This window comes from Humulus lupulus, chromosome 5 (genome assembly GCF_963169125.1).
Source record: "Humulus lupulus chromosome 5, drHumLupu1.1, whole genome shotgun sequence".
Classification (NCBI taxonomy): domain Eukaryota; kingdom Viridiplantae; phylum Streptophyta; class Magnoliopsida; order Rosales; family Cannabaceae; genus Humulus; species Humulus lupulus.
The window spans coordinates 126,545,615-126,617,703 of NC_084797.1; the positions used below are offsets into that span (position 1 = coordinate 126,545,615).

The 72,089-nt window shown below is 36.9% G+C and overlaps 1 protein-coding gene and 1 long non-coding RNA gene across 2 annotated transcripts; one reads left to right on the forward strand and one right to left on the reverse strand.

Moving 5' to 3' along the window:
- Window positions 1-3,761: 3,761 nt before the first annotated feature.
- LOC133780600 (uncharacterized) lies at window positions 3,762-6,510 on the reverse strand. The gene is made up of 3 exons (XR_009869440.1): window positions 6,248-6,510; window positions 4,609-4,670; window positions 3,762-3,851 (listed from the first exon to the last, which is right to left on the reverse strand). It is a non-coding gene; the product is annotated as an uncharacterized LOC133780600 (long non-coding RNA).
- Window positions 6,511-12,455: 5,945 nt separating this feature from the next.
- On the forward strand, window positions 12,456-40,618 carry LOC133777636 (cleavage and polyadenylation specificity factor subunit 1). Its single transcript, XM_062217322.1, has 26 exons — window positions 12,456-12,965; window positions 13,052-13,198; window positions 13,744-13,897; window positions 14,421-14,556; window positions 15,055-15,200; window positions 15,675-15,770; window positions 15,866-15,918; window positions 16,269-16,400; window positions 16,612-16,663; window positions 16,797-16,916; window positions 18,863-18,997; window positions 20,195-20,323; window positions 20,566-20,643; window positions 20,969-21,109; window positions 26,620-26,714; window positions 27,386-27,582; window positions 27,843-28,630; window positions 28,861-28,941; window positions 29,036-29,101; window positions 29,201-29,278; window positions 30,085-30,315; window positions 37,843-37,974; window positions 38,131-38,307; window positions 38,642-38,827; window positions 39,109-39,494; window positions 40,019-40,618. The coding sequence occupies exons 1-26, from the start codon at window positions 12,637-12,639 to the stop codon at window positions 40,131-40,133; spliced, it is 4,380 nt and encodes a 1,459-aa protein (XP_062073306.1). The 5' UTR covers window positions 12,456-12,636; the 3' UTR covers window positions 40,134-40,618.
- The last annotated feature ends 31,471 nt before the right edge of the window (window positions 40,619-72,089 follow it).

Here is a 72,089-nt window from a genome sequence, read left to right on the forward strand (position 1 = left end):
ATAGATTTTAGGTTTTTATAAAAAATATATTAAATTAAAAATAATATTAATTAAAATTTAATTTATATAATTTTATAATTTATTTTTATATATATATATTAGTGACACGTGTCACGTAGTGATACGGCCACATGTATTGGTCAGGTGACAAGTCACCATATGCATCACATGTCAGCAGCCACATCACCTTTTTTTTTAATTAGGTAAAAATGGGAGGGAAAAATAGGTGGGAATCGTTAAAACATTTCCCTCCAAAAAAAATTGTAGGTAAGTCTAATACCTACCAATACTAATGGTAGGTAATAATAAATTTTATAGTCCCACACGTTTTCTTAAGGAATCCCCTACCAATAGTCGCTACGAAAATATAATTGTAGGTAAAAGAATTCTTTAGCTACCAATAAATATATGTAGGTAAAAAATTGGTAGGTAAATGCCGAATTTCTTATAGTGTCACCCCCTAAGATTCCCTGATTCAGTTACTTAAGTACTTGCAGATGAAGAAAATATATTTCAGACAAAAGAAATTATTAGTACCAGTCTTGTAACATGCCAACAGGGCTTGTTCTTTACTGAGTTATTTGTTTAATTTCATTACAAGTAGCTACTGTTAGTTTCATTCTAAGGCTGGTAGCTAAGAAAATATTCAATTATAGGTACTCACTATAAACTTCAGAAACGAAACTGGCATACAAGAAAAGAATTATCTATAATTATACAAACACATACCCACACATAGAAATAGAAATATAGCATAGCTATGCTTACAAAAATCGGAGAAAAGATAGTACCTCCTACCAATATCATTTCATTGATTGCTCATCTTTCTTGTGCTGGCTTTAGCTGCATTGTAAATTTAAATTGTATGTATGTTAGTTTAGTGAATTTAATAGACTGTATTTTATCTTTGACATAACTGCTTCTTTATTAGATAGCTCATACTCAACCTACAAATTTGCACTTGTACATATATCAATAGTGGAAAAAACTTGTTAGACATATGACAAATAAAAAAAAATAAAAAAACATGATCAAAGCTTCTATTCTAGTAAATAGAATATCTGCATAACATAGTATATGTAGAGTCCAAGTACTTTACTTAGCTAATTATTTAGTAGTATTATAGTATGTATAGTATTATCTTTGTAACTGTGGATTTTTGGTTCAGACCGGGAATTATTTGGACACTCATAGTAGTACTTATAGATTTTCTAAGTTTAACCTATAGTTTAAGAATATTAAGTATAACCTAAGGTTTGATTATATGACTGATATTAAGGATAATATTTGTTATATTATAAGGTTTAGATATCAACCAATAGGATTTTAAGCACATGTTATGAATGGGTAATTAAGGATTAAGTATTTTTGAGGATTAAATTAAATAAGGGTAAAATTTGAATGCTTTAAGGTCAGTCAGCAGCTTTGAATACGTTGAGGGCTTAGTCAAGGCTGTTTACCCCATTCAAACTTAGCTAAAAATGTGTAATTTCGTGTTTAAATATTCAGCGTATGCCGATATATCGCCCGATATATCGCAGCTATAGGGGGCGATATATCGCAGCACGTTGATACGGAAAACACGAAACGATGCACGGTCGCCTCGGGAATAATAGTCCAGGCGATATATCGCCTCCTCCAGCATGTTTTCAAACATTTTTGAATTCTTTTCCTTTCAGCCATTCAAACTCCTTCATAAGTCCAGCATCTTTTGAACGAGTCTTCAGCCTCTGCTGAACGATTATTCAAATTATTTTCACCTAAAAAGCCATTATTTTTATTCAAGTAAAATCAAGATACTTTCATTCCCAAACTCTATAAATAGGACCTAGTACCCAGCCATTATTCACTTTTTGCTCTAAGTTCAAAAGCTGCTAGTGTTAAGTGAGTGTGAGAGTGTAAACACCTGGTTTGGGAAAATCATAAGCTTATCAAACACTTTGGGAAGTGAGGTTCTATAGTATTTCGGTTGTGGTGTAGATTGGTCTTTCAAGTCTTTGAGGTAAACCAAAACTCTAGCTCATTGTTTTATGTTATTTTCTTTCTCATAGCCTTCTATTCAGTTTCCTAACCTCATTCTTATTTTGGTTAGGAAATATAAATTCTTGAGCACATAAGTTTCGGTAAGCATGTTTCTCAAATGGTTTAGTCTTCCCATTCCTTTTCCTTCTTTAGACTCACTCTTGTTCATTATGGTTATTAGGAGTGTTCCAAAGTCCCAACGCTGTCCACATATCCCGGTAACTTTGGTAAGGAAAATAGGCTAGAATCAATATGTTATATGCTTATGTTATCTTATGTTTTATGTTATTAAATGTGTTATGATATGTATGCATGTATGTTTGTAGGCTTGGGCATATGACCCATATGACTAACAAGACCCCAAATGGGTTATGGGCATATGACCTACTTAGCTAGTAGGACCCCACTAATCCCATGGGCGTATGCTTGTTTAGTCTATGGGACCCCAAGTAATAATGGCCATTATAATAAGTGTATGTTATATGTATTATGTTAAGTCTTTATGTTTCTTATGAAATTATGTTTATGACTATGTGTTAGATTTTCCTTGCTGGGCATTAGGCTCATTCCTTTTTGTTTTATGTGTAGGAAAATAGCTTTAAGAGGCGGTAAGATTCGTGGAAGCTTGGAGATTGTGTATCGATGGTGAATGGAGTCAAGGAGCCGAGCGTTATTCGATTCGAGGATGTAGTTTTGCTTTAATGTCTTTTTACATGTATTTTCCGCACTATGAATGTAATGTCTCTTTATTTTAAATCATGTTTTGTTTTTAAAGACAATGGGATCCCATATCCTTCTTGGTATTTATTTTGTAAGTAACTCTTATTTTTACAAGTTACTTAATAAAATTATGGTATTTTCGTAAATATAAGTTCTATTAAGGATTGTACGTATAGTTTCGTTAATGGTCCAAAAGTCTAGATTAGTGGGTCATTACAGTATATGATCTATTGCTCTATCTCAAGACAGTTTTTATACTCAATCAAAAGTTGAATGCATGAATTCAACCAAACAGACCATTTTATTATTATAGAAAAATTGCATAGAAAATAAAAAGCAGAGCAACCCCATGGTCACAAATGAGGAAAAACTAAACAGAAACAAAATGAGAGACCCAATAAATGGTCAACCCCATGGACAAGGCAAGCCAAAATGACAACCCAAGCAGTAACAAGTTCCTGAAATGCCAGAAAATCAACTAGCAAAGAAATATCAAAATATAAACTAATGTCTTCATTTCATCTGCACAAGACCATTTATGTTATAATTTATTATTATTTGGCTAAGTTAGTACCTGTTGAAGTTTTAGTTCTTTCTCCACCACCAAACTCCTCATCTGAAGTACAAAACCAAACATTACAGTTGCAATAAAAAATGGTGGTCCTACGGTAATCATTGCAGAGAGACTTTGCACATTAGGGTGTGCAAACTCCTTAAATGAAACCATCCAGCTAAAGTTGGATCTGACAATGAAAAAACTCATCACAAAAGTAACACATTTATAGACCAAAGCAATTGTTAAAAGTCAAAGCTTCTTTTAATTTATCATGTAACCAGACAAAAAAAAAATTGCTATCAAGTATCTATAACATTGATACCTCCTATGAGAGACCTAGCAATTTCACGCTCTGCTGCAATCTGAAGTGGTATTTTAAACTTGAATGTGGGGTCTTCATAGTTCCCTTTTTTTCTAATGGAGTTGAATTAGTCTGTATACCATAGCTAATTATATTAGCATTTAGTTTAGCAAAATGCAAGGCTCCGGGGGTCAGCATAGGATTAGAAAACATCCATTCATCTACTTCGGCTGTTGATTCAAATGACTTAACCTGCAGAAGTAAATTAAGGTTGTGTGACTAGGAAGATCATTGCTTTCTGAAATAATCTTTTCATGCTTAACAGTTTCAGACAGTAGGGAGCAATGAAGACATAAAGTGTTTCCTAACTTTCTTCATAAAGCAAGGCAAAGGCTTGATACACTACAAACATAATCAAGCAAAGTTTTTTTTTCAAATAATAAAAAAAACAGCTATATGTCCTTTACTTATATTAAATGTACAAAAGATAGTTTAAATATAAATAGATAGAATATATAACCTTCATGATAATACTTTCTCTTAGAAGTAATAAACAATGACATCCTCTATTGTAATACAAATTAAAACAAGGAAATACAAATCAATGCAACTTAATCTTAACTAGAGTTTATAAGAGCAAGCATATTCCTACTGAATTCCCAATAACTTAGTAATGTAATCAGAATTTGGTATTATTCTATTGTATGCACTACTAGGAAACAAGGAAATTGTTAAAGTAATTGGACCTATATAATTGTGGCATGATTAAATTACCAAATTAAAAAAAATAGACCAACAGTAGCAGTAAAAAAACAACACAAACCAGTAACAAAATACACCAAAGGCAATAGCAAAATACATATTCTATGCCATTAAACCAGTAGAAAAATGCACCAAAGATGTTTTCAAAAAATACCTTCTTGCTTTCAAAAAAATGCCATCTGCACTAATACAATGCAAAAGTAAGGCCTTCCCATACTTTCAAGAATAATGCAAAAGTAGAGATCACCAGTTCTTAACCATCCTTCTGAGTCAATAGTTGATGAGTTGCTTCTTCATTGCTGAAATAACCTGTAGCAAATATAACCAAACACCTCCTACCCAAAAATATTTAATATGTTTAATTTATTTTTGAAAGTACATAAAATTAGATAGATTTTGAAGAAACATACAAAGAATATATAACAAACATACCAAAAGTCTATACTATGACTTTATTTTGGCTATACTAAATTTAACAACTATGTGACAATATAATACAAAATAAGATCTACAAATCCCAGTAAACATAACCTAAATATAAAATAATTTTTATGTATTTCAACCTAAAACAAATATATAAAATTCAGATCAATCGAAAATATTAAACGTTTTAGCAGCCTCAAATGTTGTTTGATGATTATTCGAACCAAACAATACTCAACCAATAGATTGAGAATAATGAATGGACAATGATGCATGAGAAAAAAAAGCACAAGGACTAGTAAACTTGATGAGGTTTATAGGTCATCAACTATAAATGGTCGACATTATGAAAGGCTATACTTAAGAGTAGGAGACGGGGTAAACAAAAAGAAAGAATTGGCTAAAGAAAATTATGATTGTCAAGCCTTAGGTGGGTTCACTCACCATTGTGAGTCTGCTGTTGAAAGAAGAGAGATGAGGCTATTATAGTCAAACGACATAAGGAATAAAGGTTGTTTCAAAAGCACGAGAAAAAGATTTGTTACAGATAGAAGAATCGAAGATTGGCGTGGCTTGAGCTGTATTCGAATGGAGAATCATTGCCAACAAATCGACCAACAAAACTTATTGGTTTTCATATGAGATATTCGTAGCAATGTAGGGGCATCTAGAGGTCATAATGATTGTTTTATTTTCTTGACAGGTAACGAGACCACAAAATTATGCTCCAGCACCCGAAACATAAAAAAGGTAGCTAATATTGGGACCATCTCCATAGTTTTTAGGCCTACATGCTTCGTAACTCAAGTTTGCTGATATAGCTGACTTTACTAGTGATTGAAAGTATTAATTTAATCTAATTAAAATAACTTTATCATATCCAATCTCCACCTTTATGTATCTTATTTTTTCAGAATTTATTATTGGAAAATAATGCCTTATTCATTTTTCTGGCCTTATAGTTCTTAATCAAATAATATTTTTAAAATATCACTCTATTCTTTTCATTTTCATTACTAATTTGTAAAATTGAAACCAAGCAAATGACCTTTTAATTTTATTACTACCTTAACTAGCAAAAAGTGAATATTTTAGTCATACATTAGTGTCGAATTCTTACACTATAATAGTGTTACTTACATTAGACTCTATTACGTGACAGACCAAAATACCTCTCAATAGATTTTGCTGGAATAAAGGGACACAAAACAAGTATAAGATTCGGACAGAACAATAAATAATTCTTATATTGATTTTAACCATCATTAATTTTGAGTTTAAACTCAAATGTAACCTTAAACCTTATTTTTTAGTCTCTTTTCTAATTTCCCATAACTTTTCATAAACTATTAATAAACTGAAATAAATAAAAATTTAAAAAAATAATGATAAAATATAACAAGATAAGACACATTCATAAAGCATAGCTTTCAAAAAATATACAATAGATTATAGAATAGTACCTTTCATAATTGTTGGACCCCTCAACCAAAGCTTGTTGGTCCGGTTAACTGATAAAGCTTCACTAGTTTCAGGGTTCACAATCTTGGCCTTCATGCTCGGAGACAACATTCTGGTAGTTCTGTACTACCGGCTCTCTTCCAAACAGTCCATCGAAGCTCCGATTCTAGTCGATGATAACGATTGGGAGATTAGAATCGGCGATTTTGGAGACGAGCTGAGGAAATTTCGTGGTCAGATTTCAAAGGTAAACACCTAAATAAACAACTTTTGCTAGATGTGGTCACGGTCGAATTTCAGAGCAGACATGATGGAGAGAGAGTCAATAGACTCTGTCAGAGATAGAGAGAGAGATAGATGGAGCAGGAACTGAGAAACTGAGGGTTAGAGAGAGAGGCTGAGGCGTGATTAATAATATGGATTTGAGAGATTAGGGATAGGAAGAAACAAGGTGAGAGAGAGAGAGAGAAAGAGGGAGGAAACCAAGTGTTTTTTTCATTTGACTTTTTCTAATCTCATTTTCATTTGGCGCTAAGGAATTTCATTTGCCTCCTTTTTGTTTTAGACTTGTAAAATTGCCCGGTTATTTTCTTATTAGGATTTATTAATAACACTTCTAAAAATACGTAATATTTTAATGTAATATATAAGAAAAATTGTTGTAGTGCAAACTGGGAAGGACCTTACCAGATTGAAGAAGTCCTTCATCCAAGCACCTATAAACTTGCACGCTTAAATGGAGATCTCGTTCTGCGTTATTGGAATGGAGAACACCTGCGCAAGTATTATCAATAAACAGTCCTTCTTAAAGGACTCGCTTGTATTAATTTTTACTTTTTACAAGTTTTGAAAAAGGGTTAGTCATGTTATATGGCTAATCGCTTATAAGTGTAAGATCTTTCAAAGATCACTCGTAAAGACATGTTTAGTCCATTTAAATACGAGAATTATAAGGGACTGTGCGCAGCCAGTCATTCTTGCCAAACTTTGTAATTTTTTACAAGTATTTGTTCATTACATGTGTTGTTTTGCTGTATTATAAGTTTTACATTTTATATCGAGCAGTAATGTTCGTACAGATTGTTGTCAAGGCAAGTGACCAAGGACCTAAAGCTCCTCAAGTCACTTGGGGGGCATATAAGGCACATAGAAAGCAAATCATACCAAGAGGTGTGTAAACACATGAACAAAATAAGTGAAAGCATACTACGGTACTTAGAGTATTTTTCAAAATTTATATTTTGTTAAATCAAGCCAAAGTACTATGCTAGGTTCGATCATGCGAACAGATATTAAAATAAAGTAGAAATATTATAATGTCAAAGGAATCCTTTTACACTGCGAGCATTACTGCTCGGATGTAACTGTTCAAGTAAGAGTAAAATGGCTACCCTTGCAGCAATAAAAAATATTGTCCTTACATTGCGACCCGTGGGTCGTGTAGTTGAAATAACAGGAAAAAAAGGTTAAGGAGCTGGAGGGTCTTGAGGAACGTCTTGGTCGACGGCTGTGCCAGCTTCAGTATCTGCACCATCTATCCCTGCTGCCAGGGAAATCTCTGGGGAAGCAGGCACTTCAGCCCTCTCTTCTTCTTCCAGGCGAACGACACACTGCGACATTAAAGTCCTCCTCAAGCGTTTGGACAGATAGTTGAAGTTAGCCTCCCGGTTGTGCTTCCAGAACTCGTAGAAGCAAAGATGAGTGGCTTCCTTGTATTTCTCCAAGTTCTTAGCTCCAGCTTCCTCAAGCTCTTTCACTCGTTTTCCGAGTTCCTCCGCCTCCTGCCTGCTTGCGATCAGATCAAGCTCGAGCTGTACAACTTGTTGATAGTTGAGTGTGGAGCTTTCCCTGAATTTTTCCCTGGCTTTGTTGGATTTCTTCAGGGCGTTCCAGGTTTCCAGCATCTCCTCGATTAGAGTAGCTTTTTGCTCGAGCAGTTCTTCTTTCTGCTTAGACAGCTCCATTTTCTCCGCAAGCAACTCTCCATTCTGTTTGGTAAGCTCGTTGTTTTTAGCTTCGAGTGCTTTCTTAGCCTCGACGAGCCTGGTATCGAAATTCCTGCCCTGAGACACCAACGCCCCAGCACGGCGCAGCCAGCGGTTATGGTCAGTAGTCCCTGAAGTCAGATAGAAAAAGATAAAGTAAAGGCAGGGAATCGAAAATAAATGTTACATCATCAGGAGTTGACTTACGCTAACTATCTCGTTCAGCCCTCTATTGATAACTTGATTAGTCTCCATAGAGATAGTTTCAGTAATAGCTGCCTGACTGCGTTTATGCTTGGAGAACTTGTATATTCTCTCCCTGGCAGAGCTGACCCTGATTCTGGGCAGGGAGCCTTCGGGCGGAGTACGCAATGTTTGGCTGCTAGGAGCCTTAAGAGAAGGCTGCTTGTCGGCGGGTGTGGCAGGATTAGAAGTTTGACCGACCGAAGGAGTTGAGGGCAGCTGCTCGAGTGGCGATGGAGGTGGTGAGTTCTCCGTCGAAGGGGCGGTAGCCGGAGGGTCGTCAGTTCGGGCCTTCTTTGAGGAAGTTTTACTGCTCTCCCCTCGAGCCCTCTTGATGTTCTTCTTCTGGCCAGAAGAGGCGGTAGCAGCCCTGTAATGCTCGAACACATCCTCAGAGTCCATATCTGCACAAAAGGAAACAACGCGGGCAGTAAGACAAAATGGTCACACAGGGCCAAAAAATGAAAGTAAAGAGATTACAAGTAAAGTACCCATGCTACAACTATTGGTCGCTACATTATTTACTGAACTACTTACTGCCTGGAAGAAATATGAATTTAAGATTGGAGCATTCTTAAAGTTGCCATCCTCGTCAAACAGATGACAGGGAATTGGAAAATTGTTTAAAAGTGAAATTACTATACCGTTGTCATCCGACGAGTCGTCAGAGAGTTCGGTAGGCTCGGCGGCCTTCTGCTTTCCTTTTCCTTTGGGAGCCGAGGGCCTCTCTGCTCGAGGAGTGCTAGCAAGTTCCCTGATTGTGACCCCAGTTGGTCTCCTCTGCGGAGGAGACGCTTGAGGTTGCTGCTCGGGTTCCCCTTCGACGTGAGCACTCCTTGTCGAAGGCCCCCTTGTCTCTGATTGGGGGGCCCAAAGGCCGGCCAACCTAAGGTTAGCCTCAGTAACCAGAGCCTTGACACTCTTTTTAGCATCTGACATGCCAGCTAAGAGTGCTGCCCTCGACACCATTCCCGGAGTTGGGTTTGGTCGCAGCCACGGGCCTGGAATACATCAAGAGTTTAAGATCTTGCGGAGGAAAACACCAAGAGAAGAATTCAGCTAGTGATAAGAAAGTTTTACCTCCATGAGCGAAAGCCAAGTTGTCTACGACCAGGTCAGGCGTAAGGAAGTACTCTTGGTGGTACCTCCCCACGTTTGAGATGTGGGTCGTGTCAGTCAGGAAAGTGCACCCGGTTTCCTGATGACACAGATGGAAGAACCCCGTGCCTTCTTGGTTGGGGTTAGACTTGAGGTCGAACAGGTAGTTGACCTCATGTGGCGATGGCACGGGCCATTTTCTCTGGCTATACAGGATATAGAGTGCAGCGAGCATTCTATATCCGTTTGGGGTAATTTGGAAGGGGGCAACTCCAAAATAGTTGGCCACCCCCTGAAAGAATGCATGAAGAGGCAAAGTGGCTCCTGCCTCAACATGAAACCGCGACCAGGCGCTGTAAGCACCTCCAGGCATATTAGCCCTTTGGTCTGGGTTAGGTTTGACTAGGGTCACCCCTGTCAGATTGTATTTATTTAAGTAGTTGGTGATCATTCTGATCGTCACCCTACTTTCAGAGACTACATGCCACTCGACATCCGGCTGAGTAGCGTGTCGAGGGCGGGCATGCCTTTGCACATTTGGATCGGGGGCATTTTTGTCTCGACCACTAGTCAAGGGAGCATCAACAGTAGGCTGATGAGAAGTGTTGGAAGTTTTTCTTTTTCGAGCTTTGGTTTTGGTACGAGCCATGTTTTGAGTCAAAACTGGGGAAGTGTTTAGGTTAATGCGAGAAAAAGGAATATCTGAGATCAATGTCGAAGGTTGTTCTTCGTCTTCAAGCAGTTGAACTAGGAGGTCGTCGTCAATGGGTCTTTCTCCTCCCCACGGGTCTTGCATATGAACTGCAAACAGACAAAGGAGGAGATAAGACACACAGCCTGGGAGCTTATGTTGAAAGTTGGAATAACGTTGCTCGCGTCTATTGACCAGCAACATTCTAACCGAAACACTAAGTTTTATGCTAGCAGTTTGAAAAACGGATCAAAAAGTGAAAGTAAAAAGTTTTCTGAAAAGAAGTTTTTTCAACTCCAAAAAGGCGGGAAAAACCCAGTTTTTCAACTAGCCTAAAAATTGAATTTTTACGTCGATTTTACGCCCTAAACCTATGATCCTGACTATCAAACTAATTCCTAACTTATATAGAGCAAAAGTACACTACCCTATCAAGCATCAAACGGTATATACAAAATCTCCATAAATTTCTATCCAAGAACGCAAAAAGTTTCAGAGCACAGAAGCATCATACATGGCATCTCAAAAGGTCAAACGTCAAAGAAGATTTACCTGAACGAAGATTGGAGATCCTGAAAAATAGAAGCTTTGGGTTTGCAGGCGAAAGATCCTTGGTAGAGCGTCTGAAAACTTCGAAGTTCTGGGCTTTGGAATATGGTTCTTCAAAGCTCTTAGCAAAAAGATAGCGAGTAAAGGTTGAAAGAAGAAGGTGGGGGTTACTTATAGAAACCGAGGCATGCCAAAAAGGGGTAGTCATGAATTACATTTTTCGAAGCATGGGGGAGTGTAACAGCCGTCGGAATGGTTTCTTGAAAACTGAAAAGGCTTGATTAGACGTGATTAGGTCACGGTTTTCAAAAACGCACAAGGGCTCTGACAGATTTCGTGGGGCATATGAAAAGTTGTTTTCCTAAATTTACTTATTGTTGGTTGCAATAAATAAACTTGGGGGGCAAATGTTATCCAAAATATAGGTGTGGATGATGTGGCAGACATTTTTAACACGTGGCTAATACCTGGCAGAGGTTCTGTTCGACTATCGACCAGGGAGATTCCCCTGACATAACATTGGGATTTTATATACGACCGACTTGGTCGTATATTCCATATATTTTGAGAAGATCTTGTGCAATTATAATCATATCTGAGATTATCTCCCATGATTCCTGATTATCCGATTAATTAGGAAAGAATATCTGTAACAAATTTGTGTAATCCTCCTTAAGCCTATAAATAGAGAAGAAATAGCTCAAGGGAGAAAACTTTTACTTTGGGCTGATTTGAGTTTATGCTTTACAAGAGAATTATAGCTATTACCTTTCGATTGCATTACTCATCCCTCTAAGGCTTGTGAAACTCGAAGAACCCTAGTTCTTTGATCACTCCTTTGAGAATTAATATCAATAATAGCTTAAGTGGACATAGGTCATTACCAATTCGTGGGGCCGAACCACTATAATTTGTTGTGTCGTTTACTATTCTTTCCATTAGACTTATTTCAATACTTCCTGTCACATCAATCATTTGATTCCGTGTCAGTTGACCAAAACAAGGGTCAACAACTATAAATTTAAGCAAAGTTATAAAAAATTGTTACAAATGTGACAGTTCCAAATTACATTTTTTTCAGTAGTTTAATTTAAACTCAAGATAAATGATCATTTTTCCCATTTATTTATAAACCTTTCAAAAATTAAAATTAAAATTATATGGTGTCATTAATTTGAACCCAATACTTTTAATTTAAAATGTGTTCCCAAATAAAAATAAGTCATTAAAATGAATGAAAATTATGGGAATTTTTTTTCAATTTGCTATGAATTGTGATTCTACATTAATAATGAAACTCATTTTACACATTTAAAATGCACACAATAACATATTAAACTAATTTAAAATGAGTAATGATATCTGCACCCAAAATATGCATCTAAACATTACACACATTGACTTGTCAATATTTTTTAAAACAGTGGGTCCCAATTTTAATAAATATGATTCGCTATGTTAAACTGCCACATTATTATGTGTAATGTTTGAATGTATATTTTATCACTATGTATAATATTTGAGTGTATATTTTGGGTGAACATATTATTACTAGTTTAAAATAGACTAAATGTGTGCATATTGAGTGTTTAAAATAAGTGCACACCTAATATTATTATTATTTTCTTGAATGGAAAAATTATAATATTATTGCTATCGTTGAACATCATCACTGTCACTGAGTTTGGGAGTGCGGGTGGGGCGATGATATTAAGGACCTCCCGCCATTTGATTTCTGCTTTAAACCCTCAATCCTTCTAAAACCCTAACTGATTATCTCTTCTAAACCTCCATTCATTCCGCATTGACTCTCTCCATTCCAAAGATGAGCTTTGCGGCTTACAAGATGATGCACTGGCCGACGGGGATCGAGAACTGCGCCTCCGGCTTTGTCACTCACTCCCGCGCCGACGTCGTACCTCGCGTCACTACCATTCAGTCCGACGACCTCGACTCCGACTGGCCCGCATCTAGCAGCGAAATCGGTCCGGTACCAAACCTCGTCGTCACCGCTGGCAATGTTCTTGAAGTTTACATTGTGAGAGTTCAAGAAGAAGAGGATAGCAGAACTTCCCAGGGTCCAGCGGAATCCAAACGTGGTGGATTCATGGATGGCATCTCTGGGGTTTCTCTAGAGCTTGCTTGTCATTACAGGTTCTTCCCCAATTTACAATCCAAGTCATTGATTTGTTACTAGGTGCATTTGAAGTCGTATCAGTTTCGTTGACCTTGTTTGGCAGGTTGCATGGTAATGTCGAAACAATGGCAGTAATATCTTCTGGAAGTGGTGATGGTTCTAGAAGAAGAGATTCTATAATATTGAGCTTTCGAGATGCCAAAATATCTGTCTTAGAGTTTGATGATTCTATCCATGGACTTCGTACAAGGTGGGGAAACGTGATCCCGGTTAATAGAGGGCAAAGTGTCTTTCTTTACTACTGCATATTTCTTTTTTTGGTTTTGAATCATGTTCTTGAGATTGATATAATTTAGAAAATTAGCATTCGGGAATATATGCTATCGAAGCTTTTTCTGTCCCCATAGAAAGTATCTAGCATTAAAAGGTCGAGGTCAAGCATTGGTGAAAATAAAAGCCTCTGAGAATTTGGTGACTTTAGCCTTTATAATTATACTGGTTCGATACTTGATGTTGTCTAGTGGTTTCTTATTGGGTTACTCATTCCACTTGAGGTAGATTATGTAACTGTAAACTGAACCATCAAAATGTTTGTAGTTACATATCTTTTCTGTTCCTTTGTCAAGTTAATAGGGCTGCAGTATTTATTTTATTAACTTACATTTCGTCATAGTTTTTAAAACATGAGAATGCCACTTGGTGTAATCTGACTTTTCATTTTTGGAACAAAGTGCTATTATGGTTTTTATAATTTTCTTTTGTCCATGATGCTTAATTATAATGTTGACTTTTCAGCTCTATGCACTGTTTTGAGGGTCCAGAGTGGCTTCATCTGAAAAGAGGCCGAGAATCATTTGCAAGAGGTCCATTGGTAAAGATTGATCCTCAGGGAAGATGTGCAAGTGTTCTTGTGTATGATATACAAATGATAATGCTCAAGCCCACTCAGGTTTTTTCTTTTTTGTTCTCTGCTTCAACTTAGTTACTTGATAATTATTATATTAGTTTCAGTTTTTGCTTGCTTAATTGAAAATTTCGTTTTGAGATAGCACTATCACAATCTTATCCTGTGAGTGATGAAAACTGTTCATTGTTAAGGCAGTAGGCATACATGATGCAACAATACTCCCAAAGATTTTTTGACAAACAAAGACGTGTTTTCAGTGACGGAGCCAAAGTTTATTATGAGGGGGGCTATTTCATATTTTTCAAATTTAGGTGTGGGGGGTTAGATAAAAGTTTTATTTACTTTTTCTAAGAAAAATTCGACAACTTTAAAAGAATAATATAAAAAAAAAATTTGGGGGGGGGGGGGGGTGGTGGTGGTGTGTGGTTCAGCTTCCCCTGCCAGTGCTTGCATGTTTTACTTTTGACAAGAAGCTTTTGGTGTATTGGTTTCATATAGTACGTATTTCTTTGAAAAAGTAATTTTAACTGTGCCTCTCCTGAAAAGTTTGGAACTATGTTGTCAGGCCGGTTCTGGTTTGGTTGGGGAAGATGATGCTTTGGGTTCTGGAGGTGCACTTTCTGCTCGCATCGAGTCATCTTACATAATTAATCTGCGAGATCTTGACATGAAGCATATAAAAGACTTCATTTTTGTACACGGTGAGTAGCCAAAAAGTAAAATTGATTTATAGTCTTGTCAGTGTTTGGTTTTTGGTTGGTGATTGACCATCTGGAATCCATTTATGTGGATAAAATTTGTTAAATCTTGTTGTAGAAAGAAGGATAATTTATGGAATATTCATCATTGGTATTTATTGTTTTCTTGGGCTACTCATTTTTAAATAATTTGAAATGTGCATTTGCTGTTCTCGAGTAAAATCTTTTACTTTTTGTTGTCTAGCTTTGAAATCTATATTTTTGTCCAAAATGTTTATTTACTGTGTGCACACAATGATGATTTTGTGTCCTTCTGAAGTATAAATTCATGTGTTTTTACTGAGAATTTGCTTGTATAGAGTATTCCTTCAGTTTGCATAAGATTTTTTCTGGTTAGATTAATCAGTCTTTTTGTTTTAGGTTTTCTTAATATCAGATTTACTGTTATTTTGCTTTATGTGGCGTTTTATATTATGTTGTTGATGGACAAATTTCACACAGGTTATATTGAGCCTGTGATGGTCATCCTTCATGAGCGGGAGCTTACTTGGGCTGGACGCGTCTCTTGGAAGCACCACACTTGTATGATTTCAGCGCTGAGTATTAGCACATCTTTGAAACAGCATCCTCTGATTTGGTCAGCTGTTGTAAGTATTGCGAATAAAATATCAAAATCATTAAACTAATCATTGAAAGTGGTCATTGTATTGTATGTTATATCTGGAGTGTTTAGTCTCATGAAAGAACAACCAGCTTTATAATTTAGTGTACAAATGGGGTAAGACTCATGAGTTTGAGTTGCTGATAACTTTAAAAGTATTCTGTGCTAAATTTTGGCAATTGAAAATGTACACGCATAATCAAAGAATTGTATTTTTTAATATACTTGATCATTCCTAATCTAATTGGTGATTAATTTTGTGTCTTTGTACTTGCAAGTTACTTGAATGCTATAAAGTTCGAACATTTGTTTTTTAAGTAAGATTTTAATTTATGGTTTTGCATTTTGTGCAAACGTTATTAAGAAAACATTAAAGGAAATATCCTTTTCTGCTGGTTTATTATTGTGTATCTAATATTTATACTTCATTGTTTTATTGTTTGTAATTTATCCTTGGTAGAATCTGCCACATGATGCCTACAAGCTACTTGCTGTTCCTTCTCCAATTGGTGGTGTTCTTGTGATTTGTACAAATACTATTCATTATCATAGTCAGGTATGCTGCTTTTTGTTTGTTTGTGTATATTTAAGGTTTAAGCAAATAGACTTCCAAATTGAAATGGTCTAATGAATTAATCCAACCTTATGCAGTCAACCTCATGTGCATTGAGTTTAAACAGCTATGCAGTTTCTGCTGATAACAGGTCAAACTCTGCACTCTGCTCTTCGCTCTCAGAGAGAAACATACAAAGATTTTTTTTTTAAAATAAATTATGATGTGAAGTATGTTACACCTTGAGCTATTCTCTTATAAGTTATCAAGATTGGGATGCTTTTTATATTATTCTTTGTTATTCCTGTTAGAGAAGACAGTTCAATGTTTCTTCTATCCTTTCCTCTGCATAATCTGTATAACTTTTGTTTCAGATTCTTCAGACTTTGATATGTTAATGTGGTTTCAATTTTATGCACATCTTTTTGTTTTCAGTTTGCTAGTTGTGGTTTATATGACAGCAAGATCTACATTTTAATTATTTTTTATGCTTTATTTCAGTCAAGAGATTCCTAGATCTCCTTTTAGTGTGGAGCTTGATGCTGCCAATGCAATTTGGCTATCAAATGATGTGGCCTTGTTATCAACAAAAACTGGGGAGCTGTTGTTGCTGACCCTTGTTTATGATGGAAGGTAAGTGTAGGCATCTTACTTTAATAGTAGATATTAGTTGATTGTATCTATGCTGGCTGATGAAACCAAACTTGTGTCTTATTCTTTCATCTTGCCTGCATGATTGCTTCCATGTCGAGGGTTTCTACGAAGATAAATACGTTCACCACTCTATTTGTATTCCAATGTTTGTCATATGTCTATATTGCATAACAACTATCCTAATCTGCAGGGTTGTGCAGAGACTTGATCTTTCAAAGTCAAAAGCTTCAGTACTTACATCGGTTAGTCATAAATGTTAGAATGCTGTACTACTTGTTAGATATGTATATTGCTAACCCTTCGGACTTCATTTCTCTAATAACAACTGCAGTTGCATCTCACAATCTTCTAACACTTTTTCTATATTTTTTGTAGGGGATTACAACAATAGGAAATTCATTATTGTTTTTAGCAAGTAGGTTGGGAGATAGTTTACTTGTGCAGTTTACTTGTGGATTGGGGACGACAATATTGTCTTCTGGTTTGAAAGATGAGGTATGGTTGAACCTAATAAAGTTTTCTCCTTTTAACTCTGGATACCATTCATGTTTCAACTTTTTTTTAAGTATTTGGTTTTATGATGTGGCCAAGCCACAGTGGGGGCATATGCTTCCCTCCCACTGGATTTTATAAGAGTAACATATATTTATTGATTATTGTATCAATTTATCTGGTTATTTGATGTAATAGAATTTAAGGGTGTTATGTTTTCTGATTTACTGTATTATTGGAATTTTTCTATTGTAATTGTGCTCTTATTGTTGTATCTAGTGTGATATTCATTCACACTTTCCTTGTATCAAACTCTTATCAACTACTTTCCTTCCTTGAAAAAATAAAAATAAAAAAAGAAATCATTGTAAAAATTAGCTATATGCTTTTTATATTTTTTGACAAAAGCTATATGCTATATACGTACAATTTTTTTATGAGTGTAAATTTATCTCCATAAGCATAAGCTTCAATATGCTTTCTTCTAAGAATTAACTTTCTATATATGCATGGATGCACCACTTAAAATAAGTATCTTTATCTAATCCCTACTTCACCTGGATGTTTGTGGTTTGATAAGCTTTACTTATAGTTGCACTTAAATACCAGTTTTTTTATTTTGGCGTCAATAATATCAAATATTTGTTAATAGTTGCACTTAAGTACCGATTCTTTTCTATTTGCGGCAAAATTACCAACTCATTGTTAATAGTTGCAGTTAAGTACCAATATTTTAAAAATATTTTTTTCATTATAAATTAAAATTGATCTTATACATTTTTTTTAAAACAATTTAAGGAATATTTGCCGCTATAATACTAAAAATTTGGTATTATTGTTGTAAAAAAACAATAGAATTGGTACTTAATTGCAACCATTAAAAAAGATTTGGTATTTTTTCTGCAAATAGAAATAATTGGCACTTAAGTGCAATTATTAACAAAGATTTGATATTATTGTTTTCAAAATAAAAGAATTGGTATTTAAGTGCAACAATTAGCAAAGATTTGATATTTTTGCTGCAAATATCCCTAAAATATTTGCTTCATGATTTCACTATAAATTTATAATTTAAAATTTTCAAGTATGCCCCAAATTTGATTTGGTTGATCCAACTATTAGGTCTAACTGTACTATTATTGAAAAGCTACTATCTTTTTGTGGCATAGAAACATATGAAATAGCTAAACTTTATGAGTCACCTTATATCATCATTAATTTACTAACGGTCAACTTTGTTTTTTATCCTGTAAATTAGTTGTTTCTTGGGAAAACGACGTAACAAATAGGAAGAAATTATGTATGTAAATATTTATTTCTTTGTTGTAAAAAATGAATACACAATTGCTGGGGTGGGCTTTAAGGTCTGGTTCGGTATATATATATATATATTTGCATATATATCATATATAATTCCAATTTTATTGCACCTAGGTATAAAGTCAAAAAATTGATGGCCTCACTGAAAAACTCTTCTGGCTCTGCCACTGGTTCGTGTTATATTGTGGTGGACTCAAGTTCTAAAACATATATGGTGACACAATTACAACAAACGTTTTTTTGCGTTCTTGCTTTAAGCCATAGCTTTTGGAGTTTCTTAAAATTTTCCAAAACTTTGCTTCAGACTCTTGTTTCTCAGATGATACTTTCTCAGTGGCTTCAATTTATAAAACACTAACATGGTCTTCTTTGCTGAGTAGGATCTTCTTCTTAACCACTAATACTGTTTTTGTATCTTTGTATGCTAAGTTTAAAGCGTAAACTGTCAAAACTTACTGTTGCCTTTTTCTTCACAGTAAATTCAATTTGCTGTTGAAATTACTAGATAACACTTTGTTTTGCATTTTCCTCAGTAATTTCTTAAACTTGTTCTGCACTATAGTTTGAGTTACTTTTCCAGCACCTTCTGAAATTTATTTAAAAGTTGCTGCTTATATCTAAATGTACAGGATGGAGATATAGAAGGAGATGCTCCTACAGCAAAGCGTTTGCGAAGGTCATCCTCTGATGTATTGCAAGATGTGGCTAATGGTGAGGAGCTATCTTTGTATGGTTCAGCGCCAAATAACTCAGAATCAGCTCAGGTTATTTACTATTCTGGGATGGCTTCACTGAGTTACTATTCTTCCAGACTAACTTTGTACCTGTAGGGATTTTCTATGAAATTAGAAAGCGGAGGAGGGGAGTTCGCGGTGCGGGCGGTGTGGTTTTTTGCCAATTTATTAGATCGCACCACATATGCAGTTTGAACAATTTTTCAAACCGCAACCCGCACGGTTTGGGCGGTTTATACCTATCGCTAAATAATTTAACAATTAAACATTATAATTAATAAATATTCATAATAAAACTCATAACTAAAGAGTGTTCAACAAAACAATAAGTATACAACAAACTAATAAATTTTAAGCAAAACAATAAAAATATAACAAACTAATAACAAAGAAAAAAATGTGATAAAGAAGTAAAAATTTTGATTAAGGAGGAATATACTTAGGTTGAAATAGAATATGTGCTAACATCCTATAAAAATAATAGTTTTTCTAGATATTGTGTATATTATACTATATAAATATATATGCATCAAGTTTAAATGTGGTAAAATTCAAAAAAAGATATATAATGATGTGGTGTGGTGCGGTTTGAACTGTAATTATAAAATTTAAAACTGCAAACCACAAATTTAAAACTGCAAACCACACAGTTTGGTAAAAATGTAAACTGCAACTGTAATGTGAAAGGTTTCAAATTGCAAATTTTGGTGTGGTGTGATGCGAGCGGTTTGTGCGGTGTGGGCGGTTTGATGAACACCCTTAGGCACTATCAAAGTAGGAAAGGAGGTTAATTTTTTTATTTTAAAAAACTAAAAATAAAATAATAAACGAAATAAATAGCCAACTTCTTCAACATCTTAAAACTGGATCCATATAAAAAGTAAGTTTCTTGTAATGGAACTTAGGGGATGCTCCAAATTATGCATTTCCCAACAAGTAAAATCAATTGGATTTGTTCAATTTAGTGATTTCTACTATGTACATATAAGATGAGCCTCTTTTTCTAAAAGTTGTTAATGTGTGCATCATTGTAGCAATAATTATTTCCTAAGTCTATTGTTGTTTTTGAGTGTTCCTTGTTATGAGAGACTTTGACCTTTGATTTTCTTCTTCTTAGGGCTTTTAAATTGGTGATTTGCTTAAATTTGTTAGTATAACTGGTGAGCTTAATTGCTGCTTTTGTGGTCTAAAGTTCTGAAATACATCCATTCTATATTGTGATTGCAGAAGTCATTTTCATTTACAGTGAGGGATTCACTGATAAATGTTGGTCCCTTGAAGGACTTCTCATACGGTCTACGTATTAATGCAGATCCAAATGCAACTGGAATTGCCAAACAGAGTAATTATGAACTGGTGAGTTTTATTTAGTATGCCATGAATTATTATTCCTTCTCCCTTGTATGATGAATGTAACTTATTTTCTGAAGAACAATGATGGATCTTAGGCTTAGCCTTCAAATTTGACCTAGGCTTTCGACCTTCTGTCTTTCTGGGACCAGTGTTCCAAAATGTAGAGTCAGTTTACGATTTTATCTACAAAAACATGAAAATCTATCATTATGAGTTTGCCTTTGCTGTCTTGGGCGATTCTTCAGGTTTGTTGTTCTGGTCATGGAAAAAATGGTGCTCTCTCTGTTCTTCGACAGTCGATTCGCCCAGAAATGATTACTGAGGTCTGTGATATCTTCTCTTTCCCGTGAGAGCTTTCAATTTTATATATGTTAATATGTACTCTTCGCATTTAAGATTGATCCAATCTCGGTTTCAGCTATGGGATGTTTGTAGCTGTTAATAAATTGTATGCTTTGATTATCATATATTGTATATGTATATTAGAACTCAAGATTATAATTATTATTATTTTGGTGCTAACACAAGTATTTTGCATGAATTGGAATGATGAAAGATTGCTTCTTTAAAATATAAATTTTGGAAATAATTATTTCTCAATTTTTTTTGGATGTATCATAATTCTTGTTCCTTTTTTCAATTTGGCAGGTTGAGCTGCCAGGCTGCAAAGGAATTTGGACTGTTTACCACAAGAGCACACGTAGCCATACTGCTGACTCCTCAAAAATTAACGCTGCTGATGATGAGTACCATGCATATTTGATTATAAGTCTGGAGGCTCGAACAATGGTAATGCCTAACACAAACTTGAATTATCCTGGGTTTAATTGTTGAGAAGGGTTATTTTGCTGTTCAAACGACTATATTTGTGAAGATGAAATAATGTGCGCATAATATAGTTGTGGTAGTTGCAAGGCATGAAATGTGATTTGCTTATGTATGTATGTTTTTTTTATTACTTTAATCAACATTACGAACAAAGTGGATGCTTGTTTGTTTAGTTATCTTCATCTCTCTTTTCTTCTCTCCTTTTTTTAGATGCCTTGCAAAAAATTCTTTATGGTTTTCATTTGAACAAGTATTGCTTAATCGGTACGTAAAGATAGCCTTATTCAGGCGTGAGGTTTCTCTCTAGCTGCTCCATGGCGAGACGTAAGAGAGTCCATCAGAAGCCTGCTTCGATCGACAAGGGTAGGGATGACAAGGGTAGGGAAGAGATTGGACCTGAGGAAATGGGTGGAGAATCGTTGGTAGTTGATGATGACGAACCTTCAACTGAGATGGAGGACGTTTTTAAGGACTCGATGGCTGACTTCCCAGAAATTGGAGGGTCGTTGAAAGGGGATCTGAACAGGGATAGGGTGGGCGTTTCTCAGTCCGGTTTGAAATGGAGTGAGCAAGAGGAAGTCCACAACGATTTCATCAAAGATTTGTTGCCGAACCAAGGGGGCGCTCGTTTACAATTTGAGGAACCATTAATTCAAGATGGCCATCGGATTGCTCAGGTGGATTTAGAAGAAATCGCTGTTGAAGCATCTATCTGGAACTCAGCTGTAGTGTGTATGGTTTTAGGCGCTAACCCCCCTTTTGCAGTTTTTGAGGGTTTCATAAAGAGAATGTGGGGAAAACTGGGTATAGAGAGAATAGCGAGATTAAATGCAGGCCATACGCTGGTTAAATTCAGGGATGAAGTGACTAGAGACTTGGTGTTAGAAAATGGGGTTTTGCATTTTGATAGAAAACCTGTTATAGTTAGGCCATGGACCACTGATTTAGATCATTTGAGGATGGTTAAATTGGTTCCGGTATGGGTGAGACTGCCTGGTTTGGGGTTACAGTATTGGAGAACCAAGTGTTTGAGTGCTTTAGTTAGCACTCTTGGAAAACCAATTCTTGTTGATAAGGTTACAAATGATAGATCTATGATGCAATTTGCAAGAGTTTTAGTGGATATTGACATAGCTAATGAGGTCCCGAAATCTATTCAGTTTTTGAATGAAAGAGGGCAATTAATGGAGCAATTTGTTGAGTTTGAACGACTGCCCACACAGTGTAAGATTTGCAAGGTGTTTGGCCATACTGAATCTTCTTGTAATAAGAAAAAAGAGGTTGTTTGGAGGCCAAAAGATCAGTTAGCTAATGGAGCTAACTTGGACAACTCGGTGGAAGAGGCAAAGCTGGGCAAATCTGAGATGCAGAAGGATGCCAGTTCTTCAGTGCAGAGTACTGGAGCTGGTGTCAAGTCTACATTGACTGACAGTGCGTTGGAGGTTTCACATGTTCAACCGAATACAGAGGTTATTGTGGTAGCTACTAATCAAGATTCCAAGGGTGATTAGGGGACTGATGATAGAGTTTCAGATAGCACGGTAGAGCATGAAGGGGAATGGATCACACCTAGGAAAGTCGGTGGGAAGAAATTGATGGCTTCTAAGGCTCAGAACAAGTTGAAAAATGCATATAATGTCTTACTAGACAAGAGAGTGGAGGGTTCGAAATTGGATTTGAATGCAAACAAAAAATCAAATGGGGGAGTTCCAAATTCTTAGCTGGAATGTTCGTGGTTTGAATAAGAGGGAAAAACAGAGGTCCCTTAGTGTTTTTTGTAGAATTAATAAAGTTGGTTTGTGTGCTTTTCTTGAGACCAAATTAAGGGGTGAGAAAGTGGAAGATATGATGAGCAGGTTTTTTGATGGTTGGAATTATTTTAAGGGTTATCTTAGTGAGGGTGGAATCTTGCTGGTTTGGAAGAGTAGTATTTTGTTAGTGGATATTCTTCAAGAGAGTGATCAATATGTTCATGCTCTTGTTAAGGAGCAACATTCAAAGAGGGAGTATTGTGTGACATTTGTTTATGGGAGAAACACAATTAATGAAAGAGTTCAGATGTGGCATGATTTATCTTGCCTTAATTTCCTTGTTGCTCCCTGGTTATTGGCTGGAGACTTCAACTCAGTTTTTGAGTATGATGACAGAAGTGGGAGTCGGCCAGTTACTTCCACTGAACTGATTGATGCTCAGAGATGGAAAGGGCATGGGTTAGCTGATGAACTTAGTTCGATTGGTTCTCAATTTACTTGGACTAATAACCAAGTTGATGGTGCTAGAATTTACTCCAAATTAGATCGTGTTTTTAAAAATGAAGAGTGGATTGACCTCTTTCCGGCTTCAGTTGCTGTCAAACAATGGGATATTCTTTCAGATCATTGCTACTGCCTTATTAAGGTATTTCAGGAGGTAATTTCTGGATTTAAACCTTTTAGGTTTTATAACATGTGGGTGGAACATGATAGATTCAAGGCTACTGTTTTGCAAAGTTGGAAAAGGCCAGTAGCTGTTGGGGGTTTTGATGGTATTTTGGTGAAACTTAAGAGGCTTAGCCATGTCTTAAGGCAGTTTAATAAATCTGAAATTGGTGATGTTGAGCGTAACTTTCAGATGGCTAAAGAGACGTATAACCAGGCTCAAGTTCATCTCTAGCAAGATCCTCATTCTTCTGATTTTCAGGCTGAGGAAAAGCAGGTGTTTGATATTCTGGTTCAGAATTCCAGGCTATATGACAGTTTCTTGAGGCAACAAAGTAAAGTTAATTGGCTCAAATTTGGGGATGATAATACAGCGTTTTTCGATGCTTGTTTGAAACAGCGGAAGGAAGTTAATAGAATTGCCTCGTTTGTTTCTGATAATGGACAGTTGGTTGAGAATTATGAGGAGGTTGTGGCTCAATTTTTATATCATTTTAGAATTGTTTTGGGCAGTCAAAGTAAGGCTTCGGGGTCTATTCACATGGATTGCTTTGTTCATGGCAATATCCTCTCTTTAGAGCATCAACTGGCTTTAATAAAACCATTTACTAAGAAGGATGTTAAGAGTGCTATGTTTAGCATTGGGGCTATCAAGAGTCCGGGCCCTGATGGATATGGTTCGGGTTTCTTCAAAGCAATGTGGAATGAGATTGGTGATGATATTTCAGCGGCTGTTTTGGGTTTCTTTCAGCAAGGTATTATTCCTAAAAATCTAAATAATGCTTTGTTGTCTTTGATTCCTAAAGTTGCAAATTCAACTAAGGCAGTGGATTATAGGCCCATTGCTTGCTGCAATACATTATATAAATGTATTTCTAAGATGATGTGTGAGAGACTGAAAGTGGTCCTTTGTTAATTCATCAAAATCAAGGGGCTTTTATTAAGGATAGACTTTTAGCGCATAACATTCTTATCTTTCAGGATATCCTTAAGGGTTATAAGAGAAAACATATCTCCCATAGATGTGTGATGAAAATCGATCTTAGCAAGGCTTATGATTCCATTGATTGGCACTGTTTAGAGGAGATTCTTGCTGGTTTTTGTTTCTCGAACCTGATTATTAATTGGATTATGTTGTGTTTAAAAGATGCTTCTTATTCTATTTTGATGAATGGTAGAGTGCAGGGCTGTTTTACTGGTAGGAGGGGGCTGAAACAAGGGGATCCGATTTCCCCTCTCTTATTTGTTCTGGTTATGGAGTTTTTCACTAGGATGCTCATTCATGCCACTCAAAATAAAGACTTTAAATTTCATCCTAGATGTAGAAGGTTGAATTTAGTGAGTCTTTGTTTTGCGGATGACTTAGTGATTTTTTGCAAGGGAAATAATACTTCAGTTCAGATTATTCAGCAATGTTTTCAAGATTTTAGTGCTGTTTCTGGTTTGACAGCAAACTTGGAGAAATCCAGAGTGTATTTTGGTGGTTTAACTGAGATAGAGACCAAAGATATTCTAAGGGATTTGCATTTTGCTGAAGGTGATTTCCCCTTAAAGTATCTTGGTGTCCCGCTGAGACCTACAAAATGGAGGGCTGGGGACTGCGCTACTATAATTCAGAAGATTCAACTGAAGCTTCATCATTGGTCTAATCGTCATCTCTCATTTGCTGGGAAAGCTTAACTTATTCACTCTGTTTTATTGGGAATTAGAGCTTTTTGGATGAGAATTTTTCTCTTCCCTAAGAGTGTAATTAATGAGATTGATCATTTATGCAGGAGATTTCTGTGGGGGACCAGCAGGTGGAATGATAACAGAAGTAAACTTCACCTCACGGCTTGGGATCAAGTGTGCCTTCCTAAGTGTTTGGGGGGTATTGGTTTTAGGGAAGGGGCCAAATGGAATATGGTTCTTCTTGCTAAGTATATTTGGGCTGTTTCTACTAAACAGGATATACTTTGGGTTAAATGGATCGATGCCGTTTATCTTAAAGGGCAATCTATTTGGGATTACAATCTTCAGTCTGATGTGAGCTGGTATTGGCGTAAACTAATTAAGTTGAGGTCAGTCATCAGTGGTGAGATGTTAAATAAAGCTGTGGTGAATAGCAAATTAAAAACCAGCATACTGTATTTTCAGTTGGTTAATAAGGAAAGAGTTCCTTTTGCTCCTGTTGTTTGGTGTAATTTGTCTCTGCCCAAGCATAGGTTTATTCTTTGGCAAGCTTCTTTGAGGCATTTATTAACCAGGGACAACTTATTAAGATGCCATCTGCAACTGGCTTCTAATCTCTGTCCAATCTGTGAATTACAGCAGGAATGTCATGAGCACTTATTTTTTCAGTGTCAGTTTTCTCAACAGGTGAGAAATCGTGTTGCTAGTTGGCTGGGCAGAGAGGTTTGGCCTGAGCGTTTTCATGGCTGGATTAAGTGGATGGAGGGGAAACCGAAGGGTATTCAACAGAAGGTCTTTGCTGCTGGTTTAGCAGCCTCAGTTTATCTGGTTTGGTGGAACAGAAACCAGTGCTTGTTTAATTTCTTTTCTGTTTCTGTTAACAAGGCTGTTTCTCAGGTGCAAGAGTGTTTAAAAGCTAGAGTTTCTATTGTGTCTCAAGCTAAGCTGAAGAGTAAAGACTTAGTCTTTCTTAAAAACCTGAATCTCTTGTAATTTTCGGATTGCTGGGCTCTCTTTGAGCTGGTTTTGTAATTGGTTTTGTGTGTTAATATAATTCTTTGTTCATCAAAAAAAAAAAAGTATTGCTTAATCTTTGTGGTGGTTTGAAATTGGTTTAGGATTTCATTTGAGAATTAATAATGTAAACATTGAGGGTTTTTGAGAATATAAATTATTGTGCTTCATGTTTAGGTTTGGGACACAGCCTGTTACTATGTAACCAACTCATGTTTTTTGATGCATTATTGTATTTAACACTAGTGATTTGAGAAATAAGTCAATTTTGTTGTGTGTTTAAGATTTTTATTTGAGGAGACAATTTAGTTTGTTTGTTATTGGGGTTATGATTTGTTGGAAATTGATTATTCTTTTGTTGATGGGTAGGTACTTGAAACTGCTGATCTTCTGGCGGAAGTCACTGAAAGCGTTGACTATTATGTGCAAGGAAGAACAATTGCTGCTGGGAATTTATTTGGAAGGTGAGTGTGCCTTATGAATCTTGTGATAAGAGGCTTTAAAGATGCATCTTGATACTATGCAAGTTGATGAATTGATGCTAGAATTGCATTTTTTTTGGGGGTACTTGTAATCTTGTTCTATGTTAGGATTGTATTGTTAGCTCACTAGTAGGATTGTAAGGTATATTCGGGATTATTAAATAGGGAATTAGTTAGTAGAGTGGTGAGAATTGATGGCTGTTCGAGTTTGTTACTTTGGGTTGGGGACTTGCTGGAAAATAAGTAGGAGAGAGGGTATGGAGAGAGGGAAGTAGAAATTGATTGTGTCGTGAGAGTAATCTTGCTTTGGGGAGACCAGGCTCTTGAACTCCTGGATTATCTGTGTTACTTTCCATATTTCATCTAATACAAATTTATTCCTCTCTACGTTTTCCTTGTTTGAGTGTTGTGTGAGGTACTGTGGTTTGAGTTGATTTAAGGTGCTATCATCCTACATTCCTACTATTTAATGTTCTTGAGTCTCGACCATTTTAGTTAAGGCCTTACCCTTCCTGTATTCTCAACATAATTTCTTTCAAAGGTTCCATTTTTAAGTTATTGCTCTGCCCTGTAAAGGCACTCGTGTAATTTTATTGTTTTTTTGGAACAGGGGATTGTTTGTTTAATACTCATGTGTGCATGTTTTTGTGTAGGCGTCGAGTTGTGCAGGTTTACGAACGTGGTGCCCGAATTTTAGATGGTTCTTTCATGACGCAGGATTTCAGTTTTGGAGCTGCAAATGCTGAATCTGGCTCTGGTTCTGAGAGTGCCATGGTGATGTCTGTTTCCATTGCTGATCCATATGTTGTATTGAGAATGACTGATGGAAGTATCCGGCTCCTTGTTGGAGGTATGCCGGTCAAGATTTTCTTTTTAATGGAATACAAGTTTATAAAATTTACATTTGATTTTGAATTTACTTCCAGTTATCTTGTTATACAATTTTCTTCTAGAATTTTATTTCTTTATTCTTATTATTATAATTATTCCCATAACGTGTTCTTTTATGTTCTCATCTACTATAGTTTCTCCCTTCTCTTTTGTTCTCTGTCTCCGTCCCATTATTTTTCTGACATTTTTCTTAATTTTCCTGTTGATTTGGGTTTCTAGATCCCTCTTCCTGCACTGCTTCTATTAATACTCCAGCTGCCTTTGAGAGCACAAACAAGTCAATATCTACATGCACACTGTATCATGATAAAGGGCCAGAGCCATGGCTACGTAAGACAAGTACTGATGCATGGCTCTCAACAGGAGTTGATGAGGCAGTTGATGGTGCTGATGGTGCTTTGCATGATCAGGGGGATATATATTGTGTTGTTTGTTATGAAAGCGGTTCCCTTGAAATATATGATGTGCCTAGTTTTAATTGTGTTTTTTATGTGGATAACTTCATATCTGGAAAGTCACACCTAGTTGATACGTTTGTGCAAGAACAACTGAAGGATCCCCAAAACGAAATGAATAAAAGTTCTGAAGAGTTAGCTGGTCAAGGAAATAAAGAAGATGTACAGAGCATGAAAGTTGTTGAATTGACCATGCAGAGGTGGTCTGGACAGCATAGCCGCCCCTTTCTCCTAGGGATACTGACTGATGGAACTATTCTTTGTTACCACGCTTTCCTGTATGAAGGTCCAGAGAGTGCCTCTAAAACAGAGGATTCAGTTTTGTCACAAAATTCTTCTGGCTTGGGAAATATTAGTGCATCTAGACTCAGAAATCTGAGATTTGTTCGAGTTCCATTGGACACATATGCTAGAGAGGAAACATCAGATGGAATGCCATGCCAAAGAATTAGTGTTTTCAAGAATATTGCTGGTTATCAGGGATTGTTTCTTACTGGGTCAAGACCAGCTTGGTTTATGATATTCAGAGAACGTGTCCGTATTCATCCTCAGGTTGGTACTAACATCATTCACGAGGCCGGTTTATAGCATTAGATGCGTTTTGGTTCAGAACTGTGGCTAGTCTTTTTGGTTTTTATTTTGCATATGAAGTGTGAGATAACTTTTAATTTTTTTTTTATGTATATGGGAATACAGTAGAACTAATAATTGACTGTTGTCAAGCATTAAGTAGACTTTTTTTTCAATGACGTTTATTTGATATTTTTTATTTTTTTGTGTAGCTATGCGATGGTTCAATTGTAGCATTCACTGTTCTTCACAATGTGAATTGCAACCACGGATTCATATATGTTACATCACAGGTCTACAAACAACATACTGCCATATCTGGAGGATTGTTTGAATGATTGTTGGAGATTGTGGCTAATCTGTTTTATAATTTTCTTTCATTTCTAGGGTATTTTAAAGATTTGCCAAATGCCACCTATAACAAGCTATGACAACTATTGGCCAGTGCAAAAGGTGAGTACTTCCATCTTCCTATTCTACTCGGTTCAAATATGAAGTTAATGTTGTCATTACGAGTTTTGATAGTCATCTGCTTCCTATCTTGTTTATTAGATTCCATTGAAAGGCACTCCACATCAGGTCACTTACTATGCAGAGAAGAATTTGTATCCAATTATAGTTTCGGTTCCTGTGAGTATATTCTACCCTTCAAACTTTTTCTATGCTTTACTAATACAATCTTTCTGCATATTTACTTGTGTGAGGTCGCATTCTTTCTCACATGTAGTAGAGCTCATGTGCCATGTCAATAGGGTTAAATTAGTATTTTTAGCAGCAAATTTCTTTGTCTTGTTACTTAATTTGATAAATGCAATATTTGCAGTATCCTGATTTGGTAATTTTCATGAACATCCTTTGCACTTCTAAATTGTGTTCAAGTGGTTCCATTGATTTTTTTCTTTCCAGTACATGCAATAAGCACACTTAATGTTCTGTTGAACCCTCTATCCTTTTAGGGATGATCTATCATCTCTCTCTCTCTCTCTCGATCCAATGATTGCACATCTCCTTACATATCAAATGTGAATAAATTCAGCTGTCTCAAGCCAGTCTCTAGAGAGTGCTTATTTTTATTTTTTTAATTAATGGTTGAAATAGATGGAGAATGAGATTTTATTTTAGATCTTGTTTATGCTTTTAAGTAAAAATGTTGTTTTTTTGTTCTTATTGGGATAACTTCTGCATTTCTTGTATTTAATTTGTCTACCATTTTTTTTATATATAAATTACATACAGGGAAAGAATTATATATGGTTTACTATTCTTATTGTTCCCTCCAAATGGAGCTTAAAGATGCCTTTAGTGTTTTGAACTTTGTTATTAAATTTGTTGTCAATTCTCTGTGCTGTGCCTTTAGTATTTTGAAGCTTGTTAATCTTATACTCTATTCTCCTGGATCATCTCAGAAGTAATGATGCCCCGAGTATTTTCTGTAGGTTCAAAAGTCGTTGAATCAAGTTGTGTCATCTTTGGTTGATCAAGAAGTCTCCCATCAGTTTGAGAATCATAATTTGAGTTCTGATGATCTACATCGGACTTACACTGTTGATGAATTTGAGGTTCGGGTTCTAGAGCCAGAAAAATCTGGTGGTCCTTGGCTGACTAAGGCCACCATTCCGATGCAAAGTTCTGAGAATGCCTTAACCGTTCGAGTGGTTACACTGTTTGTAAGTTTATTTCACCAATTATGGCTTACTGATTGTTAGATTTTATGAAATTTGTAAGAGAAAAATGGTTTTTCTTATTTCTATTTCTTACGTAGGTAAACAACAAGCTTTATATAGGGCTTATACACCTAATACTCTTAATTTCAGAATAAACATTATAATTACAAAGATAACTACGAATCCTCTAAATAAAGAAACTACTAAATTATTTCTACAATCAAATCATGGGATTTGATTCTCTTATCTGTCAACACTCCCCCTCAAGGTGGACTGTAGATATTGATGAGTCAAAGCTTGTTTACTAGAAAATCAAACACTCGTTCAGATAACCCCTTTGTGAGAATATCCGCCAACTGTTGATTCGTTTGTACATATTTGATGCAGATAGTTCCTCCAATCTTTTCTTTAATAAAGCGACGATCCACTTCCATGTGTTTAGTTCTGTCATGATGTACAAGGTTATGTGCAATACTGATGGTAGACTGATTATCACAATACAGCTGAATGAGGGCTTCATATTCAATCTTTAATTCCCCTAATAGGCGTTTGATCCATATTGATTTGCACACTCCATGGGCCATGTCTCTCTACTTTGCTTCTGCGCTACTTCTTGCCACCACTGTTTGCTTTTTACTTCGCCATGTCACCACATTACCCCTTACAATTGTGCAATATCCAGATGTAGACTTTTGATCATCAACTGACCCAGCCCAGTCTACATCTGTGAACATTTCAACCTTCTTCTTGGTTGTCTTTTTGAAGAAAAGACCTTTTCCTGGTGTTTGCTTGAGATACCTCAGAATTCTATATACTGCATTGAGATGTCCTTGACATAGATCATGCATATATTGACTGATTAGACTTATTGCAAAGGCAATATCAGATGCTGTATGTGAGAGGTAGATAAGCTTCCCAACTAGCTGCTGGTACTTTCTTTTTTCAACTAGACTTCCTTCAAACATTTTTCTCTGGTCTTCGAGTTCAATTGGAGTTTTACTGGGTTTGCTGCCAAGCATTCCCGTTTCATTTAAGAGATTAAGAGTGTATTTTCTTTGGGATACAGAAACCTCTCTTTTGCTCCCAGCAAATTCCATTCCTAGAAAATACCTGAGTGCTCCAAGTTCCTTGACTTCAAATTTGCGAACATTTCTTTGATCAGAATCATCTCTTTAGTATGGTTGCCAGTGAATGATATCATCAACATTCACAATCAGTACTGACATTTTCCTTGTTCTTGAGTGTTTGATGAAGAGGGTATGGTCTGTTTGACCTTGCATGTGTCCACGTCCCTTGACTACTTTCAGGAACCGATTGAACCATGCTCGAGGAGATTGTTTTAGACTGCAGAGAGATTTGTTTAGCTTGCAAACTTTGGTTGTATTGGGAGATTCTTCAAAACTCGGAGGGTGGCTCATGTACACTTCTTCCAGCTCTCCATTCCAGAATGCATTTTTTACATCAAGTTGATACTACTCCCAATCCAAGTTGATAGCTACCGAGAGCAATACTCTGATAGTATTGAGTTTGCCAACCGGAGGGAAGGTTTCAGTGTAGTCAATTCCGTAGATTTGAGTAAAACCCTTGGCAACTAACCGTGTTTTGTACCTCTCAATAGATCCATTTGCATTGTATTTGACCGCGAACACCCATTTGCACCCTATTACTTTCTTGTCTGGTGGTAACTCCACTAATCTCCAAGTTCCATTATGCTCGAGTGCCTTTATCTCTTCAAGAACTGCCGTCTTCCATTGAGTACCAAGGGCTTCATTGATATTCCTGGGAATCACAACATCTGACAGACTAGAGGAAAAAGTTTTAAATGGAGATGATAATTTTGCATAAGAGATGAATTTTGAAATAGGGTGTTGGGTACAAGATCTAGTTCATTTTCTTAATGCAATAGGAATATCTAGATCTGACTGAGTGTTCGAGGGAAGATTACTTGGATCATGAAGTGGTTGATCGAGCTCTTGACTGTGAAAAAGATTCGTTACTTGTTTATTTCTTTCTCTTCTGGTATACACCTGTATTTCTTTATGTATGTTTTGATCTTGAGGAGCAGGAGAAGATGGATAATTTTGAGAGGTAGGAGAAGATGGATGGTCTTAAGAAGCAGAAGAAGATGGATGATCTTGAGGTGCAGAAGAATTCCCTTTGGAGGGAACGAAGTGTCTAGGGGTAATTCTGAATCCCACGACCACTGAGCTTCTTGCTCGTGATAGATGTGCTCCCCTTGAAGCATGGTGGGAGTGAAATAAGGAGAATTTTCGAAAAAAGTGACATCACTAGAGATGTAGAGATGTAGGATTTCTTGGTGATGGGACATTAACACCGGTAGCCTTTTTGTGTAGGAGAATATACTAGGAAAACTGTTTTTATGGCTCTAGGATCAAGTTTGCTTCAGTGTTGGGAGTGCGCGTGGACAAAGGCAGACAAAAACTTTGACTGACAGAGTATTTGTAGAAATGTGAGGGTAGAGTCTTGAACTGAAGGGGCCGACTGGGGAGGCGATTAATTAGATAAGTAGTAGTAAGTACAACATTACCCCAAAGATATTTTGGAACATGCAGTCAGAAATAGGGAAATTTTCTGAAATATTGTTTTATCGTGAATGATACAATATATACACATATAAGAGGTTGCCCTAAAATAATACAATAATATTCTACTTTAATGTCAAATCACCCTATTTAACAACTTTCCTAAAATAAATAAAATCAGGAAACAAATCAGCTATTTTACAGCTCTAAACAATCATTCTAAAATTAGAAAACTTTCTAAAATAGTTTGATTTTCTCTAACACTCCTCTTTAAGCTGGTGTAAAGATGTCTTCCATAGCCAGCTTGCTACTCAGAAAATCAAACTGCTTTTTGAATAATCCCTTCGTAAAAATGTTTGCTACTTGCTCTTCGGTTGGAACATAAATCATGCAAATCAGGCCTTCCTCTATCTTTTCTTTGATGAAATGTTTATCTACTTCTACATGCTTTGTATGGTCATGCAGAACTGGAATATGTGCAATCGAGATAGCAGCCTTGCTATCACAGTAAAGTTTCATAGGGGATGCTTGAGATACCTTCAACTCTTCAAGTAACCTTCTTATCCATAATATCTCACACATACCATGAGCAACAGCTCTAAACTCAGCCTAAGCACTACTTCTAGCAACTACATTCTGTTTTTTACTCCGCCATGTGACTAAGTTACCTCCAACGAATGAACAATAACCTGAGGTAGATCTTCTATCAACTATACTCCTAGCCCAATCTGCATCTGTATAGGTTTCAATTTGTAAATGGTCTCTTGACTTAAACATGAGTCCTTTTCCAGGTGTTCCTTTTAGATACCTTAACATTCTGTAGATTGCTTCGAAGTGTTTAGGTCCAGGTGCATGCATGAACTGACACACCATACTCACTGAGAATGCTATATCTGGCCGTGTGTGTGATAGATAAATCAGTCTCCCTACTAAACGTTGATAACGTTCCCGATCCTTCACATTCTCAGCTTGTGTGGGTTGCAATTTGACATTTGGTTCAATGGGTGTTTCAACAGGTTTACACTCTAGCATACCAGTCTCTTTAAGCAGATCAAGAACATAATTACGTTGATTAACGAAGATTTCTTCCTTGGACCTAGCAAATTCCATTCCAAGAAAGTATTTTAAAGTACCCAAGTCTTTGATCTCAAACTCTTGAGCAAGTCTCTTTTTCAACTCATCAAGTTCATCATGATCATCTCCAGTTAAAACAATATCATCCACATACACTATCAAGATAGCTACCTTTCCTTCCTTTGAATGTTTATAGAACATGGTGTGATCTGCTTGACTCTGAGTATATCCATGGCGCCTTAACACTCTACCAAAGCGCTCAAACTAGGCTCTAGGAGACTGCTTAAGCCCATACAAGGATTTTTTAAGTTTGCAAACTCTCCCAAAACCAACACCCTTTTCAAAACTAGGTGGAGAACTCATAAACACTTCTTCTACTAGATCCCCATTAAGAAAATCATTTTTAACATCTAATTGGTATAAAGGCCAACTAGAATTAACAGCAAGAGAAAGTAAAACCCGAATGGAATTTATTTTTGCAACCGGAGCAAAAGTTTCTTGATAATCAATTCCATAGGTTTGAGTAAACCCTTTTGCGACAAGCCTAGCCTTATACCTTTCAACACTCCCATCAGCTTTGGTTTTTATTGTAAAAACCCATTTGCACCCAACAATCTTTTCCCCTTCGGTACTCTTACAATCTCCCAAGTACCATTTTTAATCAAGGCATTCATTTTCTCCATAACTGCCAAATTCCAATTCGGATCATCCAATGCTTCCTGTATATTTCTAGGCACAACAAGTTCTGAAATATTCGCAATAAATGCTTTATGGTTTTTTGACAAATGATTGTAAGAAATATATTTAGCAATAGGATACTTAGTGCAAGTACGGGTTCCTTTTCTTAAGGCAATAGGAAGATCTAAATTGGTAATTTCTGGAATTACTCCTCGACTAGATTCAGGTTTAGTAGGAGAAGAATAACCTGAAATATTTGGAAGACCGTCGCTTGGGGCTTCCGTTTGACCATGTGCTGGGATGATTACCTGGTCTTTATTTCTTTCAGGTACATTTCTCCTAGAATAAACCAAAGGCTTAAGATTTTCACGATTTTTAATAAATCGTAGTATTTCTTTTTCTGACAAACCAATTTCAGATTCACATTCAGTAGGTTGAGCTTGAGTTGTTTCTTGATATTAGGGAGCGGATCAATTTCCCAAAAATTTGATTTCACTAAAGTCTCCCCCCGAATAAGATTTTTGGTAAAAAAGGGGGCTTGTTCCAAAAAGGTAACATTCATAGTCATATGAAATCGTTTGGTAACAGGATCAAAGCACTTGTAACCTTTTTGATTAGGTAAATATCCAATAAAAATACATTATTCAGCTCTTGGTTCTAATTTGGACCTAGACCTTTTTGGAGTGTGAACATAGGCAGTACAACCAAATATTTTCAAAGGAATATCTGAATTAATTCTACACCCTGGAAATAATTTTTTCAAGCAATCAAGAGTAGTAGTATATTGTAAGACTCTAGTAGGCATCCTATCAATTAAATAGGAAGCAGTAAGAACAGCATCTCCCCATAAGTATTTTGGAATATTCATGTAAAACATCATAGCTCTAGCCACTTCTAATAGGTGTCTATTTTTTTGTTCAGCTAAGCCATTTTGTTCAGGTGTATCAGGACAAGAAGATTGCTGAATAATTCATTTTTCCTTTAAAAAACTGCCTAATGTATTATTAAAATATTCTGTTCCATTGTCGGATCTCAAAATACTGAATTTACTCTGAAATTGTGTTTCAATCATATAGTAAAAATCTTTAAAAATTTGAACCACATCAGATTTTTCTTTCATTAAATAGACCCAACAAAGACGAGTATGATCGTCGATAAAAGTAACAAACCATTTCATACCTGAAAATGTGGTGACCTTGGAGGGTCCCCAAACATCGCTGTGAAAAAGGTAAAAAGGTTGAGAAGGACAATAAGATTTTTTAACACAAGTGTTTTTATGGCTCTTGGCCAATACACAACTTTTGTGTTTTTATGGCTCTTGGCCAATACACAACTTTCATATTGAAAAGATAAATGATTTAATTTTTTAAATAAACCAGGAAACAAATGTTTCAAATAGGAAAAACTAGGATGACCCAACCTATAATGCCATATCATTATTTGATCAAAAACAGAAAAGAACTGATACTACTAAGTCCTTGAGCAATTTTATTCCAGGTGGATCTGCTATAGTCTCCTCCATTAGTAGTAGCTAAAGCTGATCCTTCAACAGCTGCTCCAACAACCTTCTTTCCCAACATGACATTCCTTCGACTTTCTTCTCTTCTAACCTCCGAGAAGACTTCAGCAATAGAAGGCAAAGGTGGGCGGCCAATGATTCTCCCCCTCACCTCATCAAACTCAACATTAAGACCAGCAAAAAACTTGTAAATCTGATTGTCCTCAATTGTCTTTTTATGATGTTTACCATCTTTAACAGATTTCCATTCATATGTGTCAAAAAGAGCAAGATCTTGCCAAATCCTTTTCAACACAGTAAAGTATTTGGTAACATTGTCCTCACCTTGTTTTATGTCACCAAGTTTGAGATTCAACTCACAAATTTGAGATTGATTCTCCAAATCAGAATACATCTGATGAACATTATCCCATAATTCCTTAACAGTAGGATAACACATATAGTTTGAACTAATCTCCTCCTCGATAGAATTAACCAGCCAAGTCATAACCATGGAATTTTCTGCATCCCATGTAGCATAAGCCGAGTCATTCTCCTTAGGTGCCTTCTTATCACCCGTCAAATAGCCCATCTTCCCGCGTCCTCACATGTACATTCGAATCGATTGAGACCAGTGCAAAAATTTATCACCCTTAAGACAAATGGTGGTAATCTGAACAGAATGGGATTCAGAAACATGTTTAGAGGATTCAAGGGTGTTAAGGTTGATAGGTTTGGTTGGTGGGATAGTAGTGGACTCATGGGAGGTATCTGACATCGTGATGAGAGAAAGAGACTAGGGGCAGCTCTGATACCAAGTCAGAAATAGGGAAATTTTCTGATATATTATTTTATCGTGAATGATACAATATATACACATATAAGAGGTTGCCCTAAAACAGCACAATAATATTCTACTTTAATGTCAAATCACCCTATTTAACAACTTTCCTAAAATAAATAAAATCAGCAAACAAATCAGCTATTTTATAACTTTAAACAATCATTCTAAAATTAGAAAACTTCTTAAAATAGTTTGATTTTCTCCAACACATGCATATTGAACATAATGGCACAGGCTACTTCTAATAAGTGACGATTTTTTCTTTCGGCTACTCCGTTCTGTTGCGGAGTATACACACACGAACTTTGATGAACAATCCCATTCTATAGAAGATATGGATCGAGGGTGGGATTGAAATATTCAATGCCATTAATGCCGGAGGATATTGCCGAGACCTGCGACTAGAGGAGGCCTGCGATTGGAGAAGGCTGATGGCTGGAGGATGGGTGCTGGATGCTGCCTGGAGCCGAGGAGGTCGTCGGAAAACAAAAGATATCGGAGAAAAGAGAGAGAGCTGTACGGCTCTGATACCATATGAAATTTGTAAGAAAAAAATTGTTTTTACATAGGTAAATAACATGCTTTATATAGAGTTTATACACCTAATACACTTAATTATAGAATAAACAATATAATCACAAAGATAACTACAAATCCTCTAAATAAGGAAACTTCTAAATAACTTCTACAATGGGATTTGATTTTCTTTGATTTTCTCTTATCATGTCAACAGTTTCTTATTCTTTCCTCTTGTGTGATTTCCCACCCAAAAAAAAACAAAAAGAAAAAAACAGGTGACATGTAGCGATGGTATCGCTAAGAAAACTAAATTGGTGCTTTCTTAACCTCATTGCCTTTTTTGAATTCTATAAGATCTATTGCCTGAATTGCAGAACACAACAACCAAGGAAAATGAAACACTTCTTGCCATTGGGACTGCTTATGTGCAAGGAGAGGATGTTGCTGGTAGAGGACGAGTTCTTTTGTTTTCACTAGGAAAAGATGGTGATGATTCTCTGAATTTGGTAATTGACTAGACTGTACAATTTCTACCTGCTTTACTTGATGTATTCTTGTACTCTTCCTTCCAACGTGCACTCACTGGCTGAAAAGGAACTTTTTTTGTTCCAGTTCTTTTTATTTTCTTTTGTGTTTATCTTTCACCTCACTTCCATTTACAGGTTTCAGAGATTTACTCTAAGGAGTTGAAGGGTGCGATATCTGCTTTAGCTTCTCTTCAAGGCCATTTGTTAATAGCTTCTGGTCCCAAAATTATTTTACACAAGTGGACTGGTACTGAATTAAATGGCATTGCATTTTTTGATGCACCTCCCTTATACGTTGTGAGCTTAAATATTGTAAGTGCTACCTGCTACTTTTTTTCCCCTTGTTATTCTTTGTACACAGAACACCGATCTGAATATCTGATTAATTGATTCTTTTTAACCTAAATTGTATTATTGGGATTCCCAAGGCGTTATATTAGAAGTTTATGAAATTCATTTCATAGAAAGAACAGCTGGGTTCACAAAGATTTAGAGTGCAGCCAGAATTGGATCATGATATAGTCTTATAGTTGATCAATATATTTAAAAGTAATCTTTTTTATGAAAAAAAATGATTCGACTCCTGTTCCTGAATTTCTTGTATCTCACTAGTACGGATTTCTCCTAACCCATAACAACTTTGCAGGTCAAGAATTTTATTCTTCTTGGTGACGTTCATAAAAGCATATATTTTCTTAATTGGAAAGAGCAGGGAGCTCAACTCAGTTTATTGGCCAAGGATTTTGGCTCTCTTGATTGTTATGCGACAGAGTTTTTGATTGATGGAAGTACCCTAAGCCTCGTAGTTTCAGATGACCAAAAGAACATCCAAGTTAGTGTTATTGTCTAGTGCGATGATAAATTTTTCTGTATGTATGTTGAGAACATTCTAATGACTGTTAGGAGTTCAAGTAGCTGCTGCCTATATTTATTTAAATAAATCAGAACATAGAATTTGACAGAAAGATAAGAAAATAAATATTAAATAGCACGAAAATAAGAGAAAATATCTTGCAAGATAACAATGTGTTGTTACAACACATATAATGCATTAATTTTAATTGGTTGAAGCTTGCTGTTAATGGGTTAATTTTGGTATAAAACTGAGTGCAGATATTTTACTATGCACCAAAGATGTCTGAGAGCTGGAAAGGACAGAAGCTTCTTTCTAGGGCTGAATTTCATATTGGTGCCCATGTAACCAAATTCTTGCGGTTGCAAATGCTTTCTACTTCATCTGACCGAACAGGGACCACTCCAGGATCAGATAAAACCAACCGCTTTGCATTACTTTTCGGTACCCTTGATGGTAGCATTGGATGTATTGCACCTCTTGATGAACTCACATTTCGTAGACTACAGTCACTGCAGAAAAAGCTTGTTGATGCTGTTTCACATGTTGCTGGTCTGAATCCTAGATCCTTTCGCCAGTTTCACTCAAACGGAAAGGCTCACCGGCCTGGTCCTGACAGCATAGTTGACTGTGAACTGCTGTGCCAGTAAGTTTTTATGCCTGCCCTAACCTTCCTGAATTCAAGTATTCACATTGTCTTTAAAAGATATGAAAGGTCTTCTGTGCTGGAGGAGAATAAAGTTTCTTTCTTATCATTCATGTCCAAAGCAGTTTTCTTGCTGCATAACATAAATTGTTCCAGATGAAGAAACTTATCCAGTCTTGCTGGAACTTGTTGAATGTCACTAATTTCATACCTGGCCAATTCATGTTGTCTTTTATGTTTGTGGTGTTTGTCTACCCCCCACGGATATTGTGTTCCATCAGTGTCTCCATTGAAATCTGATATTTTGAAGTTTAAATCTTGGGCAAAAAAGGAGACCAACTTATTAAATGGTGTTTTGTTTTACTTTACCACTGTGAATCTGTGATTCTGATAGATATTTACGAGGGTTTCGTGATACGTATTGAAGTAATGCTTTCTATATTTATTCACCATCAAAAATTAATTTTAGAGGAGGGCATACTTTTTGAGCACTACTAAGCTTAATCTGATTTCCACTATTGCAGTTATGAGATGCTTCCTCTGGAAGAGCAGCTAGAGCTTGCTCATCAGATTGGGACCACTCGCTTACAAATTCTTTCAAACTTAAATGACCTCTTTTTAGGAACAAGCTTCCTGTAGCTTGTAAGTGTAGCATATTCAAGAGTCGAGATTCTCATCGTTGTGGCCGAATTGCCAATTTCTTGGAGCTAGAATACCTCTTCTACAGGCCTGGCCACCTGTATCAACTTTAAAATATATATTACCGCAAGGCTCAACTGAGATCACAAAAGGAAGATGAAAAGGGGGTGTAGTTTGGACTACTAAACAAATATGCTAGTTTGCTTTAGATGTTGTATCTATAAGCAATTTAACAAAAGGTGTAGCATAAGAAAACAGTGACCTTCGGTTTTTTGTTTTGACAGGGCATCTGCCGAGTATTTGAGAATGAGAATGAGAACCACTGAAAACAGATGGTATAATTGGTTTCTCTTTTAGGATGATGTAATTATTTTTCATCGTTTTATGGAGAATCTGTAATAATGGTGGAAAGTTCCCACGTGTACTACTTGTAATGTGTATAACTATTTTTTTTCGTTGGGGGAGCAAACTGACTGTTCTATTTATGCCCTTGTCAAACAAAAGTTCATTATTCCATTGCTACCGGTTTTTTGATGAATAGCTTTAATTAAACTATAAATCATTTGGTCGAGAATAGAAACCATACAATTAGATTAGGATGAGTGAATCCGATGCAGGAAGATAATGTTATATAATTGATTAAAGCACAGTAGTGCTTGCAATATTCCAGAATATGATATGAAAGAGTAGAACACAAAATAATCAACTTTAACAAAGAGGGTTTCTTTCTGCACACAAAAGTCCATAATATTATCTTTTTCTATTTTCTCGACAAAATAACATATTACAGGCCCTTCGAAAAAAAGTTATTTCTCCCCAACAATACAACTTTCAAAACTTCTATAGGACCCTCTCAAAGCTCCGAGGGGTCACTAATACTAAGCTATATTAATAATATTGAGGGGCCTATGTCGCGCATGTGCCAGCTTTCATACACGTGCAAAGGGAATGCAATAATTCTGTCTAGCCTTGGACGTATAATGATGATGACACACGTGCACAACATTTATAGTTCCATCTCTGTTCTCTAGGGCAAAAAGGGAAGAACCAAATAGACAGAGAGAGAGAGAAGGATAGTATTATCAACTCAAGGGATGTTTCTAAAGTGTTTGTTTTGGGACCATTTCCTCGAAGGAATGTCGAGCAAAAGTGGGACATTACTCCTTCATTTGTGATGAATGAGATGCCGTGGAGTGTCCCCTCTTATCTTATGAGCAACCAATGCATATAAATAATATATGAGCATTTCTTCTTACTCCAATATTTATTTATTATTTACAAATATTTTATATCTAAGCATTTTTTTTGTCATTGTACAAAAACTCACTTTAGAGGCATTAAATTTTCCTAAAAGCACTAGTAGTGGGATCTTACTAATGTCCACTTGGGTCTCTATCAAAGAAGAGGCAAAATGAGTGTGAGTGCTTCAAGCTGAAAAGAGAGCCTTCAATTTTTATTTTATTTTTGGCCTTTTGAAATTTTCTCTATTCTAAGGATCATTGGGAATGGTAACCTGAGTCTACTCGGCCTTTCCAAGTTCAAGTAGACCTAGCAGATTCCTTTGTGGCTTTTTTCTACACCAAAACAATCTCGTTACAGAAGATATATCTTGTGTATTATCCCTAGTAAGTAGAGTTGGAATTTCAAATTTCACCAATTAGTTTCATTAAACTATTCTATTTTGGACATTGTCTTATGCGACTAACAAAAAAAAGAAAAAAAATACACAAAATCTTAGCCCCCAACAGTAATTTTAGGAGTAATTCAAGTATTATTCTAGATGTAGTCATAGTGACATCACTGACTTAAATTCTATTGCCTATTGGGAGCCTTGGCCAGTTCTATAGATGATCAAACCACTTCTTTAATTCTCAAGCTAGGTATTCTTTTTGGTCAAATTTTTACGTCTCATCAAGCTATTTTGAGCCTTTGAACCAAACTTTTTATGATCTTTCAATGGATTTGGATGGTTATCCAAAATATATGATCTTTAGAAAGTAGTGGCCCTGTAATCTTCAACTTTTTACTGCCGAGGTAGTGGAGATACCACTTCGCACATTACCAATAAGTTAAAAAAAATCAAAAATAGAAGTCCGATATCAAATTATGGCAAAAAGTAATTTTACCGGCTGCTATAATGCACCAAAACTAAATATATGCCTCGTAATTATTTGTCTACCTAATTTTGTGGCTTCATTTCTCTGTTCAGAGAGGATTGGTTAATAGTTGTATATCTTAGTTTAGTCCATTTTATTTGGCTCAAGTAATAATAAGTACCCCATAATATTCAAAACGTACATATTATATGATATCGCAGTTGGTCAAGCCAAATCCAGCCATATTATTAGTTCATGACAAACAAAACTCATGAAAATAATAGTCCCACGAAAGACATTCATCAAGAGAACTCACTGTACATAAATACATGACCCCAGCTGATGATGAAGTATGGCTTGAAATAATATGCATGATCGAAACAAGTCGACCTTTCAGCATTATCCATAATGAATCTAACGTCACAACTCATGAGCATTTAATAATCTAACATATATATATTAATATATATATATATTTATATTTATGTAATCTCCTTATTCGGTGGGCATGATCATTTATTAAACTCCAATATTGCAGTAATGATATTATCTTTTAATTACTTGGTAATGGAGGAGACTATATATATATATATAAATATAAAAATATGTTGACATATAAATGTGTCGATCAAAGCAACTACTGGTGTATGCATAATGACCCAGTTATATAGATGATGACATATTTCATATTTCATATTTCATAATTTATATATATTATATATTTATAGCACACTTCCACTTTCACAGTATGTAGTATGTGTTTATAGAGTAATGAATGAGATTTGTAGATGTGAAACCAGTATATATATATATATATAATTTGTGTAACAGTGGCTTCACTTTAAGCCCTATTGGTGGAACTCTCAGTATTTCTCGACCCGTGAATAGTTTTCGGCGTGATTTTTTTTATGACCTTGTAGATTATAGCTATTTAGAGTATCTGCAAATTTTCAGAAAATTCTGAATAGTTTACAATATTGAAAACTAGGTTCAAACATGTTATTTTCCACGCGCATAAAAAAAATTAGTCACGCGTACAACAACATGTTTGAACCTAGTTTTCGATACCGTAAATTATTTGGAATTTTTTGAAAATTTGCAGAATGTTTTAAATAGCTACAATATATACACGGTCATTAAAAAAAATCACGCTGAAAACTGTTATCGGGTTGAGAACACTGAAAGCTTCACCAAGCCCGAAAATCTCATATATATATATATATATAAATATTGTGTGATGTAATTGAGTGATCGGTCCATATTTACTTCATTTGCGTGGCAGCGCGTGCTGGGGTTGCTTGCCACACTTCAAACAGAATTTAGTCTCCGCGTGCTCAAATCACGTCTACTTGATGTTATTATTATTTTCATATGATCAAATATAATATATATAGCTAACTGTAGCATATATATATCATGAGTTTTAGGACCTTGGAGGAGGTTATGCTATACACATACATACTAGCAGGCTAATTATTAGCTTTTCGATCTCTCAATTAATTCCTTAATTATATTGTCTTTGTTATAATAATATTGGACATAAACATTCCTAAACATATCCACATGGGCGATTTGAGTATTAATTTTATGTTGTTGGCTTGTTTAAAGATTATATTATCTTGTCCTCATGCTTAGGAATTCGAATAAAATAATTAGAAAGTTCACACTCTCTACTTTATCAATAATAAAAAATACTAGATATATATTTAACAAAATATAGTATAGTTAGGATGGAGAAATATAATATAAGTTAATACCGTTGGTTTAGCATTAAATGTCCCATATCACAATTTATATGGGTGTTACAAAAATTGCTACATTTGACTAACTATTTTGCTAACAATTAATTAAACTAAAGTTTAAAGAAAATGGAGATTGAAACACGGGGTTTTACGTAGTTCAGGTTGTGAATCAACTCTAGCCCATGAGTCACTTGTATTAGGATGCTAAGAGTTTGCAATGCTCAAGTTCTCTTGAGTTTCAGGTAGCGTATAAACTTACTCTAAAATGAAATTGAGATAATTTACAATGTGTACCCTAACCCTATTTATAGGCCATTGATTAAGCTTATTAATTGAAGCTGATTACAATCATTCTCTTAATGAGGATTTATTACAAGATAAACGAACATTCTCATAGTAAATGAGCTGGTGGGCTCTAGCGTATCTTGGTTGGTCCATTGTGAGGAATGTCAACTCACTATGTTATTGGGGAAAACGTTCCTGACACTGTAAGAGTGGTAGTAGCACGTTTTCCCTGTTGGTATTAAATGATCAAATCAAATGTGCGCATCAGAATATATGGACCCATTTTAATAAATATTAATACCAGCCAGGAACATATACATATATAAACATTAAATCACATACAAAACAGATCAGGGATTACCTCTTGTAGCCTATCAAGTGTTCTTGAATCTTTTTGTATAAAATCAACGATTTTCCTATCCATCTTAAAGCTCACACCTTGATCTTCAAGACCAATCCTCAAACACACAAGGACGTGTGTGGGCACGTAGGATTCAAAAAGTTGATTTATGTGACTCTCTAGATGTACTCAACACATGAGATCTAAAGAGGTTTGACTGAGAGAAGATGTTTAGAATAATTTTTAGGTTTAGAGAAAACTATCGCTTTAGAGAGAGTCTATATTTTTAATCTCATAAAAATATAAATAAAAGATCTTTTTTTTTAAAAGTCACGTACTATCAGACTTATATAAAAATAATTAATATATTTAATCAATCTTTATTTTATTAAAAAAATAATAAAATTAAAACTAATATGATATTTATATTTAATTATTTATTTAAATCTTATTTAAAAATAATAATTAAATAATTGATTAAACAAATTTATTTGAAATTTAAAATTCAAATCTCAGGGATAAAAATCCCTAAGTTAGGCACCACACACTGTGTTGTACAGTGTGTGCCCAACCCTATTAGGGTTTCCTAATTTTCTCATTTGTTTGTTTAATCAACTTTTAAGACAATATATTTATCTCAACATAAATATCAGTTAATTCAAAATTAACTTTATCTTAAAATATCAGTTTTAAATTAAATAAATAAATAAATATCATATTCTAAATAAGATATTTATTATTCTCTCTTTATATTAATAAAAAATAAGATTAATATTAATTTTAACTTATTATTTTTCAAAATAAATGCTATATACTTAAATAATTAATTAATTCACAATTAATCAATTACCAATAATATTACATAATTATTTCCTTGCCCTAGAAAATTAATTCCTCTGCAATTTAGTTTTTTTTTCTACAAATCTTTCTTTTGACATCCTTACCCTTGATATATTTTGTTCTGCTTGACATATTTTGAAACCATTCTTCGAAATAACAATCGCATTATTACTAAAAGAAATATAAAAAAATTGTTCATGCAACATAGATAAAGAAACTAAATTTCTAGAAAATCCAGGAATAAAATTAACATTGTTCAAAACAAGATAATTGTTCCCAAAAATTAAACGGACTGTTCCCTTTGCTCTTGCTGAAACGAGCGCTCCACTTCCAACTCGCATGGTCACCTCGCCATCTTCCAGCTCCTTTGAGGACTCAAGTATCTGCATAGAAGAACAAACATGGTTAGTGGCTCTTGAATCTAAAACCCAGGATGTCATATCGTCTTCCACTACACAAGCCTCAAGTACAAGTAAATCACATTTACCTTTCTTTTTCAGCTCAGAGAGATACTTATTTCAGTTTCTCTTCCAGTGACCTTCAACTCCACAGTGGAAACATTTTCCTTTTGGTTCTTTCTTCTTGGAGTTGTTGTCATTCTTGTTCTCCTTGGCTTTCGGTGCCTTCTTGCTTTTCTTGGACTTCTTGCCCTTTCCTTTGTCCTTATCATTGTTCTTCTTTCTCTTCTTGGATTTCTCCTCAGAGTTCGAAGGTTTCTCCGCTACCACATCTGCCTCTATCTCTTTGGTTGTGGATTTGTTAAGAGACTCAAATGTCTGCGGTTCATTCAACAACTAGGTCATGTTAAATTCTATCTTATTCATAATATAATTGGTGGTGAACGCAAAAAAGGCAGGAGTGAGCGATTCCAATATGATGCTTACTTGGGGACGCTCATCAATGACGACCCCATGTATTTCTGCTTCATGCATCACGTTAATCATGTGCAAGACATGTTCACGTACAGAAACACCTTTCTTCATATTAGTAGTCATGTAGGTTCTGGTAGCTTCATGTCTACTTTGATCAGATTGCTGCCCAAACATGGCATGAGAATCCATTATCTCAAACGTAGTTTCCATGGGTTCATGCTTTGTTCTCAGAACATCATTCATGCTCACAAGCATGTAAGACTTTGCCTTATTATTGGATTGAATCCAGACATCATACTTGTCCCGAACATTCTTTGGGGCAGTGGCAGCAGACTCTTCAGGACATTCCTCAGTTAGGACAAATTTATGGTTCTCACAAATTAACATAAGATTTAGGTTTGACTTACATCTTATAAAATTATCACTATTAAGTTTTTCAAGTGAAAGTAAAACAGTTATTGGATTGCTACCGTTCGACATTACTAAAATAAATAAAATATATTAATATCATCATTTGAAAAATATCAATGTTTTGGAAAGTAAACATGATGCATGAATGCAACAATTAAAACACATAAATTAACATTTATTTTTCCATAATAAAACTACCCAACAAATAAAGTGTCGCCTTAGGGCCGGTCAAGTTAAATTCAGATAGCTTATAAGACAATCTTATCTTTATAATTTAAAACATAAAATAACTCTTTATTTTCTCTTTTAAATATAAAGTACCGCTGGTTTGGTCAAGATGCAATTATCCACTGCAAAAGCTTAATTGCATCTTTGTAAGTGTAACCCATTATTTCAGAATTCATGACTTAACTTAGAGAGTGGCACCTTAGGATCGGTCAAGCCTAAAATACATCACTCCTTCCTATCTTTGTAAGAAGCCAACCTTGGTATTAATATGTCTAGAAACATTCCTTAGGGGGACGGAAACAAAGCCGCCTCGAGGCCCTATTCATATCTCACGGTGTTGTACTAATAATGGAGACCATAGGTCACATTGAGATGTTCACCTTCTCCCACTTACTATTTTGGATTAAATGTGTTTTATTAAACTCATTAATTAATTCTAAATTAATTACTAGTAAATTAATAACCCTATGGATGTAATTAATTACAAAATAAATTTATAATTATAAAATAGCTTATTTCTATAATTAACGTGATCTAGATAATTACCCATTACATCCATCTAACTTTACTAAAATGCTTTTTACCTAAAGTTGGTTATCTTAAAGGCCTATAAAATATATTGCCTTTATTATGTTGTGAGTTACCAAGTTTTAACTAATTAAATACTTAGTAGTTTACATACAATTGGTTTCTCCAAAAAAATTCATATAAACGAATAGGACAATCCCAAATAATCATGTTTCTAAAAGATGCATGATTAATGAGAAACTGTGTGAGGTTTCATGAATGGCATGTAATTGACTAATGTATGATCGTGTTATCAATCAAACATCAATGAATATTTATTTAAATAAATACAATAAATAAATAAACAATACTTGATGAACCGAGTACTATTGGGTCATTCTAAAATTTACAACCATTGGAAAAATTAGAAATAAAATTGCAATCTAAGCCTATGTAGCTTTCAAGACTCTCCAAGAATGCTTCTCTTCTCCTATAGGCTTTCTTGCTAATCTTTACAAACTTTGTTATGCCCATCCTATTAATTAGAAACAAACTTTCTAATTAATTTATTTAATTAAAACTAACTTTTAATTAAATAACTATTTTTGTCATCTTTTTGATTTAGTTGAATTTAAATAATTAAAGAATCAAATTCAAATATTATTTAAACTTAAGTTATTAAAAGATCTTAATAAATTAAAAGATATTTTATTTTCTAATAATAAAAAAATTAATTAACCTTTTAAATTCAAATAATTTAAAATTAATTAAATAAATATATTGCACAAAAATAGGATCTAGGGTTTGGGCACCAAATATGGTGCCCTCGGAACCCTAGGGTCGCGCACCTTTGATGAGCCAAGGGCTCGGGTGCTCACGGCATGGGCATCTGGGCTACCATGCAGGGGCGCACGCTGGCACACAAGTAGGATGGGCGCATGGACGTGGAGTGCGCGCAGGGGCGCGACACAGGCGGAGGGCGCAGGGCGCGCGCGGGGTGTGTGTGTAAGAAGTCGTGGGGCTGGCGTGCATGGAGTAGTGGGGATGGTGTGCAAGCATGTGCAGACAGGGGCCTGATGCGCACGGCTAGGACTCGGGCCACAGGCTCAGGTCTTTAATCACTCTTGTCTACATATTTTTGTAGTTACATTTTTCAAAAAAATAAAATAACAAAAATCCTATGCCCTTTATGGCTTACTCAAGATCTAGAAAATTAAAATTCCTAATCCAATAGCACCATATAATTAATGATCCATCATTCAACCATACATTCAAAAAATATATCCATCCATTCAATATACATATCAACATATATATAAAAAATACAAGAAACCCACACAATATTTAATATATATGTATACACAGTTCTGGTACCAATTGTTGGTATTAAATGATCAAATCAAAGGTGCACAACAGAATATATGGACTCATTTTAATAAATATTAATACCAGCCAAGATCATATACATATATAAACATTAAATCACATACAAAACAGATTAGGGATTACCTCTTGTAGCCTATTAAGTGTCCTTGAATCTTTTTGTATAAAAGCAACGATCTTCCTATCCAGTAATCTGAAAGCTCACACATTGATCTTCCAGACCAATCCTTAAACACACAAGGATGTATGTGGGCACATAGGATTCCAAATGTTGATTTATGTGACTCTCTAGATGTACTAACCACATGAGATCTAGAGAGGTTTGACTGAGAGAAGAGGTTTATAATAGTTTTCAGGTTTTGAGAAAACTATCGCTTTAGAGTGAGAATCTATATTTTTAATCTCATAAAAAAAATGATTAAAGCATCTTCTGAAAGTCACATACTATCAGATTTATATAACAATATTTAATATAATTAAATAATATTTATTTTATTAAAAATGAAATTCAAATTAAAACTGATATGATATTCATATTTAATTATTTATTTAAATCATATTTCAAAGGAATAATTAAATAATTGATTAAACAAATTTATTTGAAATCCAAAATTCAAATCCCAGAGATAAAAATCCCTGAGTTAGGCGCCACACACTGTGCTGTACAGTGTGTGTCGTCCAACCCTATTAGGGTTTCCCTATTTTTCTCATTTATTTGTTTAATCAACTTTTACGACAATATATTTATCCCAAAATAAATGTTAGTTAATTCAAAATTAACTTTATCTTAAAATATCAGTTTTAAATAAAATAAATAAATATCATATTCTAAATAAGATATTTATTGTTCTCTCTCTTTATATTAATCCAAAAAAGATTAATATTAATTTTAACTGATAATTTTCAAAATAAAAACCATATAGTTAAATAATTAATTAATTTACAATTAATCAATTACCCATAATTATTTTCTTTCTGTGGAAAATTAATTCCTTTGCAATTTAGTCATTCTCTCTACAAATCTTTCTTTTGACATCCTTACCATTGACAGTGTAGGACAGAGGTGATTTGGGGTTGATAGACCTATAATTCGAAGCTACAATAAACCAGATTATTAATCAAACTCTTTAATCTAATAATATTATTTATTAAATCCATGAGTACTCCACTATATATATGGGATTGGACTCTAAGTATTTATAAAATTATATTTACAGAGTTTTCTCTTGTAGTCCATTGATATAATCAATATATGTTGTTCTGTACTCCATTATTGGTTCATTAATTAGAGCTAGTCAAAATTACCGTTTTACCTTTCTAATTACCTCTTGATCCTTAAGTACCATTAATTCACTAGCGAATAATTAATCTATAATCTAATTATAGATTTGAGCTCAATAACTACCCAGTTCTAGAATTAACTCTCAAGGGAACCAATATTCGATTTGTTAGGAAAGCATGGATTCCAATATTGTAATGCATGTTCCCAGCCATCCATGATATTGAATCTCCAAAACAAAAGTCATTAGCCTTATTATTCTAAGAGACCTTAACGAGTGAATCAAAAAATTCAATAAACACAAACAGAAGTTCATGAATACTCAAGATATAGACTGATCTACAAATGATCATCTATTATGATAAGAATGAAATCTTTATGTCAAATGACAAGTTTATAAAGATAATTAATTCTCATTGGTCCTATCATATATAATCTCTATTATATACAACACCTTTACTAAGATGTCTATCCACATCAGTAATCTGAATCTAGATTACTCGCATCTCGTATGCTTAGCAAACCATATTAGTAATCATTCATTAAAGATTCCATATTTTAATATGTTACTGACTATTTTATTCATTATATATGATCTTAATTCTCTCGTAATAATACAATATCATATTCTCATGAATGAATAGGGAATTTTCTTGGTATTATTATATAATTAATTCAAACAATAATTATAATATTCAAATATAATAAAATTGTACTTTTATTTAAAACCAATAAAATGTCTTTACATGCTTTTAGGGCATTAATCCTAAAAATATCCCACATGCCCTCAAAGCAAGTGAGGCATCTCCCTTAATCCCATATTGCATAATGTGACCCATGAACGATTTTGCAGGAAGTGTCTTGGTAAACAGGTCAGCCAGGTTCTGTTTTGACGCTATCTTCATAACAATTATATCACCTCGATGTACAATCTCTCTTACCATATGGTATTTCCTTTCTATATACTTTCCTCTCTTGTGACTTCTCGGTTGTTTGGAATTAGCCACTGCTCCACTATTGTCATAGTACAGGATTAATGGCTTATCCATATTTGGAACTACTTCCAGATCAGTGTAGAATCTCCTCAACCAAACCGCCTCTTTACATGCTTCACAAGCCGCTATGTATTCGACTTCCATGGTTGAATCAACTATGCTGGATTGTTTAATGCTTCTCCAGACTAGAACTCCTCCACCAAGAGTGAACACTGATCCAGATGTCGACTTTTGAATGTCTTTGTTTGATTGGAAATCAGAATTAGTGTATCCATTGGGGTTCAGCTCACCCCCCGAATATACAAGCATATAATCTCTCATTCTCCTAAGATACTTGAGAATGTGCTTTACTGCAATCCAGTGTTCCAAACCAGGATTTGATTGATAACAACTTACAATCCCAACTACATAACATATGTTGGGCCTAGTACACAACATAACATACATCAGACTCCCAACCGCTGAAGCATAGGGATACTTTCTCATATCCTCTTCCTCCTGAGGTGTCTTAGGACATTGTTCCTTGGAGAGAACAATTCCATATCTGGTCAGTAACTTACCTTTCTTGGAATTCTCCATAGAGAATCTTTCAAGAACCTTATCTATATAATTAGCCTAAGAAAGTGCCAAAAGCTTGTTCTTCCTATCCCTTAGGATTTGAATTCCCAGAACATAGCTCGCCTCGGCCAAATCTTTCACCTGGAACGTTTTGGCTAACCACTTCTTCACGTTTGACAATGTCTCTGCATTGTTCCCAATGAGCAAAATGACATCAACGTGAAGAACTAAGAAAACCACCACTTTTCCTTTGATGTATTTATACACACATTCTTTGTCGACATTCTATTCAAAGCCATATGTTTTAATTATTTCATCAAAAGTGATATTCTAAGATCTAGATGCTTACTTTAATCCATAAATGGATTTCAGCAACTTGCACACCTTTTGATCTTCCCCATTCTTTATGAACCCTTCTGGTTGTACCATATAGATACTTTCATCAAGATAGCCATTTAGAAAAGCTGTCTTGACGTCCATTTTCCATAGCTCATAATCATTGGTAGCCGTTATGGATAAGAGGATGCGAATGGGTTTGCGCATGGCCACATGAGAAAATGTTTCTTCATAATCAACACCTTCTCTCTGAGTGTAACCTTTGGCTACTAGCCTCGCTTTGAAAGTCTCTACTTTCCCATGTACACCTCTTTTCTTCTTGTTTATCCACTTACACCCTATGGGCCGACATCTTCAGGTGGATCCATAAGTTTTGAGACAGAATTGGAATACATCGATTCCATTTCTTAGTTCATGGCTTCTTGCCATTTCTCATTTTCAGCATCAGTCATTGCTTCTTTAAAGGTTAATGGATCGTCCTTGTCTATATTAGAAACTAGGACATGTGCCTCATGTTCGTAGCGAACAGGTTGTCTCACAATCCTCCCACTACGACGTTGAATCAGGGTTTCTCTTTCAGGAATCGTGGTTTCCTTGGTTTGTCATTTATCATTTAATGATGAAGATTATTGTGATGGGATCTTATCAACTGTGAGTTCCTCCAATACTATCTTGCTTCGAGGTTTATAGTTATTCATATAGTCATGTTTAAGGAAGGTTGTATTTGTGGAGACAAATACCTTTTGATCCTTGGGACTATAGAAATAACCGCTTCTTGTTTTTGGAGCGTAGCCAACAAAAATGCACACTTTAGACCTTGAATCAAGTTTCCCTGATTTAGGTCTAAGAATATGAGCAGGACAGCCCCAAATGTAGAAATGGTGCAAACTAGGTTTGTTTCCATTCCACAGTTCCAGTGGCGTTTTGCTAATGGTCTTAGATGGGACCACATTAAAAATGCAAGTCATCGTTTGAATTGCATATCCTCAGAATGAGAGAGGAAGTGATGAGTAGCTTAGCATAGACCTGATCATGTCCAAAAATGTCATGTTTCTTCTTTCAGAAACACTATTTGGCTATGTATTTACATGCTTTTAGGGCATTAATCCTAACATTTATATTCTGTTGATTATCTGAACCTGTTTAAATATGTTTTCTCGCGGAGCCTTGGCTCAGGGGTGCCATGTGGTGCAGGTAAGGGTAAGGAGAAGCTTGGCCAGCCATGAGTTGGAGAGCATTACGGGCACAATGTACATAAGCATTCAACTTGACCGCCATAGCCGAGTTATCATAGAGGAACTAGGGTTGGACCCTATTTTACCACCTAAGTCTACTTAATTTGTAACCCTTGAGTTGTAAACAACCTTGAACTTCTATTTTGGGTTCCCATGTAAAGACTAAAATTTCTTAATGGATATGTTTATTCCTTTGACAATAATTTTCAATACTTGAGCTATTAGCTATTTATTCACATGTTTTAGTCCAAATGACTCGTTTAGCGAGTCCAACACTATTTTAAACACAAATCGTAACTGTCCCTAATTAGCAGAGTGTTACAACTTGGTATTAGAGCTGCCAAGGTTTAAGGGATTTTGATGATGGACTGGCATGTACACTCGCCGCTAAAGACAAGCTTGTTGGAAAACCAATCAGAGCACGCAGCGAAAACTTGGATGTGGTGGGCTCGTTGTTGTTTTAATTTTTATGATGATGAAACAACACAACAACAATATACAAAATTTTCAATAATCATATAAATAATTTATATGACTAAGAAAACAATCCAGAAACATTATCATACAATACTATTAATCATGCAATATATAATATATAAACACAAAAAATAAAATAAAAATCAAGAGCCTAAACTTTTACCTCTTGAAGTCTATCAAGTGTCCTTGAGTCTTTTCGTATTTTTATTGATCTTCCTATCCAAAGCTTTGAGCACATAAACCACAATCTTCCGGAGTGGTCTCTACACCTCAAGATGTGTGTGGGCACATAAAGAACATGAGTTTCTATTTTAGGAATCACAAGTATTTCTCAACACATGAGAGCTTGGATTATGGTCTGAGAATGACTAGCATAAAGAAGAAGAAATAGAGAGAGTTTTTGTCTAACAAAAACCTCTGAGAACTATTCTGAATTGTGTATCGTGTTGTTATCTCATGTATGTAGTACTTTTCTCTTCTTCTTCTATATCATATGTACAAAGATTCATATTACCTTATTATTCCAAATAATAATATAATAAAATATAATAATGATGATATGATTTGATTTTAGGTAAATATCTAACTTACCATATTTGAAAAAACTATTTTCAAATTATTAAATAATTAAATAAATAAAATAAAAAGTATACATATACAATATCAGTACAGTGGTACACGCATGACACAGTCCTTGGACAGTGTCAGGCGTGTATTGCTATTCCCTTTTCAGGGATTTTGCATTTTTTTTATTTAATTATTTAACTAGATCAATCTCCCACAAAATAAGGTATTTATCTTTTTAAGGAAAAGATGACAACCATATTTCAAAATTTAAATTCTAAATTCTAAATTCAAATTGATGATCATCATTATCATCATCTTTTAAAATTAAATAAGGGAAATTTGACTTTTAATGCATTAAGTGGTATTGTATAACAAAATTATACCAAACTAAAAAAATATCACATTTTTATTCTAGTATTCTTTGGATTCCCAAAAATGCCCCTATCATAAATTTCCCTTTCTTTTTCTCCCATTGTCTTCTCCCTCTCTATCTCTCACGTTTTCCCTCTCTATCTCTCAAGCTCTTGTACACAAAAAAATAAGGCAGCTTAATCTATACAAATTTTCAAGCTTGGATTTCAGGGCAAGTTGTGAATCATTTCAAGGCAAGGACTTCGTTTTGGATTTCATATAAAAATCGTATGGGTAAGTATATATTTGTTATATGTAGTGAGGAAACTTGTTTATCAACATTGCTTTTGCTATTTCGAACAAATCTGTGTATGCCTTCATGTTTTATTGTAATTTTTCACTATCGGAATGGATTTTCATTCCTTTCTTAGTTTTTTTTTTCTGGGTTTTTTGTCTGCCTCTATAGGACTCGATGGTCCTCGATGGACCTCGATAAACCCCTCATATGTTTATATTATTTGTATACCTTGATATGCCTCGATGAGACTCGATGGTCCTCGATGGACCTCGATAAAACCCTCACATCAGGGGGGAAAATGGCTACCTCGATGAGACTCGATGGTCCTCGATGGACCTCGATAAAAACCTCAGACTTTAGGAACAATGGGTACCTCGATGAGACTCGATGGACCTCGATAGAGGCATAGAACTTAATTTATGTAGTGTATGCCTCGATGGGACTCGATGGGTTGACCTCGATAGTTTGATAGTTTGACCTCGATATGAATCAATGTTTTGCTGTTTGATGTTATAGTTTTAATTTTTGACCTATTTTTTGTTTTTTTGATACATATTCGTCTGTTTCCATATTTTTTGCATTCAATGGTGTTTGGGAATTGGAAAATAAGGATTGGATTTTTAGGAATGCTGAAAATCAAGTTCTGCCTTTGGAGAAGGGTGTGATGTATGAGCAATTGCTTGAGATTCTGTACGATGAGCTTGAAGTGGATAAATGTGTGCATGACTTGAAAATTGAGGTCCCGTACACATGCCTATCGTAATCCATCAAACCTACCGTTATAAAAAATGATAGGCATGTGTATGCATTCATTGGGTTAGCATCGAAATCTGTAGAGAAGCTGATTCCTCTATGTGTGACATTGATTAAGAAGGGAGGTATAAGAAATGCATCAGCCTCTCCCCGCGTTAATAAAGAAGTTCGATTTAAAGAGAACATTTCTCCTCCATGTCATGGTTTCAAAGGAACTCAAAGTGAGGTTGGAACATTTGTTCCCGAGACAAATCCAGACGTCATAGTCCATGATGATATCCCGGTTAGAGATCCGCCATGTTTTCATGACACGACGGAGTACGATCCCTATGGCTACGATCCTTATGTCAATGATGATCCTGTTGCTGATGCAAAAGATCTTGGTGGGCCAGATACTAGGGTAGATTTGCCAACACGGAGTTCAGATGTTATGGTAGCTGAGGAGCTTAGAATAGAAGATCGACAAACACTTGGTACCAGTAGTAGTCTTCCAGGTCCAAGTAGAACCGATGATAGTTTTAGATGGAGTTCTCCATTGGACTTAGGTGAAGATCGTAGAACATGGAGTGCTCCCATGTTCACCAAAGAGGATATAGAGGCCTCACATCAACATCATTCCTCAACCAGCAAAGCTTCAGGAGAATTGCACCTTGGCAAGTTCTTTCGGAACAAGCTTGAATTGAAAACCAAAGCATCCATATTTGCGATGAAAAATAATTTTGAGTTTATAGTGAAGAAATCTGGGACTGATGTGTGGTACATTACCTGCAAGGATCCTGATTGTGGTTAGAGATTGAGGGGTAAGAAAAAAATGCGATCTAAAATGTTCGAGATTACTGTATACAATGAATTACACACTTGCTCACAAGAAATTCGAGATAAGGACCACCGTCAAGCATCACCGTGGGTTGTTGGGCACTTAATCAAGAGGAAATTTGCTACCGATGGTACTCGGTACATGACAAACAACATAAGGGCGGACATGAAGCACCATTTTGGGGTCAAAATGAGCTATGAGAAGGCGTGGAGATGCAAAGAAAATACTCTTATGTATGTTAGAGGGACACCTGAGGAATCATACTCCAAGTTACCTGGATACCTGTGTCAGTTGGAGCATAAGAACCCAGGTACAATTACTAATTTTGTAGTAGAAGATGGTCGTTTCTTGTATTGCTTCTTTTCCCTCGATGTTTCTAGGCGTGATTTCCAGTACTGTCATCCTGTAATTTGTGTGGATGGCACATTCTTGAAGATAAGTATAGTGACCACATGCTCTGTGCTGCTGCGTTGGATGCAAACAACCAGTTGTTTCCAATTGCGTTTGCATTGGTGGACAGTGAGAACCATAACTCTTGGACTTATTTCATGAGAAAAATGAAGGAAGCCATAGGGGACGTTGAGAACCTTGGTTTTGTATCGGACAGGCATAAAAGCATTAATCATGTGTTGACTGTGTTTTTAGCCAACGACGTGAGAATGTCAAAAACGATAAACCTTCAAGAGAATTTAAACGACACAGACAGTTTAATCAAGAAAAATAAATAACACAGGAGATTTTATAGTGGTTCAGCCCCGATCAATCGGTAATAGCCTAATCCACTTAGAGTTGTGATTATAGATCTGTACTCAAGATCAGATGGACTGAGCCAACTGAGTTTCTTTAGTACAGATTGCAAAAATACAAGAATTCTTTCAAATATCAACACTTTCTCTCTCTAGAATACTCAGACCCAAATTTTCTCTCTCTAGAATACTCAGACCCAAATTTTCCCAAAAGTCTTGAAAGAAGCAGAAGCAGACCCCCTCTCTAATCCCATAAGCCCTCTATTTATAGGCTTAGGGTCATACATCTGATATCCCCTAGAATCGGGATATTTTATTATATTTATTACATTTAAATTACAAAAAACATTCAAAATGTAACAAAACCCCCCATTCGTGGGAAGAATGAGAGATTCCCGCGTATCTTGTTGAAACTGTTTCTGGGAATCTTGACTTAGTCCTCCTCTAGCTAGTTGATCCACCTCTCCTACTGACCACTCATGCAAGTGCTGGTCGGACATGTGCATGGTGGTAGGACATACACTTGTTGGTAGGACAAACATTTGCTGGTCGAACATGTGCATGGTGGTAGGACATGCACTCCTCTCCTCTAATATAGCACTCTCCTCTAGCATGCCATGTCTCTCCTCTAACATGGCACTCTCCTCTAGCATGCCATTTCTTTATTTGGACAACCATGCACTAGTTGGTAATATGCATAAAGACCAAATTCTTGGGCTCTCCTCGAACCAAATCCTTGGGGTCTCCTAGGACCACTCTCTTGGGGTCTCCTAGGACCACTCTCTTGGGCTCTCCTCGGATCACATCCTTGGGCTCTCCTAGGATGCACTCTCCTTAGCTCTCCTAGGATGCACTCTCCTTATCTCTCCTCGGACCACACCCTTGGGATCTCCTAGGATGCACTCTCCTTAGCTCTCCTAGGATGCACTTGGCTTGGTTATGACATCTTTCAAGCAGTCCAAACTCTTCACCAGTCTACCGGGTCACTTTATCACAACTCTGAGGAGTTAATGTATTTATTGACTATTAATATGTCTTTTACTGACCATGCACTGCCACTTGTCACCTTTATTGCCACGTCATTGATCTCCAATTTTTGGGGATAACATCATGCTTTGGAGCTTGTGTTCTTAGATGCCCATCACGGTGCATGTTACCATCACATCTGTATGAATGCAGTGGAAAAATTCAAAACTGACCACTGTCAAGACATCATGGGGTGTGCAGCATATGCGTTTCGAAGAATGGAATTTCACAAGTTCTTTGACAAGATTAAGGTAATTGATTTGCCCATTGCTCAATATCTTGAGGTAATTGGTTTTGAAAGGTGGAGTTGCGCTTATTTTCCTGGTAACCGATACAATATCATGACGAGTAACTACGCAGAAAGCTTTAACAATAAAACCAAGGAGGCAAGGAGCTTTCAATTCACCACTTTTCTTGAATTCATAAGATTCACTCTTCAGTCTTGGTTTGCAGATAGACGTGAAAGAGCTGCAAAAGCAACAACTATGTTATCACCTAAGATGGAAAAGGATTTGAAGCAAATAGGTGATAAAGCAATTTTCCTGGATGTCCAAGCCCTTGGTCATCATGAATTTCTTGTGGTCGATGGTAATGGTGATGGTGAGGTGAACTTGGCCACAAAATCATGCTCTTGTTGCATGTTCCAAACTATTGGGATACCCTGTGCACATGCTTTTTCTGCAGCCAGAAAAAGAAGCATAAACATTTACTCATTGTGTTCCCCTTACTATAGAATCGAGGCATTGAGGGACACTTATAAAGATACTATTTACCCTGTTGGGAACGAGTATGAATGGGTAATCCCTGATCACATCAGAGATATGGTTGTCGGCGTCCCCATTGAGAAAACCTCTGTAGGAAGGCCCAGGAAACAGAAAGTGGGTAGGCAAAAGACAAACCGCTATGCTTCACGCGAGGAAAAGATCGTCAAGCCACGTAAGTGTAGCATATTTGGTGGTAGTCGGCACAATAGGAAGTCATGTAAGGCTAGGATTTACAAATTTGTGTTATGTAATTATTCAATTGATTTTGCTGCATTTATTATATTCAGTAATTCTTCTAATACTTTGTTGGTTTTGATCTAAATATATGCATTTATTATTATGACTCTATCGAGGCCTATTGAGGCAGATTTGGTTAGTATTATTTTTTAGCTATCGAGGCTTATCGAGGTAGTTCGTTTAACCCATCGAGTTTTGTCGACGCAGACACATTATGTGAATTTAGTAGTTTTTTATTTAATAACTTTTTCAAAAAATAATGTTTGATAAAAAAGAATATACAAAACTAACTACATGCTATACTATACAAGAGGTGTATCAAGAAAATGTAAAGAGCATCACGGGGACAAATTCTGATAGAATAGGTCCACACACCACTTGGTCCTGAAATGCTGGATGTTCTCATTGATGACGGTATCGAGTGGTAGCCTAGCAACCAAATGCTCGATATGTTTGATGGCAAACATACCACAATCCCTACTGCATATAATCGATTTTGTGTCAATAGAAGATAAAAATAACTTTAATAATCAGATTTCAAAATACACTAATTTAATAGAGGAATACCTTGTCTTAGTCTGAGGACACTCCTCAGGAGGAATACGACAATATGAAAAAGGCTTTGCATTCTGCTCAGGATCTGTATGGAGGTCGTCATGGTCATCAAACATGCCAGAACACCACAACAACGAAGGCAACAATAAGCACCAAGGCTTGATCATTTCCTCCAATAGAGTTGGACTAAGCACGCTATGGTTGGAATCATAAATGTTGATGCACCACGTTGGAATGGATACTTCAATGGCGATCTAATGTGCGGCTTTCTCGACGTGCAAGGCAAAATATACTTCACTCATATTTTGCCAGGATACGAGGAATTGATTATCATTTCCCTTAAACATTTTCAGCACATCGTCGTCCCATGTATACTTAGTGTCGATCTCTCTGAAATGATTCTAATGACCTAGGCACACTTGGGGGAAGGTGGTGTTCATGATTGCTGCATCCTACAGAAATGCAGCATGATAAAAGTGGCATCGACAGCGTAGCATGTGCAAAGCGGCATCAATATGCTGAAAAAACATGAAAATTCATTAGTACCATCAATATATTTTAAGATTGAATTGAAAACATAAATGTAATTTACATACCGAATCCCAAAGCCTAGTCTGGATTGTGTGCAACTGCAAGAACCATGCCACACCGTGCGTCTCAGTATGGACGTTCCGATCTCTCTTGTTGTCGATCTTCCCGATGATCCACTTATGGAAGCTCTTCTCCTGTTGCGGGTCACACTTCCTCAAAGGTTCAGCAAATAGCCCCTGTTTATCAACTCTCATCCTCTTTGTTGGGTCGGTGAAGTCATCAAAATGCTTGGGCCTACGTTTCTTCTTGAAAACTTCAAGGCCAGCTGCCTCCTCAGACTGTAGTACTCGTACACTAGAACCGTCGGCATCACTTGCAACTGCAGATGTCTGGGCCTGTGGAGTGGAGGGTGGATCACCAGGCTCGTAGTCCTCAGGCAAGATATCAGACTCTGTATCTGATTTTACATGGGTGGATCGACCCGAGACCACTGAAAGCAGCTGCGCCAACTAAGCCATGATCGTAGTCTGATTCTGAAGTAAGGTTGCCTGGCCCTCCTCAACCCTCTTGAGCCTCTGCATCAATTTCTCATAATCAGGCTGGGCAACTTGACTAGAGGAAGGTGCACAGGCTTGTGAAGTGCCCTCCTCAACCCTCGGGACATCCTTGTAAAAAATGGAGGCTTCCTTTGCAACCTCTGCCAGCTTCTCTGCCTCCTTCTCAGGCACTACTTCCTCCGCTGTAGTCCCAGCCTCCCCCACAGTTTATTCCAACTCAGGGAATAACCTAGAATACCTCACCGGGACGTGGCTTCAACATGGAAAATACCACTAACTGCATGGTTGAATAACATGTGTCAGAAAAAATTTAATAAAATAAATCATTAATAAATTAATTTGTGACATTTAACAAGATAAAATGGAACTTACTCGACGGTTGGCGAATATAGGAACCAACTGAGCTGTTGAAATAGTGATATCGGTCTTCGTAGCCCAGCTAAGCATCCTTGGAATCTAGTTCCCACTGTTCTCACCGAACTTACTCTCGAGAGCTGGCATGGACTCGAAAGCCCAGTAAAGAAGTGCGGGTGCATAGCATTGAAACTATACTTCGCCTCCTTCTGTTTTTTGCTCGAACCCTCTTTCTTCTTCGCCTTATAATGGTTCAATTGCTTTTGCATGTCCTTGTGAACTCCTCTAATAACCTTCTTGAAGGAAAACTTCCCCCACAGATACTTGAAAAAGTAGTCAAGATCGTCAACCATCTTCAGGGAATCACCCCATATCGTCGTTGTCTTCTCTGGGGCATTTAGTACCCCCTCTATCAAATAGCACAAATCCAGCTTAAATGCATCTTCTGGGTTTGTCGAGGCCTTCAAAGCATCTTCCAACTGGCTGAAACTAACCTTTGAATCACCGTTAAAGTATTCATGGATGATTCGATCACTTGAAAGAGGCTATCTCAACTCGTATGGGGACGGGGTGTTCCCAAAATTCAGCCTGGTGACTAAGGCAAACTCTTCAATCCCAAATTTGCAAAGAATGTTGCCCAAGTAGAAGTGGCCCTCTTCAACCTTCTTGCTTTCCACCTTCCGCAACATAAGCTGATGCAGCAGAACCCCAGAAAAAACTAAATGACTTAGCCTTGAAGAACTGTCCCAACAGGCATGCCTGTGCCCGTTCAATTATCCCGTGCCTCTTAAATTGCTCTACAAGGGTTTCCAAGTAAGCACTACCCTTATAGGTGACACTACCAGGAAAGTGCTTCTCCAATGGCACAATCAATTTAGGCATTTGAAAAAAAAACAAAAAAAGAAAGTTAAAAAATGTTAAAAATGTAAAACAATCTGGTAACTATCAAGTCCTATCGAGGCAGGCGCTAAAATCAGCCATGTGCCTAATATCATCGAGTCCTATCGAGGCAGAGGCTACATCAGCCATATGCCAAATAGCATTGAGTCCTATCGAGACATGCTAAAATTAGCTATAAGTCTAATATCATCGAGTCCTATCGAGGTATATGCTAAAATTTTTCTATATGCCTAAAATATCATCGAGTCCTATCGAGTCCCATCGAGGCCTATTGAGGCACAATCAAATCCAGAACCTAACATATACTATCGAGTCATATTGATTTCTATCGAGGTGCATAAAAAATCTCGAAAAAAACCCAAATTTCTTCATTCCCCAGCCCTGATCTATCCTATGAACAAAAAATTAACAAATAAAGCAGACCCAGATAATTTATTGCTTAATAAATAAGTAAATCCCTCGCATTTTTCTATTTTGGGGTTGTTTCATTGATCTCTTGGGTTTTCTCGCCTACCCGCCTACTCCGGTCGAGATTTCTTGCCACTGTGCGGTCGTGGTCGAGGAAGACAATGCCCACATATTCGATAGTGAATGCGAAAGGAGAGTGAGAGATTTTGGGGATTTTGATTTTGGGACCGAGAGTGTGAGGGAGAGAATAGAGAGTGTCTGAGAGAGTAGAGAGAGAAAGCGGGAAACAAATGACAAGGGTATTTTTGGAACTAAGGAAAATACTAGGATAAAATGTACATGTATATAGTGGAAGGGTATTTTTGTTATGGTACCCTATTTAATGCATTAAAAGTCAAATGTCCCTTTGTTATCCAAAAAACTGGCGTAGATCACGTGGCAAGTGATTCCTGGACACGTGGCTGACAACTTGGAGGAACTCTGCTAGGATATCGACCAGAAGGCATATTATAAGCAGTAGGCGGCCTAGTCTTACCTGCGACCAGTCTGGTCGATGGTTCCGCATACTTCATGATGTTTCTATAAAGATCTTTGTAAATCCCGAAATTGACTCCCATAATCTCCTGAGTATCCGATTATTTAGGAGAGAATATATGTAACAAATTCATGTAATCCCCCTTGAGCCTATAAATAGAGAAAGATAGCTCAAGGAAGGGACCTCTTTTTTGGCTTTCGAATTATTTGAGACTAGAGTAATTCTATTTGAGATATTGTATTGTTCTTTAGAGGTTAGTGAAACTCATTGAACCCTAGTTCTTTGATCACTCCTTTGACTCTCACATCAATAACAATCTAAGTGGACGTAGGTTATTACCAGACTCTGGGGCCGAACCACTATAAAATATCGTGTTCTTATTATTTTCGCTATTACGTTCTTTTCAACGCATTCATCCACGTCAAGCGTATTTTGACTCCGTGTCAGTTGCCCAAAATCAGGGTCAACACCCTTAAATAAATAAAAAACCATTTTTGAGTGACCAATTTTATTTTCTTCCACTCAAATAAAATAATTTTTTTAAAAATTAATTAATTAATTTATATATATGAAGTTAAAAAATTTATATATTTAAATTAATAAATATATTTTTGAAATTAATAATTAATTCCAAATTAATTATTCAACCTCAATTATCATATAATTATATACTTGACCCGAAGAATAAAATTCTTCTCAAATTTCCAAATTACAGTTATACCCTTGTATCAACTCTTATCTTGATACGGTGTTGATAGAGCCACACAGAGGACCTATGGACCTATAATATCAATCTCCAATAAATATTACATTATTAATCAAAACTCTTTGAATACATAATCATATTTATTAATCTCATGATTACTCTACTTGACCCGAAGAATAAAATTCTTCTCAAATTTCCAAATTACAGTTATACCCTTGTATCAACTCTTATCTTGATACGGTGTTGATAGAGCCACACAGAGGACCTATGGACCTATAATATCAATCTCCAATAAATATTACATTATTAATCAAAACTCTTTGAATACATAATCATATTTATTAATCTCATGATTACTCTACTAAAAATATGAGATTCAACTCTTGATAATTATAGACATATAATACTGAGTACTTTATTAAGAATAAAGTGTCCATTGATATAATCATTACATACATCGTTAATCCTCTATTAATGGTTCATAATGAAAAGAGAATAAAATTACCGTTTTACCCTTTTAGCTATATCTTGTTCCTAGAGTACCATTGACTTTATTAGTGAAGGTTGTGTCACAACAAGTTTGCGACGTGAGCGCTCATAACCTTTTCAGTTCCAAAAGTCAACCCAATAGGGAACCATTATTCAATCTACAAGAAGGTATAGATTCTGTTGACGCCATTTGTCGTCAACTTAGAATAGAAGAACACTAAACACAGAATTAGAAAAATCAATAAAAACACACGATATTTTACATGGTTCAGTAGTTAAAATCTGCCTAATCCACGAGTCAATATAATTGAATGATGGAATTCTCTCAAAGCTTTTAGAAAGCAATTTCCACAGAGTATTCCCATTACCAAATTCAGCGTATCTACAAATGAATTTCTCTAGTCTATTTATAGGCTGGTTTACAAAATATCTTCCTCCTTATTTCGGGAAGTTATAATTCAAATTTAAAAAATACAAATAAATGAATTAATTACATAATATCCCATGATAATCGGGATTCATTATCAAATTACAACAAATCCCCAAGAAATAGGGATTTTCAAACAGTAACCGTATTTAAACTAGAATATTGACCTCGCAATTACCGATCTCGAACATTTAACTTACATACTTTTGAGATCAACCAACATCACGAGCTCGTCATTTTGATTAGCCTCATCCTTAGAAAGTAACTTTATCGAGATCATCATCTTCGAGCTCGCAATGCCCAGACTCGAACCTTCCTGACTGATACTCAATCAGCAATACAAACAAATCAGGAATTTATACAAGTATTGAACCCTTGTAGTTGTAGCTTCGAGCTTGATTTGTAACCTCGAAACATCTTTGAGACTGCATGTAGTTTCGAGCTTACCAATTCCATCATCGTCGTCTTAATACCGAGCGAGACTGTCAAACCCAATCTGCGTAAATGATGATGACGTGGCACACTTGCTTATTTCGAGCTTACATTTTACAAGCCTGACTTTCAAGACCATAATTTCTATTCAAATTTAGATGTAACATTTTGCCCCCTCAAAAGTGTTGGTTCGAATCCTATGAGAAGGAAACTTTTGAACTTCTCTTTTCAAAAAACATGCCACCCACCACACTCGAGTATGGACGCGTGTCACTTAGGGATTGCACACCAAGAGTACTTAAGTACTCCCTATTTCTGCACATGTCCTTTCCTAGGACCTTTTTGCTGCCAGTCGATCGATTAAATGTGACCCTTCATATCTTCTTTTAACCTAAATTAAGGACCTCGATCATTTCGACCCCTGACATCCCCACATGGGTATATATATGCACACCCTCTTTCATCTTCATCATTCTTACTTCTCAGATTACACGAACCAGTGAAAGAAAGAAGAAAAACTAGAGCTTTATGTTCATGTTCTCTATGCCAAAGAAGTAAAGCCATTCCAGTACGTTCAACTCCATGAAATCATTCTTGCTTCCACTACTTCAATCAATGATCTCATCATATCCTCGAACAACTTTGTGTAAGTTTCTGATCCTTATTCACCTGTTTTTCTTTTTTACGTGTTTCTTTTGTAAAATTGGCATTCATGGTTTTTACCAGATTTATAAGGCCTCATTCTTGCATTAGGCAAGTTTTCTAAGGTAAATAACCTTGGCATGTTTAGAATTTTAGGCTAAAATTTATGGTAGGTATGTGAAAAAATGGAGTTATTTTTTTTTCCTGGTAATGGGTTTTTTTTTCTTTTCAATTTAAGGTTTTAAATGTAAAAATCCCAAAAATATCACCTTTCTGGGTAACCGCCAGCTTTTCTCTAAAAATTCGGGATTCCTAGCACCAACCTCCCTACTCTTGCGTGAGGAAACGCTCGAAGCCCGAACTTTACAATAGTTCGGGGATCACATTCGAGTTTAATCTCGTCTTTTCGAGGCTTCAATCTCAATTATGGCAATATCGTTATCTCGAGCTATCAAAATTACACTTTCCTTATGATTTCCAATATACTGGGCCCTCACCCTTTTCTTTCTTGTTAGATGTCGCAGTACTTTGAGAATCGGTGGGGGCCCAAGCTCGCTATCCCTTACCTCCCATCAACTCACAATCCTGAATCGCCCTTCACCCAAAACCAGCGACTGATACACGAGCACTATGAAAGGTGTGAGCAAGAAGATATTTGAGACCATTTTCAATGCTAAATAGACGAGGTCGAGGAGAAAAAGAGAAGGATACTCCGAGTTGATGTTTATCCGAACCCAGACCCCGAGATCAGGCCTATTCCGTTAGACCTTAAGCTCAAAGTCACCATCGCCTTCGAGCCTAGTGTACTCTCATTTTCTTTAATGGAAGATTCTTCATCACATCCTTCCACCTCCCAAGCCTTTTCAATCCCCACCTTGAAAGAAGAGTTTTTCGAGGCTGAGCACTACTAGAGCTCAGTCACATCTACCAGACAGATATCTGAGCTGATGGCGTATCATGGCCTTAGGCTCTTTAGCACCCTGGTGTGTCAGCCAGTGACCTCTGATACATTGTGGTCCAGGGGACCAGATGGTACATAAGTACATTTTCAGGAGAGTGGTGTCAGGGTTAGTGTTGTTGGCTCCAGTACATGGTCAAGTTCCGTGGGGATGTCTCCACTACTTATTTAGTACGAGTGTCAGAGGAGTGGCACTAGGCATAGTGGTGCTGCTGGTGGTGTCGACTCTGACATCTGGTTAGAAGCATACAGGCCATGTCCCCTCTCCTAGTGCTCCCACTACTTGTCTGGCGTGTCCCCTCTCTTAAAGATTGTACCCTGTACAAGATTGTACTGGTAAAATCTTTTCAAACTATACTTGGATTTTTACTTTTGAATGTTGAGGTTTCCGTAGGTCTTCATAAGAGACAGCATCTTGAGGTGCAGGGTGCGAGACACCTGGTGCATGTAAGGGTCATGGCGAGAGATGGGGCTCTTGGGCCCTTGGTGCGAGACGCCCAAAGCACCTTAAGGCCACCCACGAGATGTGAGTGATAGGCACGCGAGATAGGTCTCACGAGAGGCCCTTGCGCGAGGCCACTTAGGCAGACATGGGGCGCGTGAGGCGATGGCCCTTACGAGGCGCGAGGCAACCTAGACAGGCACGGTGCGTGCGAGATGTCTCTTCTCGCGAGGCCCCTCAGCCATCTGGGCAGGTACGGGGCACGCAAAATGCCTCTTCTCGCGAGGCCCCTCGGCCATTTGGGCAGGTATGGGGCACGCGAGACGCCCCTTCTCGTGAGGCCCCTCGGTCGTCTGGGTAGGCACGGTGCATGCGAGACGCCCCTTCTCGCGAGGCCCCTCTGCCATCTAGGTAGGTATGGGGCACGCAAGACACCCCTTCTTGCGAGGCCCCTCAGCCATCTAGGCAGGTACGGGGCACGCGAGACGCCCTTTCTCGTGAGGCCCCTCGGCTGTTTGGACAGGCGCGGTGCGTGCGAGATGCCCCTTCTCGTGAAGCCCCTCGGTCATCTGGGCAGGTACAGTGCGTGCGAGACACCCCTTCTCGCGAGGCCCCTTGGCCATCTGGGCAAGTACGGGGCACGCGAGACGTTCCTTCTCGCGAGGTCCCTCGACCGTCTGGGCAAGCGCAGTGTGTGCGAGACGCCCCTTCTCGCGACGACCCTCAGCCATCTGGGTAGGTACGGTACGTGCAAGACGCCCCTTCTCGCGAGGCCCCTCGGCCATCTGGGTAGTTATGAGGCACGTGAGACGTCCCTTCTCGCGAGGCTTGAGACAATGGTCCTGCCGAAGAGCATGGGTGCTAGGCACGCCGAGGTTAGCCCCATGTATCTCTCCGCGAGATGATGGTGGCCCGAGGGCCTCGTGGCATAAGCATGTATTTAGGCATTTATGGGACCTTAGCACGTGCTTTGGACTTGTTGCATGCATGGAATTTTGAACATCCACACTTGCCCCCCAATCTAAGAGAGGACCTTTAGGTGCTTTGGTAGACTCTTCTTTTTGGTTCATATAAATAGGCCTTCATGTCTAGTCCATTATTTGCACTTTACCTCTTCAGCTTAGTGGTTTTGGGATCCTTGCTCCTTTCAAGAGGTAAGGGGTTCAATCCCCCACAACCTCACTTTTGCTATCTTTTTTATTTTTTTATATTTTAGTTCATTTCTTGTATGTCTATATCCATGTAGGTATTTGAGGACTAAAACACCTTTTTCATTTGTTTTTGCAGACGTGTACTTTCGACCATTTTCTTTTCTTTGACCATGACGGTGTTTTTGGCCCTCGAGCTCCTTTTGACCACAATAGTGCCCAATTTTACTTGCTTGAGGTATACTTTCTTTCTCTCTTATGTTTATTGGGTCCAAATTAGCACCACTCGGGATGGGGTACTTTGGTCTGAGCTCATCGTGAGTTAACCCAGTTGCATGCCCTCATTCATAGCCTGTAGTTGGTTATTTAGAACGCTTGTGCCTAGAGGTTTTGAGCCCATTCCTTTGTGTTTTGTAGCAATCCTCTCATTTATACGTGAACCCTTTTTACTTTTGGGACGAGGTCTCATGGCATGTGAAGGACCATTCGACACTCCTCCGGGGGTCGAGTTTGTTGATTTGTCTTCAGACTCGGAGTCCCCCGAGGACAACCCTCACCAAGACTACGACACCTTAAGGCAGGCCCGTATTCTTCATCTTGAGCACATGGCGAACTTAGACGTAAAATCTGGGTGGTAGAGAGTGAAATAGACTCAGTTTTGAGGGGAGATGAAGTATCTTTTCCCCTTGACCTTAATGACCATATAGCGAACCTTAGGGCGACCCTTTTAGATTTGCAGATGGAGTTGGAGTTAATGGAGGAAAATCTCCCGCTTGAGCCTCCTACCCCATTTTTCCCTAATGACTGTCATGGGGCCGTCCCATCTTCTCCTCAACCATTGTTCTCGGTCTACCCTTGTTTAGCGCTTTTACACTCGGTGCCTCAGTGGAAGACCCTTGCTAGGAAGAAAAAATGGAGGGTAAAGTGCCCTGTTTCCACCTCACCTTTTTCTTTTGGTTTAGCAGATAAGTCGAAGAGAGCACGACAACAGGTAGCCTCTGCGAAGCAAGACACTGTCCCCCTATTGGCATCCACCCTAGTGTCCCATGTGTTTGAAAATAAATTGCTGAAATTAGCAAAGAAATACCGTGTTAGCCCGGAATACAAGTTATATGTTCCTTCGAACAAGTGTCGGGCTGATAGCCCAAGTACGAGTTATGTGGCCATGAGTGAGCACATCTTGAAGGTGGGTGGCACAATCCCATTATAACCGTTTTTCTTCATGGTTCTCAACCATTTTGACCTTGCTCCGCTCCAGTTGGCGCCCAACAGTTGGCTGACCTTGAGTTGCCTCTTTATTGCGTATATGGAGCGTTACGGGCATGCTCCCACGGCTCAAGAGGTGCATTACATGTACAACCTCATGCCCTCTCCGAAATCCAAAGGCTTTTATTTCTTGCAAAAAGCCAATTCTTTAGTCTCCTTGATAGAGGGTTCTGTATCCAATCTAGGGACCTGGAAGTAGGACTTCTTTTTTGTGAAGGGTCCCCTCACTGTTCGTGAATGCTTTTGCTCAGCTCCTAGTAAGTACTTCAAGTTTTTTTATTTATTTTTTATTTTTTGGAACTTACTGTTTTGGAACTTATGTTCGTGTCGGCAACTGTGTTGATTGTTCAGAGAATTTCACCATGCCCGAGGTTCTCGGGTTAGAGGCGGATGCAATGGATAAATTTCTCGAGGCTGACCCTGCTGAAAAAATGGTTGTACGTCTCTTTACCGTGACCAACCTCAACCATTACTAGCTATCCCCGGTTTTGGAGCCTGAGTTGTTGTGGACTATTTCTGGGCAAAAGAAAAAGGCTGTTTTGGTTGAACCTCACTCGGATGGGGGTGAGGCAGAGTGTGTGCCAGAGGGGGTCTCCCCAGAACATAGGCAACCCCACCGACCATCTTTGTCTCCCAGGGGCTGCCCTCCTTTAGCCCCTACAGACCATGACATGGCCTCCCACTCCCATGATCAATAGGCCATGCCGAGGGGCTTCGTCTATCCCTATTCTGAGGACTTTGATGCTTTCCCTTAGGCTTCCCTTAATCCTGGTCCATCGAGGGTTCATTTTTCCGATCTTCCTACGCCCCCTCCTCCTTCGGGGAGCGGGTCATCTGTCCTTACCCAGCCAGGCGCCCTTGGCTCGGAAGGGGCGCCCTAGGTGGGTCGCATGGTGGCCTCTTATGGGCAATGGTATGTCTAGGTCGCCACGGATCTTCTTGAGGCTGATTGGAGAGTTCTTGGGAATTTTTCCATGTCAGAGCTCGGGGAGACTCTTGTGCGTTCCGCCACTTGGGTGAGTTCATGCATCTTACGTTGGCCTTATCCCTTTTCTCTTTTTTTTTTTGCTTATCATCATTATTGTTATTTTTCTTGTGCAGACTTACACAGTGCCTCAGTGATTTGCCGACTCGGCTCAGGACCTCTCCATGTCGAATGCTGAAAGGGACCGTCTTACGGTCCAGGTCCAGGGGCTTGAGAGGGATCTTGCTGAAACCAAACTTAAGCTGGAGAAGGCCCTGGCGAAGGCCTCTTCATCATCAAAAAAGAAGAAGAGGGTGATTGCCAAGGCCGTGATGCTGCAGGAGAAGGTCACTTGCTTAGAGGCCGACCTTGAGGGTGCAAAGGCTACCATCGCAACGTTGCAGGGGAGGGTCGCTTCCTTAGAGGCGGATAAGGATGATATTGAGTATAGATCCATAGAGCGCGCCCTCTATGGAGTATGAAGGCAAAATCCTAACTTTGATTTCTCCTCCTTTGGTGAGCATGCCATTGCCAGGGCGACTGAGTGGAACGCCTACGGTTGGAGGCATTGAGATTATTATTCTGCGATTTTTGCCGTTTCAGTCCAATGTGGTTTTATGCTCATTTGAGCCTTATTTTGGCTGTAATTTCTTTGAGTCCTATTACATTATCAAAACTTTTTTTTTTTATATATATATACATATGTGATCATTCGTCTTTATTCCTCTATGTTCGAGGTCCTTTTGAGCCTACACAATGGGGTTCGATAGGTTCTCGTTTTTACTTATCAAGCTTGAGGTCCCTTGGAGCCCATGCGAAGGGGTTCAATAGGTCCCTCTTTGGTGCTTCTTGATTATACCTATAAGGATATATTGACCCCTTGGGTTCTAGTTATCCTTTTATATATTTTTGCGCGCGTTTATCATTTCTTGCGAGAAGCGTCCTTCTCGTCATTATTCATAGTACTATTTTTTGCAAGGGTCTCTTTTAGGACCATTTTTGGCTAGATGACTTGGTGGCCGCTCTAGGCTTATTGGTGGGTGCTTCTCCTGAGGCATTTCCTCTTGTGGAAGCATTTACTCTTATTAGGATGCTTTTCTTGTAGGACCTTTTTACCTCCTTGGTGTTCATAAGAGTAGATAATCCTTGTGAACTTAAGCGATACCTTACAAGGTCTTCTTCTTTATTTGTAAGGGGGGGGGGGGGGGGGGTCCTTTTAGGATCCTGATATAAGTGGTCCTTTTAGGATCCTCTTGATACAAGGGGTCCTTTTAGGATCCTGATATAAGGGGTCCTTTTAGGATCCTCCTGATATAAAGGGTCCTTTTAGGATCTTGATACAAGGGGTCCTTTTAGGATCCTCTTGATATAAGGGGTCTTTTTAGGATATAGGGGTCATGTTTGGGACCCTTTTTTTTTCCGACCCCCTATGTAGTCTTATGTACTCTGCCCCCCAAGTGGTTGGTGAGATTTGTCTCGGCAGGCACTTTGATCATTCC

Coding starts and splice junctions, on each gene's coding strand:
- LOC133777636 (XM_062217322.1), top strand. CDS start 12,637: ATGAGCTTTGCGGCTTACAAGATGATGCACTGGCCGACGGGGATCGAG. Junction 16,917..18,862: donor CTTCTGGTTTGAAAGATGAG/GTATGGTTGAAC, acceptor CTAAATGTACAG/GATGGAGATATAGAAGGAGA. Junction 29,102..29,200: donor ACTATTGGCCAGTGCAAAAG/GTGAGTACTTCC, acceptor CTTGTTTATTAG/ATTCCATTGAAAGGCACTCC.